Source organism: Solanum dulcamara, chromosome 3 (assembly GCF_947179165.1).
Source record: "Solanum dulcamara chromosome 3, daSolDulc1.2, whole genome shotgun sequence".
Taxonomy (NCBI): Eukaryota; Viridiplantae; Streptophyta; class Magnoliopsida; order Solanales; family Solanaceae; genus Solanum; species Solanum dulcamara.
The window spans coordinates 5,105,076-5,177,164 of NC_077239.1; the positions used below are offsets into that span (position 1 = coordinate 5,105,076).

Sequence of the window (72,089 nt, forward strand, 5' to 3'; positions counted from 1 at the left end):
ATACTATATGCACACTTTCAAACACGTACATTATGGATAACTGCTAAAATTTAAATTTATGTACATATAAAAATTATAAATTCTTATTTCAAATTTATACAATTGGTTAAGAATTCTAATTTCACTTTGCATGATTCACCACGTCAGTTATCTACATAAACTATTTGATAGTTACATTGAAAATGAAAGATTTCAACTCTTTCATATCTTTGCAGGAACTAATTAATAATTAGTGCAATGATGTAGAGTTTTTGGATAATTCAAAGAAAAAAATATGTATAAAAATTATGTGTGATATATTAGAGATTTTTGTTTTCACTCTTTTTCATCATTTTTATTACATGGTAATATTTTTTTTATTCTGTATCTATTCATAAATTATTTTCTCTTTGTTTACGATGTATCATTTCTCCTCTGTAGAATGTGGCATCAGAGCAATTTCAGTTTCGGTATTCGGTAAGTTAAAATGCATATATTACTTAATTATGGTGTAGTAATAAAAATATAAGTTAAGATATGTATTCTTTAGGTTAATGTAAATATTAAATGCGGATAAATTTTTATTGTACATTAACTATTAAAAAAATATGGTATTACCGAATACCGTACCGAACCGAAGTTTAATTTACCGATTACCGAATTACCAAACCAAAGTTTGAAAGTTCGGTATTTGATATATATTTTGAATTACCGATTACCGAATTACCGAACCCAAATTTTAAAAGTATCGAACTGAATACCGAACGCCCAGCCCTATTCATTCTTGTCTTCTTAAATTAAATCTTTATTTTGGTGCAAATTTTGGAAATAATAAATAGTGATATATTATCATATCAAGCAAATAAATTTGGAAGACGGTTTGGTCAATTCAAATAGAAAAAATGCTATATTTAACTTTTTATAATCATAAAATACGAATTAATAAAATAAATTTAACATAATGGTAAATTTATGAATATTCACAACAACAACAACATAATCAATGGAATCTCACACGTGGAGTCTAAGAATGATAGAGTGTACGCGATTTTATCGTTACCTCGTGAAGATAGAAATGTTACTTCCGAGAGATCTTCAGCTTAAGTGCAACAATTTTAGGTGTAAATAAAAGAAAACAGTGACAAAAACATAATAACTAATAAACAAAAAATAATAATTGAACAATAACTAAAAAAATTACAATTTAACAAATTGAAGATTTAAGTACTTAATCAGATATTATAAAAACTAAAATTAGAATTTATCAATAACTAAAAAATCAAATTGCTATCCACCCCTTTATATAGGATGTGGTTAATATGGAAGAAAATGTTTTTCAAATTTTCTATATATGATTGGTTAAGATTTTTGAAAAATAAGTTTATTAAAAGTAAGAAAATAATTTTCCTAATGAAAGCAGTAGAAACTAATTTGATAAGTCGCATTTGTGACCCTTCAATTTTAAGAGTGCACAAGAAGTACTTAAACTTGAACAAGTATAAAGTTGAAAAAGTAGATATATGTGTCTTACGTGACAATTCACGCCCTATCGACTACGTGTATTATATGTCACGTAGAACACATGTATCTACTTGTTCAATTTTATATAAGTTTAAGTGTCTACTTGTTCACATCCAAAATTGAAGACATAAATGTCAGTTGAAACCAAGTTAAATAACATGTTTATATATATATATATATATATATATATATATATATATATATATATATATATATATATATGAGTCAGGTCTGCGTACACTTTAACCTCCCCAGACCCCGCGTGTGAAATTTCACTGGGTTGTTGTTGTTGTATATATATATATATTATTCCATCTAATTAACCAAAAACAAAAAGGGGGTAAGAAAAATATTAGGTGGACACTTATGGTGGAAGTGGTACCCACTCAATCACTCATAGAAAGTAATTCCATTTTAAGGGAAATTTTGGAGACCACAAAAATATTTGTTGATAAGGTTAGCGCAAAAAAAAAGAACACAATAGGGTTCATTGTTTGCTACAACTTGTCTGAATAATTAACCAATGGCTGCACTCTCATCTTCCTTCATCTCAACAGCACTCTCTGCAAATCATTCTCAAAATCAGTATTTCTTTCTGCCCCATAATCCCAACTTGAAAATAACCAAAAGGGGTTCCTTCAAGCTTCAGGCTGCAAAGGTTCCAACTGGGGTATGTGCTCTATGTTTTTTCTTTTTTTTTTGTTGAAGTGGTAAAGAGGACTATAGTTACAATTTGATGTTTCAAGTGTTCGTAAATGTAACTTGTATTGTGTAGGTGGAGTTGCCAAAGGAAGTACCAAAGTTGAGCAGACCCCTTTTGGGTTTTACCAAGACTGCTGAGATATGGAACTCTAGAGCTTGTATGATTGGTCTTATTGGTACATTCATTGTGGAACTGGTAGCTACACATCTTTTATCCCTTTGAATATTTGGTTTTAAAGATTAACTAACTGTTGTATTGTAATCTTTGTGTCTTGCCTTTTTCAGATTTTCAACAAGGGAATTCTTGAAATGATTGGTGTAGAGATTGGAAAAGGCCTTGATATTCCTCTTTAAATTGTTGTATATGTTTAATTTCTTCATGAACAGTGTTATATTTATTCAGTAATGTACAACACTGATACATTCATTATTCAAGAAAATTTTGAAATCTCTTCTGGTATTTATGTGCAAAAGTAGTTGCAACTACAACTCATACAGAACATATTGTATCTACAAAAGTATATAGATAGTTGTGAGTTGGTGAACGTAATGCACCTTAGCTTTTCGACGAAAACATGTAAGAAAAGGAAATAACTACAGGACTCGGCTTATTCGAGTATCTATGATAGCCACTTTGGTTGATGATTCGGATGACTCTAGTGCCTCCGCGAGTGACAATCTGCGATTTGTCCAAGCTGTTTCAGCCCACTGCTTCATTTTTTCACCTTCTGCTTTTCTGTTTTGTTGCACGATCAGCGTCTCTGCATAACCACCTGCACAACCACCAAGCAAGTTGATCCAGGCATTAGGATGGAATGCCATAAAACTACACACTTGAAAAGTTCACTTTAACAGCTAGAGTACATTAACAAGTAATTTCATGATATTTATCAAATTAGGCAGCACTTTTGTACAACAAACATCAGCAAATGGTATGAGAGTGGATCAATGGAAGCTAACAGAACCATTTTGCAGAAGAGGCTATCAAACTGCTAAACCTAGACCAACCCTTCAAGTACAAACAAAATTTCCACTCATTGTTGCAGTTGTATTCTAAATAAATTTCCATATATTTTTTCTCTCGAGTCAATTTAAACAGTTCTGAAAAATATAGAACTGAAAATCAGGAAGCATCTGCTGCTACTTTGGTCAAAGCACAACAATCTGGGAAAACATGCTAACCCCTGCAATCTATAGCTCTGTCTCTTTTAGTGAAGACTCAGATATTATAATGCCTTAAGGAAGTAGGGGCCGGGGAAAAAGAGATCAATTAATCCTAAAAACACAGCTTCCGCTATTACTACAAAGTTTCCAGAAGAAAATCTTGTAATAAAGGTGAAAGAAGAATCTTTTAGAGTTCAGACAGTTCTGCAAAAAGATGTGTATAAGAAGTAAATAAGATCCACTACATTTTAGAAGCAATGAATACCTCTTGCAAGGGCAAGTATATCCCTCCTAGTCTGTATCGCTCCAACACCTGTAAAAAGATTTAGAATGGTTGTTATTCTATCTCTAAATGATTTCTTCATGATGCAAACTTAAAACTTTCTCATTGTTCATCATACCTTCTACTTCCAAGGGTGGAGCTTTGAGCACTTCAATTGCTCTTCTATAGAGTCCCTGCATTATTCAATGAAACCTTTTAAGGAAGAGAGAGACCCCAAGAAAGATAGTATTCTCACATTCAACCATTATAACTGTAATAGTTAGGTCACTCATTAAATCCTTTGGATTTAGGTCCTTGAAGTGAACAGTTTCTTGTCATTTTTTTTTGGACAAGTTCTTTTCAAAATCTTCAAAAGAAATCCTTAGAAACAAACCCACCTATGAGCCCGTTTGGATTGGCTTTAAGTTGGTCAAAACCAACTTAAAGCCCCTTTTCAGCTTTTGGACGTGTTTGCCTAATGCTAACTTTAAGCCAGAAAGTTCTTAAAGTCAGTCAAAAATGAAAAGTTAGGATTCCTAACTTTTTTTTTTCTAAGTGCTTAAAGTCATTTTCTTTGACCATGGAAATTACTTTTATATCCCTTATATTTTAACTAAATTCCCAAACTACCCTTTTTATTCTTTTAACCCTAAAATTCACGTAATTTTTCTCATTTAAGCACTTTTATCCAAACACTCAACTGTTTATTTATAAAAATAACTTTCAGCACTTTAAAGTTCTAAAAGCACTTCATACATAAAAGTTACTTTTTTTAAGCCCATCCAAACGGGCTCTATATCACCTAAGGGATAAACCCAAAATAGTGTCCACCGAACCGTGCATTTATATAAAATTTGGAAATGCATCCCAAAACCTTCTCACAATGTTAAAACGAATTGGCAAAATCATTGTTCATGGGTTGACGTTGCATGGATGTTGCAATGGTAATACAGAAAGTAAATGCATGTGGTGTACAGATATTTGTATGCACCAATGGCTTTGAGAATAGTTTGAGACCTCTTGAATCAAAAGTGAGCTTGACCGCTCCATGGCTGCTTTCTGTCGATACATGAGAGCTATGCAGGTCAAAATGATACCTACCTTTGGATGATAATTACCTGCATGAGTAAAATAAAAATCAATAAGGATACAAATGATTTTGTCATCCATGCAATAATAAATTGATGTAGCAAACCAAAGCACTCTTCTGCTTTCTTCAGTGCTGCAGTTAGTATTTCCTCAGCATCATCAAAATTCCTTCAGCCAGAAAAGTCTGTGCATGAGTGAAGATATTGGAATACAAGTTTATACAAGGGAAAGGAAAACATTTAAAAGAAGGATTACCCCAAATGAGCCTCAAGCTGTCCTAGATCACAAGTAGCTCCTAACAAAATCTCCTCCAAATTCATGTTACAAGCTGATAAGGACTGGGAGTCGGTAAAATCTTTTCTTTCTGATACGTCCTGCATTGTCTTTTGATATAACTCCCTCGCCATTTGGAAATTCCGCATACAATGCAGGAATTCACCAAAAGATAGTGCAACGTTGCCTATACATCATGATATCAATACATTGTAGAACTATGTCATCCATGATGTCTCACAAGGTAATTCCTTACCAAAGAAACCTTTATCACCTTGAACTCCTTCAAAGAATGACTGGGCTGAAATGAACATAAACTATTTCAATACCTTAAAACAAAGGATAACACAGAAAGCAGAGGAAAAGTTTGCCCACTATATTTCTCACCTGATTCAACGTTACCATGGACCAACTCAACCAGCCCTTTCAATGCTATTGCACGAGCTTCCAAAATCTCAGATCTGCCACCACCAATTCCTGGCCTTATGGTTTCCAGCAGTTGCAAGCACATATCTGCAGTTGCTGATGCAGAATCATCCTAACTTGAGAGAAATATTTGCTTAGTGATCCTATGGAATATAAATATATAAACTATACACTAAAATCAGTTCAGGCAGACATCAGCAGTTCAACAAGTCTTACTTGATATGATTCTAAATAAAGCCCAGCAAGTGCTTCAGAGGCGGCAACTGCAATCATGTGGCTAATTGTTATTTGTTACCATGGGAACTTCAAACTGTGGATTCTATCAAAAGTGCCACAAGTTTTACCTCTAACAGCTAAAGATGACAAGCCCAAATCTTGAATTTTCTGCAGCTTCTCAATGGCTTCACTAAAATTCCCTCTAAAAAAAAATAAAAAAAACACCAGGAAAGGAGAATAAAATAATTAACTTCAAATTCCGGATCATTCAAAATTGTAAGTAGATAACCACAGTATAAAGACTGACCTTTCAGAAAATAAGGTAGACATGGCAAACAAAACCAATCCTTTAGCACTCTCATCCAACTGAGTTGAGTGGCACTGCTCAAGTACCAATTGAGCTTGTGCATATGATTCATCTATGAACACCACATGGAAAATCAAATCCAATTCACAATGACAGCAGAGAACCAAACTTAAGACACGAACTTGATAAGTTGGGAAAAGTATTAAAAAAAGAACTGATTTTTGAGAAGAGCATATGTGCCAACGTGGAAAATCAAAGTAGATTCATATTTTACAACAGATAAAAACTCAAGACACGAACATGATGACATGGGAAAATTGAAAGACTTAATTTTTCGAATAGACATCTATGACCGCATGGAAAATTAAAGCAAATTCACATTTACAACTGTCCTAAATGATAGTTCACAAATTTCACGAGGTCTTAGACAGTTGACTGTCGTGTCTTTCTTTTTTAAAAGATATGTCCATTCGTGAAAGGTGTTACTTGAAACATAGTGACTTTTCCATTAGAAAGCAACTCTTCTGAAGGACATGAATGGGTACCTCCATTAGTCTATCTATCTATATATGTATGAGGGAAGCCCGGTGCACTAAAGCTCCCGCTATACGCAGGGTTCGGGGAAGGGCCCAACCACAAGGGTCTATTGTACGCAGTCTTACCTTACAATTCTGCCAGAGGCTGTTACCAAGACTTGAACCCGTGACCTCGGCGGTCATGGGTTCAAGCCTTGGAAACAACCTCTGGCAGAAATGCAAGGTAAGACTGCGTACAATAGACCCTTGTGGTCGGGTCCTTCCCCGGACCCTGCGCATAGCGGGAGCTTTAGTGCATCGGGCTGCCCTCATACATATACATATACATGTATGTATATATGTATGTGTATACATACACATACACATACATACACACACACGCGCGCGCACAGAGACAGACAAGTGCTTCAGAGGCGGCACATCATATACACACAAGCTCGCACGCGAGCACTATTCTATAAGTGGGAAGCCCCAGAGCAAAGTATTAAAATACCAAAATAACCTTAAAATGTTGATGGACAAGAATGCCCTTTCATAAATAAATATTTTTTCATTTATAACAAGTACATGAACCTAGCTTCATTAATCATTCATGTCCTCATAAGTGTAAACCGGCAGAACTTGAAGAGTTGTAATAACTCAATATAGACTAAATACAATTTACTAAGTTAACACAAACTAAATATCTACTAAATGTTATAGTACTGCTAGCTATAAAATGTCTATCAAATGGACTTCTCCTTGAGTTGAGTTGTTGCTTTGCCTTGACCATTGATTTTGCTTAGCAATCGTTTGAGAGTTCTAATTGCGCACATATCATCCGCTGCTTGTAATACAACGACCATTGAAGCATATGAGAAGACTATCTTTCCACAATGGATAAGCGATATTGGTTCATTCCAGCTTTCTTTGAAGAAAATTTAAGACGGACCCCTACTCTTTGCCTAGAGATGACAAATGAAGCCGGCGGGGTGAGGTGGAGGAGGGCAAAGTCTTGTGATCCCACAAAAATTTAACTTGTCTGTCTAGCTTTCTCTATTTCAATCCACTTTGTGTCGCCCTTCTGGGCTTAAGTTCTCTTTTTTTATTTTAATTTCTTTCCTTTTGCACTTGTAATAGCAATATTTTGGTAGTAGACTATGTCTAAGGGGACTTAATTGACACCCCTTTCACCGAAAAAATTAGTGTAAATAGGTAATTTTTTGAAAGTATACATTCTATATGTTGAATCATTTTAACCTCTTTATATGTTTACTTCTTTATATTTAATTATCTTAGTGATATTTGAGCTCCGCTAAAAATATAAGAGATGACTAACTAAAAATAATAATACTTCTTACCTTAATCATTAAAGTCCTAGAGATAACAAACAAACAAAAAAATGTTATATACAGTGCAAATCTGTCCTAGAGATAACAAACAAACAAAAAAATGCTATATAAAGTGCAAATCTTATTTTATTTGGATAATAAATAATTTAATGTCAAATTATGGCCGTTCAGTCTGTTTTCTTGAGAAAGAATTGCAGTCTTACCCTATCTTCACCATAATACGAACTCCAAGTTCTTATGGCAGAGGAGATTTATCATCAATATGATAATTGGAATGGAAACCAAAAGCACGACTGGGGTCCTTGTGGTCCAAGATAATCAAACCATTAATAACAGTAACGTAAGCATGAGGCTTTTTGGTAGTATCAGTGAACCAGATGGCCACGGCAATGGAATATGGGATGGAGGACTTGTAGTATCTCTCTAGATCTGGCAAAAGTGAAAGACCCAAAATGGACAAATTCATAGCAAGTCTTTCGGCATCTTCCTTATGTGTGATGCACGTGTTGTGTTCCAATAGACTATTCTTTTCGTTTAGTAGCATTCGAATGGTTTATCTTGGAAAGAAAATTCCTAAGCATTGGCCTCTTGCTAGCTAATTTACCGAGTAAGTAAGTGATCGAGGGCTACCTCCGCTTAACTCTTACCACAATACAGCTAATTAATAGAAAAGAACCATCTTTTCTGTATACTTTCCCGGTTCCGTTCCTACGGCGGGCTTTACGCAATCGATCAGATTAGATAGATATCCGGCTTCAACAAATATCAGAGTGAATCCGATTCTTCGATTCGATGCATGTGTCCAAACACTAGTAACTATAATAAGACCAACCGATAATTCACAAAATGTACTAATGAGTTATTGCAGTAGAGTGAATTTCCAAAACTTAGAAAAAGAGAACTAGGAATTCTTCATTTATCCTAGCAGATTCCTGTCGCAGCATTAACTTCATTTGGCATAAAGCAATCCTCTTCCCTCAAAACATTTTTTTTCCCATCAAAAACACATAATTAAACTCACGAAATGAGCTTCACGACTTGAGAAAAAGCGAAAACATCTATGACCCAGATGGAAAAATTAAAGCAAATTCACATTTACAACACAAAATCAAACTCAAGACACCAATTCATGAGATGGGTATAGTGAAAAAAGACCTGATTTTTGAGCACGGGCAAGTGAAAGAGCATAATTGATCATCTGAAGAGTAACTGGGTTGGTCTTGAAACCAGTATTAACATTGTTGTTATGGGAGAAGAATCTTGGGGGTGGCAATTGTGATGACCTGAAATCAGACAAGGCGGAGCCACCGATTCTTGCAGCTCTAAAGAGCTTAGCTCCGATTCGAAGCATAGTAGCTGTTTCTGCAAAAACCCTAAATTCAAAGGGTTTATGAGATTATTAATAAGATTGATTCGATTACGCTTTGAATTTTGATGGTATCTATCTTTCTTCTAATGAGAATTTGGTGTTGTGAGCTGTGGCTATTTTAGTCGGTTTTGCCCTAGTACGTACTCAATTTAACTGGTGTTTTGTCGGTTTGTACGTATTAACTAATTTTAGAGAGATAAAATGTTAGTTTATACACATTTTGGCTAAAAATAATTATGTTTGCACATACCTTAATTAATCTTACAGAATGACATAATACATAAATATAATATTTAATTTGATTTTAACTGACAATTATGACACCTAATTTTAATAGTGTACAAGTAGGCACTTTAACTATTTTAAACTTGAATAAATAGATATGTTTTTCCTATATGGCTATTTTACATCTTACATAAAATCCTACGTGTATTGTGTCATGTACGATACGCGTGTCTAATTGTTCAATTTTATACAAGTTTAATATATATCTATTTGTGCACAATCAAAATTGGAGGTCATAAATATAAAATGAGACTAAATTAAAGGATATATCTATGTATTATGCCTTACGGAATACTCCATTTATTCATCCTTACTTGTCCACTATACTAAAACTAAATGTCCAACAATAATTGTCTAATTTATGAAATAAAGAGATAATTTTACGCTTAGTTCCTAATTTACCCTCATCATTAATTAAAGTCATTTTCTTATTACATTTTCAAGACAGGTGATATGATAAAATTAGTCTTTTATTTATAATTTTTTAAGAAGTGTGCAAAATCAATAATAAACAAGTATTATTGGTTGAAGAAAGTACATGACAACTTACACACACATCAATTAAAGTAAATTTGTCCACGTGAACATATGGAAAAAAAACATCTGGTAATTTTATTTGGGAAAAATTACTTGAGTGAGTATTTTTTACTGATTTTAGCAATATTTTTTATTTATTATTATTTATAAAAATACTATGATAAATTTGCACGTATATTAAAAGTGAATTATGCATACAATATAAATGTATTATAAGTGTTTTAAAATATATTATGCTTGTTTGGTAAGAAATTGACATAATGTAACATAAGTGTATTAAAGTGTGTGATAAATGTATTATCTATCAATAAAACTTGTATTATATGTGCTTTATAATTTTTTCTCTATAATATATATATATATATTAAAATTGTATTATAAATATATTATGTGTTAGCGGAAAAAAATATATTTTTATAAAGGATAAATATTTTTGTAATATAATATATTTATGTAAGTTTCATTTTTATCTTTACTGAAAATTAAACTTGAGACCTTATGATATGCAACTCAATTGACTGACCACTAGGTCACATATTTGGATGCGATTTATTCTTTGAACATACTTCCTCTAATATTAGCACCTTAAATTTTGAGATATGGCGTATATATATTACTCCCTCCATTTTAAAATAATTGAATTATTGGAGTATTTTTTTAGTGTTCAAAATAATTGAATTTGTAACGATCTGTCCCCGCCGTTAGGAATAGGCCAAAGGGGAGGGATTTCAGGTCAGAAAATTTCAGGTAGTAACTTCGGAAAAACTTAGTCTAGGCTAGACTTGGATGAATTCTAAGTTAGGTGAATTCTAGGGAGATCATGTGAATGATGGGGGTCAAACCTCTAATTTGATTGGATAGACTGATAGCGAGGAAGATACGGAGCATTTACAGCTTCGCGGAATCCCATTCGGGCGAGTAAAACTCCCAAAATTGAATTTGGCGTGAAGGGTATCTTTTAATACATTTTTGGAAGGGGGTGTGTTGTTAAATGGGAGATTGAAGCACAAACTCCGAGCTAACTGTTTCCGCATATCCCTCTAGAGCAAGATTATTTCCGCCTGAGCGGAATGGGTCCCGCCAGAGCGTGGCAGTCGCGACTTAAGTCGTGAAAAACCCCAGAAATGATTTTTTCTGCAAAATCAGTTTCTAAAACTTCAAAAGGCGACCTAGGGCAAATTCTATCAATTTTCCACGGATTTCCACGTTTAAGGTAAGGATTTTACTCCCTAAATTCATACTTTAATTTCTAGAACCTAGAAGGTATGGTTGGTAATCATTGAGGGAGAGTTTGAACTGAAAACTAATGGTGGAAAATAGCCTGGGGTGAGTAGGATCATGGATTTGGCCTAGAGTGTGAATTATATTTTATTTCATGATAGTTAAGCCATTGTATTGATCTTTTATATGTATTTACTGTTTTCTAGAACGAGAACGAGAAGAACGAACCCAGAAAGGAAAGGCTCTTGCATTATAAGGTTGTTGAAGCTTGAAATTGAGGTAGGTGAAGGTCTAGTTTCATGTATGTGTCTCATATACTTGTTAAATTGCTTCATGAAATGCATATGTGTATATGAATAGGAAAACATGCTAGATTATGTGTGAAATGATCACTTACTGGCCTGTTTTTGTGATGAATCTATTCTTGATGATATAAATACTGTAAATACTCAATGTATTAGTGATTGTGGTATGCTTGGATCGGGTGTCACATTCCGATACATATTTGGATCGGGTGTTACGTTCCGACACATATTTGAATCGGGTGTTACGTTTCGACACATATTTGAATCGGGTATCACGTTCTAACACAAAGTTGATCATTTGTAGATCCCTTGAGAGGAACCTTATATGAAATTATAGCATGTGAAAGATATTGAGTTGTGATATTGCTGAATATAGTTGAATTTGAGATTAGTTGACTTATTTTGTATATGTATATGCCTATTGTGTGGAATTTACTTCTCTATGATTCGCTAACTGGCTAATCACGTGATCCTACTAGCACACCGTTATTTTTGTGTACTGATATTACTCTTGCTCTGCCATTGTGTTGAGTATAGGGCATATTCAGCCAGCTACGGAGAGACCTCGATTGGAAGATTGAAAGCTTGTTCAAAGTTCAAGGGTGAGTTATTATGTCGTGCTGTCGTGGACTTTATCATTAGTCTCAGTCCTTCTTTGGGGACTCAGATGTTCAGAGACTTTTGTAATACTATGACTTTTTTGGGGAGTGTTTCCCTTTTCTTACTCAGATATTTTGTTAGAATTTTGGTATGGATGACTTTTAGTTCCTAGAATATTTTCGCACTTCTTTTGATATTTAATATGCTAGCTGAGTTTATGGGAACTCAGTCTTATTCTGATTTTTATTCATTCTTCCGCAAGTCTTTAACTGTTTATCTCGTAAGTTTGATAAGTTGGGCTGAAGGAAATGGTTCTCCCACTAGAGGGTTATTATGGGTGCTAATCATGGCAGTTCGGAATCGTGACAAAGTTGGTATCAGAGCCTAGATTCATTGATCTTATCGTACCAAAATGAGTCTAGTAGAGTCTTGCGAAACAGTACAGAGACGTCTGTACTTTTTTCTTCGAGAGGCTACAAGATTTTAGGAAAATTTTCATCATCTTCTTTCCTTCGTGCTATAACTTGATTCTAATTGGTATTTGAGATCCAAATTGGTATCTAACCTCTTTCAATCTCTCGTCCACAGATGGTAAACACTCGCTATAACGGTGTCAGGCCCGTAGCTCCAGTGGAGCCAGAAGAAAAGCCAGCCATTCGAGGGCATGGCAGAGGAAGATGCAGGAGAGGGAGGTGAGGCAGGGGCAGAGGGAGAGCAGCACCTGCCAGAGTGGATATCCCTATTGAGGAGGTGTTGGTAGATGAGGCCCCTCTTGCTCCCTAGAATGAGTTCGAGGGAGAGGTGGAAGCTGGAGAAAAGAAAGAGTAGGCTAAATAAAATGAGGACATCCAAACTGGACTACTGGTATTTCCCCTCTGGATCTAATATTAGCTCAGTAGATCATGGCCTTTTTGAGTGGACTGGCTAGCACTAGCGCCATCCCTACCATATCTGCAGCACTTGCTCTTGTTACTCGTCCGTTTGTTATTGCAGCTCAGCCAGCAGATGATGTGGTAGGCATAAATGCATTTTTCATGCCACCAATGGGTCCTGTGATGACTGGTTTTAAGCATGACATGCTCACCAAGTTCTTCAAGCTCAAACCCCCAATCTTTCATGGTACTAAAAATGAAGATGCCTACGAATTTATTCTTGATTGCTATAAGAGGTTGCATAAGCTGGGTATAGTGCATCAGCATGTAGTGGAGTTTGTGACTTTTTCGCTTCAGGGTGAGTCCAAGAAGTGGTGGAGGGCTTATGTGGAGTGTCTTTCGTCTATGTTGCCCCCACTCACTTAGGTTCAATTCCATGCTCTGTTTCTAGAAAAGTATGTGCCCCGTACTTTAAGGGACAGAAAGAAGGATGGGTTTATAGCCCTTGAGCAGGGAGGGTTATCAGTGACTTCCTATGAGGCCAAGTTTCATGCATTTTCTAGGTACGCTACTCAGCTGGTCACTATAGAGGAGGAGAGGATCAGGTTGTTTGTGAAAGGGTTGAACCCCAAGTTGCAAGTACTATATGTCTATATGACTTCGTCTGGCAGGAGTTTCAACAAAGCCATAGACGTCAGACGAAGTCATAGACTTTGTTAAGAAGGTCGAAGGTGTGAGGAAAGATGGGCAGGCCAAAGCTTTGGCTAAAAAGCCCAAGAGTGCAGGTAACTTCTAGGGATCCTATTTCAGAGGGTCAGACAGACCGATGATTGCAGCATGATAAATTCAGTCAGCACTCTTCGCTTCTACTAGCAGTTTTTCAGGTACTCTACAGTAGCATCCGGCCCATGAGGGTCAGGGAGCATCATTCCTAGGTGGCCCGTTCTTTGATCGCGGTTGTTTTAATTTTGGAGAGCCGGACTATATACAGAGGGAGTGCCCTCACCCCCGCGGGACAGTTTCAGCACCCTAGCAGGCCAGAATAGTAGTCCAGCAACTGGAGGAAGCAATGGTAGAGGACGTCCACAGGTTGGGCGAAGAGGCAATTCGAGAGGCCGTGAGGACCGAGGTAATGATAGTGCAAGTCGAGGAGCAGCCCAACCAGACAGGGAGGTATCCCTTCAGGATAATCGGGCTCAATTTTATGCATTTTCAAGTAAGACCGCGGTAGAGGCATTTGACGCAGTTATCACAGGTACTATTCTTATTTGTGACCGGATGGCTACTATTTTGTTTGATCTGATTTCCACTTATTTTTATGTGTCTGTGAAATATGTCTTGGGTTTGGATGCACTGTGTGATATATGGGATGCTCCTGTTCATGTTTCTACTCCTGTTGGAGAGTCAGTCATAGTCACCCATGTGTATCGTGTTTGTTCTATTGTGTTTATGGGATACCAGACTTGGGTTGACTTAGTGATCCTAGACATAAATTTTTTTGATGTGATCATAGGCATGAATTGATTGTCCCCCTACTTTACTGTACTTAATTGTAATGTAAAAACTGTGGCTCTAGATATCCCGAAGAGGGAAAGGTTAGAGTGGGAAGGGGTGTACAAGCCTAAGCCAGCTAAGGTCATATCCTTTCTCCAAGCTAGAAAAATGATAGGGCAGGGTTGTTTGGCTTACTTGGACTATATCTGGAATGTGGAGGTAGAGTCTCCTACTATTGAGTCTATTCTAGTAGTGTGTGAATTTCTGGAAGTTTTCCCTTCAGACTTGCCTGGTATGCCTCCTGACCGACATATAGATTTCTGCATTGACCTAGAGTCGTGTACCCGTCCAATTTTCATTCCTCCCTACCGTATGGCTCTGGCAGAGTTGAGAGAGCTTAAGGTTCAGAGTCAAGAGCTTCTTGACAAGGGGTTCATTCGTTCTAGTGCTTCCCCTTGGGGTGCTCCGGTGTTATTTATCAAGAAAAAGGATGGTAGTATGAGAATTTACATTGACTACCGACAACTGAATAAGGTCACCATCAGAAATAAATACCATTTACCTCATATTGATGACCTATTTGACCAGTTACAAGGTGCTTCAGTCTTTTCAAAGATTGATCTCAAGTCTGGATATTATCAGTTGAAAATTAGGCCTGAGGATATGCCCAAAACAGCTTTTAGGACCAGGTATGGGCACTATGAATTTTTAGTAATGTCCTTTGGGTTGATTAATGCACCTGCAGCCCTCATGAGTTTGATGAATGGGGTGTTGAAACCATTCCTGGATTCGTTCGTGATAGTGTTTATAGATGATATATTAATGTATTCAAAGAGTGAACAGGGACATGCAAATCACCTTCAAATTGTGTTAGGTGTTTTAGGAAGACAAAAGTTGTATGCAAAATTATCTAAGTGTGAATTCTGGCTGTCTTAAGTTGCCCTTTTAGGCCATGTTGTTTCAAAAGAAGGGGTAATGGTGGACCCACAAAAGATTGAAGCACTTAAGAACTGAGCTAGGCCTAGTTTCGTGACCGAGGTTAGAAGTTTTATGGGACTGACCAATTATTATCGCCAGTTCGTAAAAAGCTTTACTTCTATTGCCACTCACTTGACTAGTCTGACTAAAAAGGAGGTGCCATTTCATTGGACTGATAAGTGTGAAGAGAGCTTCCAAAAGCTCAAGAATTTTCTGACCACAACACCAATCCTGACCCTACCAGTCGAAGGTAAAGACTTTATTGTTTATTGTGATGTTTCACATTTTGATTTTGGGTGTTGTGTTGATGCAGGATAAGAAGGTTGTAGCATATGATTCGCGTCAATTGAAGGTAAATGAGAGAAACTACCCAACTCATGACTTGGATTTGGCAACTATAGTATTTGCACTGAAAATTTGAGACATTATCTGTATGGCATCAAGTGTGAGGTATTTACTAATGATCGCAACTTACAGCACATATTCACCTAGAAGGACTTGAATTTGAGACAACGAAGGTGGATGAAGTTGCTTAAAGACTATGATGTCACTATCCAGTACCATTCAGATAAGGCTAATGTGGTAGCAGACGCATTGAGTCAAAAATCGGTGACCATGGGCAATTTAGCTTGTTTGGGGGCTCTTAAGCGGCCCTTGGATAGAGAGATTTAGGCCTTGGAGGCCATGTTCATGAAACTAGGCATCTCATAGAAAGATGGGATAATGACCAAAATTGATTTAAGATCCACTTTTATAGAAGATATTAAGACCAAGCAGTTTGAAGATATGAACTTAAATGAAATTAGAGAAAAGTGTTGATGAGTAATGCTCGAGACTCAACACTTGATGCAGGTAGGGTGCTTCACTTTAGGGGAAGAATTTGTGTTCCCTGGGTAGATGGACTATTCAGAAGATTCTATCTGAATCTCACGGTTCGCGATACTCTATTCACCCGAGAATGACTAAAATGTATCAAGACTTGAAAAGGTTGTATTAGTGACCTGGTATGAAGAAAGACGTAGCTGACTATGTAGACAAATGTCAAAACTGCCAATAAGTGAAATATGAGCAACAAAGACCTTCAGGTTTTCTTCAAAGAATGTCCATTTTTGAATGAACGTGGGAGAGAATAGCCATGAATTTTGTGGTAGGACTTCCTAAGACCTTGGGAAAGTATGACTCCATTTGGGTGGTGGTTGAAAGGTTAACAAAGTCAACACACTTTATTCTGGTTAGAGTGGACTATAATGCACAACAGCTGGCCAGGATTTATGTGAAGGAAATAGTGAGACTGTAGGGTGTGCCCCTTTCTATCATTTCAGGCCGTGATACACAGTTTACTTCCAAATTTTGGGGTAAGTTGCATGAAGAGTTGGGTACTCAACTCACTTTCAGCACAACTTTTCATCCACAAAAAGACTGGCACGTGTGATAGACTTCGAGGGACATTGGGACGAGTTTTTGCCCTTATATGAGTTCCCCTACAACAATAGCTTCCACTCCAGTGTGGATATGGAACCATTTGAAGCACTGTATGGGAGGGGATACAGGTCCCCCATAGGGTGGTTTGAAGCTGGGGAAGTGGAGTTATTGGGGGTTGACTTAGTAAGGGATGCTAAGGATAAGGTAAGAAGCATCCAAGCTAAGCTTCTAGCGGCTCAAAGTCGTCAGAAGGAGTATGCAGACCAAAAAATAAGGGATATGACATTCGAGGGTGGTGAGCAAGTACTTCTAAAAGTGTCACCCATTAAAGGGGCAATGGGAGTTGGCAAATAGGGCAAACTCAGTCCTTGTTATATTGGCCCTTTCGAAATTTTTGACTGTGTAGGGCCAGTGGCATACAGATTGGCCTTACCACCTAGCTTGTCTAGGGTACACCTGGTGTTCCATGTGTCCATACTGAAAATTACCATGGGGATGGGGACGACATCATTAAATGAGACTCGGTGTTATTAGATAAGGAATTTCAGAATGAGGAGGAGCCAATTGCAATTCTTGATCGTGACGTCTGGAAGTTGAGGACTACGGAGATCAATATGGTTAAAGTGTAGTGGAAACATTGTTCGGTAGAGAAAGCTACTTGGGAGACTGAGAAAGACATGCGAGACAAGTATCCTCAACTGTTCAATGAAACAGGTACAACTCTATCTTTATTTTAGCCCTGTTTTCCCTAGTTTACACTCGGAAATGAGTGATGGGTAAATTGGTATCTATTGTAATGACCCATCCCCGCATTAGGAATAGGTCAATGGAAAAGGATTTTAGGCCAGAAAACTTTGGGTTAAAACTTCGGAAATACTTAGCTTAGACCAGACTTGGACGAATTCTAAATTAGGTGAAGTCTTGGGAGATCATGTGAATGATGGGAGGTCAAACCTCTAATTTGATTGGATAGGCTAATAGACAGGATGATACGGAATATTTACGACTTCACGAAATCGCATTCAGACTAGAAAAACCCTCGGAATCGTAATTGGTGTGAAGGATATCTTTTAATACATCTTTGGAAGAGGGTGTGTTGTGAAATGGGGGCTTGGAGCACAAAATCCAAAGTTACTATTTCCGCATATCCCACCAGAGCGAGATTATTCCTGTCAAAGCGGACCCACTGGAGTGGGACAGTCGCGACTTAAGTCAAGAAAAATCCTAGAAATGGTCTTTTTCTGCAAAATCAGTTTCTAAAACTTCAAGAGGCAACCTAGGAGAATTCTATCAATTTCCCATGGATTTTCACACTTAAGGCAAGAATTTTACTCCCTAAATTCATACTTTGATTCCTAGAAAGTATGGTTGGTAATCATTGGGGGAGGGTTTGAACTGAAAACTAATAGTAGAAAATAGCCCTAGGGTAAGGTTAGGATCATGGGTTTGACTTAGGGTGTGAATTGTATTATATTTCATGATAGTTAGGCTATTGTGTTGATCCTGTATATGTATTTACTATTTTTTAGACCAAGAACAAGAAGAACTAACCCTGAAAGGGAAGGTTCTTGCATTGTAAGGTTGTTGAAGCTTGAAATTGAGGTAGGTGATGGTTCAGTTTCTCATATGTGTCTCATATACTTGTTAAATTGCTACATGATATGCATGTGTATATATAAATAGGGAAACATGCTAGATTATGTGTGAAATGATCACTTACTTGCCTATTTTTGTGATAAACCTGTTCTTGATGATATAAATACTTTAAATACTGAATGTATTTGTGATTGTGGTATGTTTGGATCGAGTGTCATATTTCGACACATATTTGGATCGAGTGTCACGTTCCGACACAAAGTTGATCATTTGTAGGTTTCTTGAGAGGACCTTTGTGTGAAATTATAGCATGTGGAAGATATTGAGTTATGATATTGCTGAATATAGTTGAATTTGAGATTAGTTGACTTATTCTGTATATGTATATGCCTATTGTGTGGAATTTAATTATCTATGATCCGCTTGTTGGCTAACCGCGTGATCCTACTAGTACACTGTTATTTTTGTGTACTGAAACTACTCTTGCTCTGCCATTGTATTGAGTACAGGGCATATTCAGCCGGCTACGGAGAGACCTCGGTTGAAAGATTGAAAGATTGTTCAAAGTCCAAGGGTGAGCTATTCTGTCGTGCTGCCGTATACTTTCTCATTAGTCAGTCCTTCTTTGGGGACCCAGATGTTCAGACACTGTTGTAATATTATGACTTCTTTTGGGAGTGTTTCCTTTTTCTTATTCAGATATTTTGTTAGAGTTTTGGTACGGACGACTTTCAGTTCCTACGATGTTTCCGCACTTCTTTTGATATTTAATTTGCTAGCTGAGTTTATGGGAACTCCGTCTTATTCTGGATTTTATTCATGCTTCCGCTAGTCTTTAACTGTTTATCTCGTAAGTTTGATAAGTTGGGCTGAAGGAAATGGTTCTTCCACTGGATAGTTATTGTGGTGCCAGTCGCAGCAGTTCGAGATCGTGACAGAATTGTTCATTATTCAAGATAGATGTTGGAATTTTTTTTAAATTTTACCCTTCATTAATTAAATTTTCAAGGTTGAATTCCAAGAATGAATTAAATAAGTATTGAGAGTTAGCATGGAGTTTGAAAAGGAAAAAAATAGAAAAACATGATCAATTTATGTCTTTATTTTTTTCTTAATATGTATGTCATATTTCAATAATTCAATTATTTTGAAATGAAGGAAGCACTTTATTAGGACAAAAGTTGTTCTGAAGTACGAGTTAGAACATTTTTTTGTGTATTCTAATATTGGTACCTTAAATTTTATAATTACACAATACTTTTAATATCACAAATTTCAAAATAAATAAAATTAACTTTTGTACTAATCAAACTTGCATATAATGAAATAAAGGAGCTACAACGTCTTCAAATAATAGTTCTTTTTTGTTAATTTTTTATTTCAGAAAAAGGCCAAAAATATCCTTGAATTATAGAAAAAGGTTTAAAAATATCTTTCATTCATCTTTTGGTCTAAAAATACCCTCTACTCATCTTTTTGGTTTAATAATACCCTTTCATCCACTTTTTTGACTAATTATAACCCTTCAAACTACAACCCTCTTTTTATTTTTTATTTTTTAAAAATATTTATCATGTGTCATTTTCTTATTGGATGAAATAAAAATCTCACTTCCACTAAAAAATATTCATAATTTATCTAAGTCAAAAACAATATACCTCTTCAACCCCCCCCCCCCCCCCCCCCGTCCCTTCAATTTTGTTTTGTAAAAGCTACATTGATAAATAAGACTAGAATTGTTTTTATCCGATTAACCAGAAAAAAACTATAGATTTTTTAGTTCTTGGCTTGATTTTTCTTTACTGTTTAATATACTTATTTTTTACAATACGTATAAATAAAATAACTAAAAGAATTTAGTTATACGTATAACTAAATTACTTTTAGTTATTACAAGATAGTAAAAAAATATTTTAAACTAAATTAGTTATTACAAGATAGTTAAAACTAAATAAATAATTTTTTTCTATTACAAGATAGTTTTTAGATAGTTATTGTAAAACTATCTTGTAATAATACATATAACTAAAAGATTTATTATATAACTTTTTCAAAAAAAATTTCCTAATTTATCCAAATCAAAACAATATACATGCTTGATAACCATAAAAAACACTAAATTAAAAAAAATACAGCAAATAAAAAAACTATTTTAAAAATATTTTTTCTCATAATTTATCCAAATCAAAACAATATCCCGATTCATGATCCCAAAACAAACTTTATAAAAAAATAAGAACAAAAAGCTACAGCAATAAAAAAACTATTAGAGTTTTTTAAAAAAAAATTGAGGTCTTGAAGAGGCATAAAAAAATTAGTAGAGGTGGATTTTTATTTCATCCAATCAGAAAATGAAACATGATAAATATTTTTTAAAAAATAAAAAGAGAGTTGTTAGTTTGAAGGGTTATAGTTAGCCAAAAAAATGGATGGAAGGGTATTTTTAAATCAAAAAGATGATTAGAAGGATATTTTTAGACCAAAATGTGGATGAAGGGTATTTTTAAACCTTTTTCTATAGTTCAGAGGTATTTGTGGCCCTTTTCCGTTTTCGTTTCCTCTCCTTTTTCATTATGTTATAAATACATACATTGTTTTGCAAACAAAGCTTATGCAAAAACGGAGGGTAAAATTGAGAAATTAAAGAATTAATTTAATCAAATAGTGTATCGACAAATTTGATTAATTTTTCTTTCTACAATTGTTAGCGGAAACGTGAAAATATAAAGAACAAGGAAGAACAACAATATTTAACGTGGTTCAAATAAGAATGATCCTACGTCCACCAGAGAACAGCTGCCTTTATATTAACAAAGAAAAGGGAGAGATCCCAAATACAACTAAGAGAATTGATCTAATCTATTTTGCAAATGCCTTAGAATATAAGAAGACAAGAGAGAAATATTTTTGAGGTGTGTTGCAAATGAATCAAGAGTTACCTATTTATAGGAATAAATTATTGCTTTTGATGTCATCCATGACATCACATTTTGTCAAGATGTCAAAGTTTACCAAATTTTCACCTACCAAGTTTACCAAACCTTCACCTAACTTTCACCTACCAAGTTGCTACATTAAAACTATCTAGAATCTTGTCAATTTAAACAAATCTCCACCTTGGCAAGATTCTTCATTTTCAACTTTCTTTCAGCAACTTTTGATTGTGTCTTCAACCTCAACTCTTTCAATCTCCCCCATGTTTTGCATTCCGAGCATGCATATGAACAACTCCGGCCAAAACTTCTAAGATTACTGGGCAATTCTGTTGTAAGAAACAAGAAGAATCAAACTTTTGTTGAACACACTAGCTCTACCTAGCAGTTGTTCTCCCAGAGTTTGCATCAGTTGATGCATACTCTCGCCAAGTCCTCGCAATGTGCAAACTTGGCAAGCGGGACTATCTTGGTCAGCATGTCTGTAGAGTTATCGTCTGTGATAACCTTTTCGACCATAATAGGTCCCTCTTCAACGACATCTTGAATGAAATGGAATCTGACATTAATATATTTGGTGCGCTCATGAAATCTTTGATTTTTAATCAAATGAATAACACTTTGACTATCACATCTTAGAATTGATTCCAGTTGAACCAAACTCAATTCTGCCACCAAACCTTTCAACCAGATAGCTTCTTTCACTGCCTCTGTTGCTGTTATATATTCTGCCTCTGTTATTGACAAAGCAACAATAGATTGTAAAATTGATTTTCAACTAACGACACTGCCACCGAGAGTAAATATGTATCCAATTTTTGACCTTCTTCTATCAAGATCCCCTACATAGTCAAAATTCATATAACCGAGAACTGAAATACCTTTACTTTTTTGAAAGGTTAGGCCAACATCAGAAGCTCCTTTGAGATATCTCAATATCCACTTAACAGTTTCCCAATGCCGTTTTCCTGGATTGGTCATGCACCTACTTACTATACTTACAAATTGAGCAATATATGGATGTGTGCACACCATAGCATATATAATGCTACCAACTGCGTTAGCGTAAGAAACTTTTGACATATGATCCACCTCATCCCCAGACTGAGGTGTTTGTAATTCTGAAAGCTTAAAATGAGAAGCTAATGGTATACTTACTGGATTACTCATCTGCATATTAAATCTCTCAATAACCTTTTTGATATACCTCTTCTGAGAAAGATGTACAACACCATCTTCTCTTGAAATCTCCATTCCAAGAATATTATTTGCGGCTCCCAAAGCCTTCATGTCAAATTCTTGCTCAATAGTTTCTTCAAAATATTTATCTCTGTGATATTGTTAGCAGTAATAAGCATATCATCAATATACAATAGTAAATAAATCATAGTTACTAGACATTTTCTTATGATACACACATCTATCAAATGCACTCCTCGAGAATCCATGCGTAGTCATGAATGCGTCGAATATTTTGTACCACTGTCTAGGGGATTGCTTCAAACTATACAAAGACTTCTTTAGTTAGCATACATGATCTTCTTTTCCCTCAGCTAGGAAACCTTCAAGCTATTGAAGCTCCAAATCAAATTGTGCAACTAATACTAGTAGCACGCGAATTGAGCTATGTTTCACGACTGAAGAGAAGATCTCATTATAGTCAATTCCCTCTTTCTAACTGAAACCCTTTGCAACCAATATTACCTTGAACCTAACATCTTCCACTTCTGGAATACTTTCTTTATTTCTGTAGATTTATTTGCATCCAACTGTCTGCTTGCCCTTTGGACTTTCAACTAAGACCCGTGTCTCATTTTTGTAAAGAGACTCTATCTCTTCCATCATGGCTAACCGTCATTGGGCAGCATCTTTGCAAGAAGTTGCTTCAACATAAAAAAAGAGCTCGAGGTCTTTAATCTCTTATTCTGCAGTTATAAATGCATATGCAATCAGATTTGCTTGCTCTATAAGACGTTCCGATTTCCGTATCTGCCTTTTGTCGCTTCCCTTCGCAATTGTGTATGGTTTATTCACAACATGTTCTTCAAGATCTGCATCTTTTGACTCATCAACTTGAGTCTCTTGATCTTTTTTCTTGGTATGCTCCACCGATAGCTTCACCTGCTTGTTGTTCTTGTTTTTTGATAACTCTACAGAAACTTTACGAAGATCAAATATAGAGGATTCCTCAAAGGTAACATCTTTACTAACTACAAATTTTAGTAAAGATAAACACCAAAGTTTGTAACATTTTACTCCATCTATATACCCTATAAATATAGCCTTTTTAGCCCTTGGTTTAAGCTTTTCTTTATTAACATGATAATAAGACAGAGACCCAAATATTTGCAGGTATGAATAGTTAGAAGGTTTACCTAACCATACCTCATTTGGAGTCTTAAAGTCAATCGCTGATGCTGGAGATTGATTGACAATATGAGAAGCATTGTGAACTGTTTCAGCCCACAACACTTTGGACATTTTGGGTTGTAAGAGCATACAACGAGCCTTCTCAAGAAGAGTTCTGTTTAGTCTCTCAGCAATTCCATTCTGTTATGGTGTGTACTTGACCGTCTTATGTCTTGTGATCCCATGAACCTTGCAGAAATTATTGAACTCTTCACTGCAAAACTCCAAGCCATTATCTGTGCGAAGATACTTGATTTTTCTCTCCATTTGATTCTCAACCAAAATCTTTCATTCTTTAAATGCTTCAAAAGCATCACTTTTTGCCTTCAAGAAATGCACTCAAACCTTTCATGAAAAATCATCAATGAATATGAGAAGATACCTCTTACCTCCCTTAGATGGAAACTGAGAGGGACCCCATAAAGCTGAATAGATGTAGCCTAGCACTTCTCCCATCTTATGCTTACCAGTACTGAAACTGACTTTCTTTTGCTTCCCTAGGACGCAATGCTCACAAAATTCAAGTGTGCTGATCTTCTTACTGTTCAAAAGGTTGCATTTGCTCAATATCTCCAGTCCCTCGTGCGCTCATATGGCCCAGTATCATGTGCCATAATCTTACTTTATCATCATCAAATAACTTCTGCACTGTAGATGCATTAATAGAGCCAACAATGGTGTTTCCTGCTAGTGTGTAAAGACCATCCTCCAGCTTGGCCTTCAGCATCCTTCATTGTACCTCCCTCGCTCATGTACCTGTAGCCTTGATTATCTAGAGTACTCAGGGATATCAAATTCTTCTTCAGATCAGGAACATGAAGGACTTCTATAATAGTCCTCACGATTCCATCATGGCAGCGAACCTGAATTGAACTAATGCTAACTATTTTACAAGTTGCATTATTGCCCATTACTACAGTTCCTTCACTTTTCTCATAGCTTCTGAACCAATCTCTTCGGAATGTCATATGCAGAGTACAACCAGAGTCTAACACCCATTTGTTGTCATAGACTCCACTATTGCATGATGTTGTTAGTACATGTGCATCATTAGAATTATCTACCTGCTCACCAATGGATGCACTCGCCTTTTCTTTGGATTTTGACATAGGATAATCTCGTTCAAAGTGTTCCTTCTTGTGACATTGATAGCCCTAACACTCTGCATTCTTCTTGTTCACATGAGTTTTTGATATGTGCTTTATCCTTCCCTATTGGCTAGTACGACCTCTTAAAAAGAGCCCACTAGCTTCATCATCTTTGTCTCCTTCAAAATGCCTTCGTACATCACAAGAATTAAGTGTTTGCCGCACTTGCTTAAGAGTGATAGACGTCTTACTATATATCATTGAATTTTCAAAATCATGATATTTTGAAATCAATGAAAATAACAAAGCACATACAAGCGTCTCCTCATCCTTCTTAATTCTAGCAATCTGTAAGTCCATCACAAGTTTATTGAATGTATCTAGATGGTCTTGCAACAAAGTACCTGACTCCATCTTAAATGTGTGAAGACGTCGTTGTAACAATATCTTTATTGTAACCGACCAATTCTGGTAAAGCCCTTCCAACCTATCCCATAATTGTTTCAGCGTCTCCTCAGTACTTGTACTCACTTCACAAAGCACGTTAGGTGCAAGGAATAATTGGATTACACTCAATGCATCTCCTTTAATCTTTTCCTTGTCGAAAATTAATATGTTATCGGGTACTTTCCGTCAATAGCGTGGATTGAACTTTCCCTCTGCAATAACACCATCATCTGAATATTCCAAATATTGAAATTGTTGCGCCCACTAAATCTATCAATTTCAAACTTCATAAAACTCATTTTTACATGTTTTTCCTCTTCTACTACAAAGTATTTGGAAATACATAAAATCAAAATAATTCTTTTCTGATGTGGAAGTTTAGACTGTGCTGCAACCACAGAGAACCTTGGCTCTGATACCAATTGTTAGCGGAAACATGAAAATATAAAGAACAATGAAGAATAATAATATTTAACGTGGTTCGGATCAGAATGATCCTACGTCCACCAGAGAACAACTGTCTTTATATTAACAAAGAAAGGGGAGAGATCTCAAATACAAATAAGAGAATTGCTCTATCAATTCTCTAGTCTTCTAATGTATTTTGCAAATGCTTTAAAATATAATAAGACAAGAGAGAAATATTTTTGAGGTGTGTTGCAAATGAATCAAGAGCTACCTATTTATAGGAATAAATTCTTGCTCTTGATGTCATTCATGACATCACATTTTGTCAAGATGTCAAAGTTTACCAAATTTTCACCTACCAAATTTACCAAACTTTTACCTAACTTTCACCTACCAAGTTGTTACATTAAGACTATCTAGAATCTTGTCATAACAATTTTATTAGTTCAAAAATTATGTGTATGTACATTTGAAAAGTTTTTGAAGATATATATTTATTAGAAATTGTATTCGTTATCTCAAAAGAGTAATAAAAATGATTCGAGATACGAATGCTCATACGAGAAAGTTGACTTTTGGGTCTGAAACTTGGGAGGTTGCTCTATTTAAAATTTTGAATCCGTCAAATATTATACTCAAGTGGAAGTTCCACTACTAAAAATCTGTCAAAAAATGATGCAAAAAAGCGACAGACTGCGTCATTTTTTTGGTCAAACTCGACGGAAAAGCGACGCAGTTATTTCCGTCGCTTTTTTGTTCGACGCTTTTAATAAAGCGACGGATTGCATCGCAAAAAGCGACGGACTGCATCGCCCCTAAAAAATTTTTTTAAAAAAATATATAAAAAAACAACGGACTGCGTCGTTTTATTTTTTAATTTTTAATTTTTTTTCCATAAAAGCGAGGGACAAAGGGTCCCTGTCCGTCGCTTTTGTTCTTGGTGTTCTTGAAAATTTCCAAAAAAGCGACGGACATAGGGTCCCTGTTCGTCGCTTTTCTATAAAAAAAAATACAGAAAAGTGACGGACTAAAGGACCATGTCCGTTGCTTTTCCTGTAGTATTTTTGACAGCAGAAACTTTAGTTTCTGCTGCCACCTGCAATTAAAATGTAATTCAATAATAATCAATACAATCCAATCCAACACAACTAACCAACCAACAAAATACACAATATGCATCATAAGGAACATAATTAAACACTCAAAACGAATGAAGTCATAATATTTTAAAGTCTTTCAAATTTAACAACTAAAAGCTCATATATTATCTTACAATAATTCAACATTTCTAAAGTGCAAGTTGGATTTTATTAGACAATTAAAGTACAAACTAATTCCAACAAGTAAATCAAATCAAATCTAAGTGTCAACACTAGATGGACACAAATTGATCTTGCAAGAAAATCAATTTTGTCATCAATAGGATCAACTAATGTTGTCACTTATGCTAAACTAACACTTTATCACTAAAGCACACTCTAAAAATTCAAACATATCCTAAGAAATCAAACAAAACCCTAAGAAAAATGCAGGTGTTGTACATTGAATAAAAAAATCTAATATATACAATAGTTAAAATTTAAGTGGAAAAAGTACCTCGAATTTTTTCAATTTGGGATGAGATGGAGGGGTTGGTGGCAGTGGGTTTGGCGGCGTCGAATATTGGAATATTTAATTAGATTGTACCTCTGCACTAAAAAAATTGTACAAAAATATTCAACCTTAATTAATTATTTCAAGTATCCTAAGTTCAAGTATCTAAAGTTGAGAATTTATACAAACCAAAATAATTTCTAACTACTTAATTAAAAAATCCTAAAGTTCAAGTAAAAAAATTCTAAAGTTCAAGTTTTAAATTCAAGTTTAAAGTTCACAACTTAAAGTTTACATGCATATCCTTCAAAAATTCAAGAATTCTCAAGTTCAACATTTCTAAAGTTCAAGAGCCCGTTTGGATGGACTTAAAAAAAAGTAACTTTTATGTATGAAGTGTTTTTAGAACTTTGAAGTGCTGAAAGTTATATTTATAAATAAGAAGTTGAGTGTTTGAATAAAAGTATTTATGTTGAAAATAAGTGTTTGAATTTTAGGGTTAAAAGAATAAAAATGATAGTTTGAGAATTTAATTAAAATATAAGGGATATAAAAGTAATTTCCATGGTCAAACAAAATGACTTTAAGCACTTAGAAAAAAAAGTTAGAAATCCTAACTTTTCATTTTTGACTGACTTTAAGAACTTTATGGCTTAAAATTAGCATTAGGCAAACACGTCCAAAAGCTAAAAAGGGGCTTTAAGTTGGTTTTGACCAACTTAAAGCCCATCCAAACGGGCTCCAAGTTGTTTTTTTTCTAACTTAAAGTACAAACTTTCAAATTTCAAGTATAATTAAAGTTCAAGTATCTAAAGTTGAGAATTTATACAAACCAAAAAAATTCCTAAGTACTTCAAAAATCCTAAAATTCAAGTTCTAAAATCTAAGTTCAAGTTAAAAAATCCTAATATTCAACTTTAAAAATCTTAAATTCTAAGTTCAAAATTTTAAGTTGAAAGTTCACAACTTAAAGTTTATATATCCTACAATAATTCAACATTTCTAAAGTTTAAGCTTAATTAAGTCTTAAAAACCACAATTCAAGAAACCAAAGTTAATAACTTCATGAAAAAAAAAATAATTCACAATTTCTAAAGTTCACAACCTAAATTCAAATAAGTAAATGCTACACCAAAAAAAATTCTAAGTTCAACTTAAAAAATCCGACCTAAAGTTCAAGTTCTAAATTCAAGTTCAAAGTTCTAAATTCAATACAAGTTATGATTAAGTTCAAAGTTGTAATCAGAAGCTCTAAATAAGTTCTAAGTTTCTAACTTCTAATTAACTTCTATAATTACTTCTTAAATCTAACTTGTAACTTCAACAACACTTCAAGTCAAACTAAAAAATACCCAAATTTACAATCTAATTAAAAAAAACCAATTCAACTAAAACCCAAAAATTTTCATTCACTAATTCACAATTAAATATACAAACTAACAATGTTAATAACTTTATAACTTCAAAAACACTTCAATTCCAACTCAATAAAACCCAAATCACAAACTAATTCAAAATACCCCAATTCAAAATAAAACCCTAAAATCAAAACTATAACTTTTTATTCACTAATTCACAATCAATGTTACAAATTGACTATGTTAACAACATATACTACAACAACATAAATGAAATAAACAAACTAATAATTCAAACTTTTCTCAATTTACAAAAAAAATAAAACCCTAAGTTTAACAAGGAGAGAAAAAGAGAAGAGAGAGAGGGGCAGACGGAGTACCTGAGAGAGAGGGAGGGACGACGACGGCGGAGACGCCGGCGAGCTGCGGCGGGGGTGGGGGTGAGCATCGGAGTCGGGTTTTAGGGGAGGGGATCGAAGAGAGAGAGAGAGATAAGAGAGTATAGAAAATAAAAAATGGGAGAAGCTGTGACTGATATTTAGTAGGGGGCGACGGACAGCGTTGCAAAGTCCGTCGCTCCATTTAAAAAAAATTGACCAAAAAAGTGACGGACTAAGCGACGCCGTCCTTCGCTTTTTTTAAAAAAAAATATTTATAAATAATAAAATAAAACTTTATAAAAAATATATTATAAATTAAAATTAAAAATAAGCGAAGGACTCCGTCGCTTATTTTAAATTAAAAATAATTATTTTTATTGAAAGCGACGGACGGCGTCGCCGTTTATAGTAAAAAATTAATTAAAAATATTTTTGGCACAAAAGTCCACCAAAAAAAAGCGACGGACATAGAGTCACTGTCTGTCGCTTTTTAAAATAAAAAATAAAAATAAAAAAATAAAAAATATAAGCGACGGACGGTGTCCCTTTGTTCGTCACTTTTTACCATCGACGCAGTCCGTCGCTTTTCTTTTCATCATTTTTTCACCATTTTTTAGTAGTGTTCTTTAATCATATAATATGTTTGCTACTATATCCACAATTAGATGTTTAATTAGATATTAAGGAATCTTTTTTATCCTTACTACGAAGTTAAGCAATAGCTTAAAGCTTAATGCAAGTTTAAATTCCCCCTTATAAAGTGTAAAACAGTTTCTTTTTCACAAAAAAAATAACTTGTTCAGATCTTGTCATGTGAAAATAGTAGGGGTCGTGTGATAGCTGATTTAGACATGTGCATAAGCAATGCCATATTTAGTAGCTGGTTAGGAGGTAAATTATTCATGAATAAAAATAATATGATATTTGATTTGTAATTTAAAAATCCACATAACTAATACACGTATAAGTTATGAGAGAATTTATGTACAATATTTTATGCACGATAGAAGAAAGAAACTTTATTATAGTTTTCTGGTTATCCCACTAGGCATTGGGCCCTATTCATCGATCATCCGAATAAGAAGAGAGCACACATCACAAAATGTGGCATTTTATTCGGACGATAAGCTAATTGTAATGTTACAAGTAATTGAGGCGCATAGGGAATGTGGATCACGGACAAGTTATCTGATCAATAACAATGGTCTAAGTTGCATGGACTCTCCACTTTAGCTGTCTCACCCGCGTCAAATTCTCCAAAAATACTTATGGAGAATTGGACACACGCACCCATTGACATTTTTAAAAAGTCCGAGCAACATAGGCGATGACAATTCTAGCTTATGATGAGTGAGTCAAGTTGAAGCATGTACACAAGCTAAGTATCTCCAAGTCTCATTAAGCTATAGTGAGATACAAGTCCTCCACTTGAAGCAATGCATATGTGCCCTTTGTTCCCAAAAGAAAGGTAAAAAGATACATTGTGAATTATAATAACTAAAAGCACACTGTTAAACAGAATCTTTAGTTTGTACTTAAGAATTTGAGTTGTCCAGAGTTAGCAGCTAGCTCTTCCACTCCCCCACTAACTCAGTATAGCAATATCTCAAAAGTGTCAAAATGCTGATTTTATCTCATCTACTCTGTATTTCACTCTGTGTATTCCTCTTTCTTGTTAGCACAAGTAATTCCTGACTCTTAATCCATGTCCTAACTTGTTTGCATGCACAACATTTTCTTGACTTGTTTTACTATTTGTCATGTGACTGCAGATGGGACACAACTTATTCTAGTTAACAACTGCAGAAGAAGCATATGGCCTGGAATTCTTGGCAATAGAGGGAAGATGACTCCTAAAGATGGCGGCTTTCACATGAGGAGTGGTGATGAAGTAGTCTTTGATGTGCCTAAGAAGTGGTCGGGTAGGATATGGGCCAGGCAGAATTGTCACTTTAATAAGACTGGCAAAGGCTCATGTGATACTGGAGATTGTAATGGCCAGTTAAAATGCCAGGGGTTAGAAGGTAAACCACCGGCTACTGTTGTGGAAATGACACTAGGCTCATCGACTTCACCCTTGCATTTCTATGATGTGAGCTTAGTCGATGGCTTCAACGTGCCAGTTTCAATGAGACCTATTGGTGGAGGAATAGGTTGTGGCGTGGCAGAGTGTGATGTTGATCTGAATATATGTTGTCCAGCTGCACTCGAAGTGAAGATTGGTGGAGAAGTGGTAGGGTGCAAGAGTGCTTGTTTGGCTATACAATCAGCCAAGTACTGCTGCACAGGAAAATTTGCAGATCCCAAAACATGCAAACCTACTATTTTTGCTCATCTATTTAAGGCCATCTGTCCCAAGGCTTACAGTTATGCATTTGATGAGTCTTCTAGCCTAAACAGGTGTAGGGCTACAAGGTATGTCATTATCTTTTGCCCTCCAAAATAAGAGTTCTGGGAATCTGTATACAAGTTTCATGTACCTTAGGATTGGATGGAAGCACATGTCCATCTAGTGGCACTTGTTGTCCAACTTATGTAATTCAGTCTTAACAGAAAATTAATTGAAGGTCAATGAACAGCAATATTAGTACAAACTGAGATTCCCATATGGTGATAGAACTCACCAAATTAAAAATACATTCAACAGTAGATGCTCTAAATATACTATATAACCAAAAAATACAGCATCACATGAAGATTTCAGTTAAACAAGAAAAAGAAGAAAAATTGGAATGGTGACATGACGGCGAGGAAAGGTTATAAATTATCCAGAAAATACTAGGCATTTAACGCAGAATGTTATTTGTAATATCACAAAGATATATTAAGCCAAAGAACATGGTATTGCCTTAACATGTACATCATGTAGAGGTGTCTCTATTTTGTTCCTCAGACGTGGCTTCACTAGAGCTACTCTGCGCAGGAGGATCCTGTGTAGGTGGACCAAGGCCTAGCAATAAGGGAGCCTGTTTCTTTTCATTACTTGGTTTAGTATCCTCATTCCTATTCGCCGCCCAAGCTCTCAGAGGTGGTTCGAAATGCTTACTAGCAACATCGGGTGGTAATGCATCCTCTCCAGGGAGAACAACTAGGCCTTTCTCTCTAAGAGCAGAAGGCTCATTGTAGCAGGTATTCCAGAGTGAATCTACCAGCTGCCTCTCTTCTTTAGCAGCACCAAGATCCTCAGTTGACATAGAGGAAATCCCATTGATTCGCTCCTGGAGTATTTGCTTGAGTTTCTCGTCTTCTTCAATTGATGAGGAGCCATCTACCTGTCCTGTCCTGTCTTGGGCAAGATCAAGAAGTCCTCGTAGGGCACCCTCTCGCACTTCTCCATCGTCACTAGAGGCTAGATGCATCAAAACTCGAGGAAATCCTAGCTCAGTCACTACATTGCAGTCTGAACGATTCTCATGCAGTAAATAATGGATCAAGTTAAGGGCTTTCCTGCAAAAGAACAGAAACTATACCTATTAGAAAGAGAATACAAAAGAGGACACTTTACTGTAAAGTAAACAGCAGCTTCAGCCATGGGTGATTCAGAAACATCTGGAACATGACATAGCAAAAATAGTACCTTTGAAACCTCACACTCTCAGAACTCAAAGCATCTCTTAAAGCTGCATAACCATTTGCAAGACGAAATGCAGCAATGGCAGGCTTGTTGTGCCTGATTAAAGCTGGAACAAAAAGTTAAAATAAAATGCTAATTGATCAGTGCTACTTGAACACAGATGACATGACAACTAAAATTAAAACTCAATTAACTAATGAATCATTCATCAACAGGAAATGTACCCACATGAAATTGCACCAAGAGCTTTAGTGCGGGCAGTAACATCAGGATCTGAGGTGAAATTTGACAAAAGAGGTTCTAGGCCATTAGCTTCCATTACCAGTTGTTGGCTCCTCGGGTTGTTCTGAACAATTGTACTTACGACTTCTGCCGCTTTGGCTCTAATGTTAGCATGGGAGTTCTTTAAGTAACCAAGAAGAGGCACCAATCCACCAATTGAGTTCAGATCTGCCGAATAAATAATAAAAGGAGAGAGCATGAGATTAAAACTTCTTATAATGGGAATATCACATAATTAACTATTGAAAGCTCCAATAGAAAATGACAACAAAAGTGAGTAAAGAGAACAAATTCCCCAAGGAGCGAGGAGGAAGAGGACGCAAAGAGCAGAGAGTTAATAGTAAGGAATAGCTATGAGCCAGTATCACTAACAAAGTAAAGACCACCTCCCAGGTCTCTCTGGTCCTCTTCCCTTTTTCTAGTTTCCACAGCCGTAACCCAAGGAATACTGCCTCCCAGGTTCAAGGGGCTCTTGAGAACCAATATAGCTTAGTCATAGGGATTCCAGTTTAACATTAATGCTGTAAAGGATGAGAGATTAAATGGTTTCCTTTATTTCATACTCTTTGGTACTCTTAAAGGCCGCCTTCTATAAGTGCTTCATTCTATCGAAGGAAGCAACCAGTCACCGATAGCAACCAGTTACCGAGCTCTTAAAGAGGCACCAGAGTCAAAACATCTCAAACTGTAGGACATACCAATTCTCTTTATGCCCATGAAAGCCCCTTAACTGCAGTCATACCAAAGTCTCCAAGAAACCTCTTTTTTTTTCTTTTCTACTTGGTATACCTTTCTTTCTTTACTTCTAGGTTGAATAGAAGTCTCAAGTACCTCATATTGTAGAACTCAATAACAACAAGAGTACATTCATATGAAATACATATAAAAAGAAAATTGTGACTGCTTATATAAATTATCAGAATTAAGCTTTTTTTAATGACAAATTATCAGAACTAAGCCTACGACCGAAAAAAGCAGGACGAAGGAACAGAGTGATGTATAATATGGACTACTTAATAGTGTCAGCTTGGTCCAATAAGCTTCATTTGTTTGTTTTTCATTAAGTAATTATTATCTGAACACAACCAATTATAACCACTAGAACCAGAGATGAACATAAGGAAATCAGGAGCGACATCCAAGAGGATTACATGGACTGAGGTTTTTATTTGTTTGGATATGTGATTGAAGCACAAAGGTCTACAAAAGAGATTAACATGAAGTTGCATAACTTTACTGGGCACTTATTGTCACATGGTTTTCCTTAAGATGAATGGATGCACATCCTTGAATTAATCGGAAGTAAAAGATGAGAGAAATATCATTACTGCTATATTGAGAGAGAGAACGGACTTCATCAGTCTAAGAAAAAACCAATGTACAACTATGTTGCTCGGACTCTCCAGAAATATTGGAGCACCCGTGTTGGATCCTCCAAAAATGCAGTATTTTGGAGTATCTGACATGCATGCTGGTAAGTAGCAACTCTACATAAATGCTTGATGCTTGTCAGGCCATAATTCACAAAACAGGAAATAATTACAGTCTTGGCTCCTAGATGAACACAATGATTTGAACCACCTTTGTGTATCAGCAATGAACAGGTCAGCAAAAGAATGAACTCATATAACCAATGAACCTACTCCTTGATCAGGAATTTTTGTCAATTGCTGAGAAATTCCGCGGGCCAGTGGTGCACGGGCACTGGTTCAGAACTAGGCAATAATTGGTACGCACCTCTACTCTTCTCCACTTAAATACCAAAATTTTGAATGTGGCTGAGCTCAAACACACAACGTGCAACATTGGAAACTTCAATTAAACCTACATGATATTATTAAGAAAATGGACCTTTGGCCAACTGGACCCCAAAAGCTAGCTTAAAAGGTGACGATTGAGCAAAAGACCATATAAAGAGACAAGAACTCATTCTTTCAACCAATGTGGGACATGCTAACACTCCTCTGAACACCCAGAGTAGACATCTAGAGCGTGAACAATTTACATAGGGGTTAGTCAGTAAACTAAGAATATATTGGTGTGGCTCTAACTCAATATTAAGAAGTCCAATACTATACAAGGAGACAAAAATCTATTCATTCAACTAACGTGGGACATTCTAGCAGATAAATCATCAAATAAAACTTTCCATAAATCAACCAACCAACTAATCAATCAACTAGGCCTCAATTCCAAATTAGTAGGTTTTTTAAGAATTATGTAATACTTGTAAATATCAAATCATGATATATAAACGTTTCTGAAGACCTAAATTACACCAAAAACTCACCATTAGCCATGTCAATCGATTCGACGTGTTCTTGTAGCTCATCCAGCATATCTGTTAAATCATAAGGCCAGAAAATAAGACAAAATGAACAAAATTCATAAGACACGATTACACATTCCAAAAAAAACTATTAAACCCAAATGCCTCACACCATGTACCTTCAATATCTTGGGAAGTCACCCCCTGTGATTCCAAGACCTGATCTGGTGTTTGCATGACAAGTGTAATCTCCTTCATTCTCTTTATTACATCAACAGTTTGAGCTTGCATAGCCTCCATGAACCACCTCCTGTCCTCCTCACTATCCCACAGTAACACAATTAACCAACAACTTCAATATAAAACCAACTTCCACACAAAATAACATATAAAATTAGAAACTTTATTCAAATTACTACACCAATCAACCTACAACAACAAGAAGATACCAATGACAATTCCGCAAGTGGGACGCAAACCTTACCCCTTGGCTCAAGTAAAAACATTACAAAGCAGTTTGAAAAATGAAAACAACAAGAGTGAAGGCAAGACAAAATGCTAAAAAATTCCATGGCAAAGCATACTAAAAGAAACAATCACTACACCAATCAATGAACAAATAAAAACAAAAACTTTATTAAAATTACTACACCAATCAATCCAAACCAATTTGTCTGTTATATGAATCCTCTTTATCTGTTCCACTTCATATTTCAACTATTTTTAGCTGGTCTCAACCTACAATACCCCTCTTTTATACTACAGCCTTTGAAAACGAGGATTATGAGCCCGCCCCGCTACCCTTCTCCACTTAGATACGAATTATACTACTCAAATAAACGACGACCCAAGAAAAGGAATTCAATTGGGGAAAAAACCTCAAACCAAAGTTGCATTCTTTTTTGCTATAAAACAACTTCTGTATCATTATTAACAAGATTTGAATTTGGTTACCTCAAATTGCGAGAAGGAGGATTGGTGCCATCAGCATGAGAAAGACTCCACTTCAATAAACCATCCCAATTAGGTCCCTCTTTAGCCATTTTCGATTTACTAATTGGATTTTGGAGTTTGGTTTTGCAGCAGAAGAATTTATTGGAGAGATTTTGGAGAAACTAGAAGGTACTGGAACTTTGGAGAAGAAGGGCTTTATCTTGGAGAAGGGTTTATTATTCCTATGGGTATACAAATTACAATAGGGATATAATTACCTCAAATTTAATTAAGTTAAAAATCATTTACTTATCTAAACTTTACCATAAATTCGACTCAAAAGGCATTTCAAAAGACATCGAGGGATATTGATGATGGCTCATATGTGTAAATAACCAACCTCAAAATTAATTGAGCCACCTGAAGGACCGTTATATTTATTTTGCTCTTTAATGCCTTATTTATATAATATTTTTTTATATCATATAACATATTTATTTTTTAACCTGAGTATTTTTATGAATATGTTACAAAATGTAACACTATTCTTTCTATCATTTTCATTTTAATATTGCGTGTATTATGTATGTATATACAAATATGCATGTGTGTATATTTAAATATTATTTTTCACCTATTTTTTATTATCTATATAAATAAATAAATTTTAATTGTTATTAATAAAGTAATTTTAAAAACTTTAACTAAAATTTGTTTACAATATAATAAACGTAAACGATAGCCGTAACAATAAATGTGAAAGGGACAAGAGGAACACTACCCTTCTCAATAGACTCCACTAGTCAACCTAAATATCAAGTAACTTACGGAAATTCACTGAGCTAATTATTTACACTATTAGTTTATAATATTATAAATTTTATTAGATTTTGAACTTTCAATATATGTATCTGGTGTATTCAGATATGTTTAAATGTATGTATCTCGAATATATGGGATAAAAAATATAATTTATTTTAGATACATTGTATCCAAGTGAATTCGCATGTATCTGAGATACATAGATAAATTTCGCTCGCCTCCTATCTTTCTCACCACTCTTTTATTTCGCTCGCGTATTTGGTATCCCAAATACGTGTATTTAGTATGATTTGCATGTCTTTGAGATACATAAATAGATCTCTCTTACCTCCCTCTCATTCTCTCTCGCCTCTCTCCTTATTTCAGTGTATCTGATAGCAAAAAACATATATTTAGGTGTATCTGAATTGAAATCTGATACGAAATTATTAATTTATTGAGATAAACTGCAATTATTTCAAACTATATGAAGAATTAATATATGATAGAAATATTTGTGTAATTAGATAGTTTTTGTAATATCAAATTAAACTTTTCGAAGGCCTTCTGGTCCTATTGCTTGTTTCGGCCCAATAGATCTTGCTGATATCCACATTAAATTGGGCCTTATTCATAATATTCTCTAATTAGACTGGGCCTTATTCATAATTGATTCTTAAGTTTTGCAGCGTCTTGCCTTCGTTTTAATTTGAGGGGAAAAAAAATACAACGCATGGTACTTTTTATGTTTTTTGAATTTCTTAGGATCCGTTTGATCATGTGATATGAAATTATGATAAGAAATTATAAGATGAAATTATAAAATGAAATTGAAGTTTTATTTGGACATGCACTTTGGACTTTTTGTGTTATATGTTTTTTCATAAACATAAAACCCCCATAAGTTGTAAAACTATTAAAATTGTGTTAATTCTTCAAACAATCTTACCAAATAAGCAAAAATTTATAAAATCGTATAATAAACTATTACAAAGTTATTCTAAAAAATAGAACATTTATTAATCAAACTTTAATTTAATAAAAAATTGAACATAAATTAAAATGTACAAGTCTTTAATATAATCCTCATGCATAGTAAATAGTCAATTGTGAAATAAAGGTTGAAATTATTAACAACTAAGAGAATTATTTTTCTATTAATGCCAGAGCGTAGGGCTGCTTATCGGACGGATAATTTTACTTAACGATTTGGTCTATCGGATATCGATTTTTAAATTTACTAAGCCGCTAGCCAATCTATAAAATATCAATTGATTTGGTAACGGATTACCAATTATCAGATGATTATTGGGCGGTATATCGGATAACCTAAAGAAGTTCATAGACTATTTGACAACGAAAAAGAACTTAAGTTGACATTGAAAATGTGGAGTTGATTGAAAAAAAGCTGTACCATACGAGCAAAAGTCAAGGATACATTAACTTCAAATTGGTGACTCACATTTTTACAGAATTGCGTACAACCAGAGCAAAAAAACTCATGTCAATTGCCTACAGACTGAAAAAGAAGTGTAAATAGCTGATCCCCGATCTGAGCCAGCATGCACAGCAGAGCATGGTAATTCTTAACAGGTTAACGGTTTATCTAATAAGATAATTTAATAATTCACCCCATACCAATAAGTCATTAATTATAAAATTTTAATCCATCCCTAACTGTTTATTCGATAATCCAATACCAATAAGCAATTAAGTCAATTTTGCGGTTGACCTATCGATTACGGTTTGATTTTGAACATCCCTGCCAGAGTAGTCAATCTTTTTCATTCAATCTAACGATGAAAATTATTTTTTAATTAAACATTGATTTGAATGAAGTAGCAATAAATTTGGTTGGTAAACAAATTTGATCAAAAATAATGAATTGGTGAATATAAATGGTAAAGTAGGAATTGATTTGAAGTAATAATAATTTTATGTTGGTGAGAATATCGTTATATGAGATATAGATAGTTTAAAAAATAAAAGGTAATAATATGAATTATAGATTTTATTTACATATAAAATAAATGGTTAGTAGATATAAATACGAATTTTTTATAAAATATAAATTTGTGAGTCAATTTTTATATTTAAAAATTTCAAATCATGATTTTAAATTTCCAAATCATGCATTTTGAAAATTTTAGAGTTTCATTTTAGGATGGTGTCTCCAAGAAGTCACTTCACTAAAAAATTCATCCGCCAAACAGTCGTCAGAGAAAAGAGAGGCAAATAGAAGACCTCCGTTCAAACGCCGATGGTGGTTTCTACCTTGAAATTGGTGGCAGGATGACCAAGAGAAGTAGGTTTTCCGCCGTAGCCAGAGAAATGACACCTTACGCCTCCTCTTTCGCCGCAACCAGTGAAATACGGTCTTCCACTGCCAGCAGATCCCCCAAAAAAGTAGGATTATTATTTTCCCAAATCTTTTGTGCAGACTTCTGCATAGTGGATAATAAGTGGTCCTAGATAGCCTGATTGCAAGAATTTTGACTAAGAACAACAATGTGGAGGCTAAACAAGAAAATGAAGAAAAGGCCGAACAAGAAAACCCCCAGAAAAATGAAGAAAAGGCCGAACAAGAACCCCCCCCCCCCCCCCAAAAAAAAAATGTAGAAAAGGCTGAACAAGAAAAATCAAAAGAATAAAGAAAAGACCGAACAAAAACACCTCCCAAAGAATGAGAAGGGAGATGATGAAGCAAACCTTCCCAAGAATGAGGAGGGAGCAGAAGAAGGCTGAGAATAACAACTTGTTTGGATGATGATGGTTTTCTGTGGTATAGTATGGTATGGTTAGTAAGAAAAATACGTTTATTTTGATTGTTTTTTTAATTACATGGTATGGTATGGTTCCTCACTTTTTAAAACCACCAATTTGGTGGTATCCATTGTTTTCTTATTTTTTTCCAATTATATCCTTAATTAATTTTAAATAATTCTAGCTTATCATTTATTCTTTATTAAAACATTATCCTAATATATCTACTGGTTTCACCATTGTATTGCTCATTCTCCTCCGCAATAATTTTTGAAGCTTCTAGAAAATTTAAATTGAAAATTTCTCTTCAATTATTATTAATATTTATAATAATGAAGGGCATTTTCTTAAATATATCAGCTACAATACAGTGCCATACAATCAAACCAAATAATAAAATTATCATTAAACAATAGCAAATTATATAATCTATCCAAACATAATATTGTACTATACCGTACTATATCATACCATACCGTACTATATCATACCATACCATATCGTACATTATGAAATCATGAAAAATTACCATCTAAATAGAGGGTAAGAAGAAGTCTACTTTTAATTTCAAATACCGTTGCGGAAGAGTACATTTTTTGTTGGGAGGAGGAAGTACTACAACTAAAGTTTGATATGATAATAAATAATAAAAATAAATTAGACACGAGAATTTTACCGTGGAAACCCCTCAAACAGATAGAGGGGGAAAACCACAGAGTAGAAGTATCTTACTATGATAATATGAGAGTACATTGCTCTCAAATACAAGAAAAAAAATAACAATTAACACTTCTCTCTTGTAAAATGAACAACTCACTAAAGAGGACACTCAATACTATAATATTTATCTTGGTATATAATCCTCTTTGTGTTCTTACTCTTTTGAATTGTATTTTTGTGGGATAATCTAAATGAGGGCAAGAGACCCTCTGTTTATAGAAAATTAGAAACGCGTAAAATTCGCGTATTGCACCTTCCTTTTTGACTACGCGTTTTATTCTCTTTTTTACTACGCATTCAAAACGCATTTTATAGTATTTGACTATCTTGCATTCTCCCACTTGAAGATTTAATTGAGAATCAACTAAGTCTTCAAACCATCCTTTTTACCCAATTACTGCAATGCTACGTTTCTGCTAGGCCAACAGAAGATCGATACCATATAAATTTGTTACTATTGATCGGCTTCGTAAACATATCTTCTAAGTTGTCATTAGTGTGAATTTTTTTGAATATCCACACTTTCTTCTTCCACCTTCTCATGAACAAAGTGATACTGAAATCATATGTGTTTTGTCCTTGAATGAAATGCCGGATTCTTTGCAAGATGTAAAGCGCTTTGACTGTCACAAAACAGAGAAACCATTTCTTGTTTGTGCCCGAGCTCTTCCAGTAACATCTGCGTCCATATTGCCTCTTTGCTAGCTTGTGTAGCTACTATATATTCTGCTTCTGTCGTAGATATAGCCACGATAGATTGCAGTTTTGAAACCCAGCTTACAGCTCCTCCAGCAAGAGTAAACACATAATCTGTGGTGAACTTGCTTTTATCAAGATCACTTGCATAATCTGAATCAACATAACCTTTAACAGTAAAGTCTGATCCTCCATAACACATTGCAACATCTGAGGTACCCTTGACACATCTCAGGATCCTCTTAACAGTATTCCAACGCTCTCTATTAGGATTAGCCATGTATCGACTAACCACTCTCATTGCTTGTGCAATGTCAGAATTTGGTCATACCATGGCGAACATTAAACTTCCTACTGCTGATGCATACGGTACTCGAGATATCTCCATCCTCTCTGCTTCATTGTTAGGATTTATTCTTGAGGATAACTTGAAATTAATAGGAAGTGGGGTAGAAATTGACTTACAGTCTTGCATCTTGAAGCTTCGTAAAATATTCTTCAAGTAGTTCTTTTGAGAAAGCCAAATCTTCCTATTATTTCTGTCTCGGTGAATTTGCATCCCTAGAATCTTATTTGCTGGTACCAAGTCCTTCATTTCAAACTCCCTAGCCAACTATGCCTTTAAATTTATGAGACAATTTTTGTTGGGTCCTGCTACCAACATGTCATCAACATACAACAACAAAATAACAAAATCGTCATCACCAAATCTCTTGTAATAAACACAAGAATCTGAACTATGTCTGTTGTATCTAAGGCTTATAATGAAGGAATCAAATCTCTTATACCAACATCTCGGCGCCTGTTTGAGATCATATAGAGATTTGTTCAACCTGCAAACTAAGTTCTCTTTTCCATGTTCTTCAAAACCATCTGGTTGGAGTATGCAAATTTCTTCTTCAAGCTCTCCCTAAAGAAATGCAGTTTTGACATCTAACTACTCCAAGTACAAGTCTATACCTTCTTTCTGAGAGAATTCTTTCACCACAAATCTTGCACGATACTTCTCCACTTGATCATTACCATTGCATTTGATCTTGTTGACCCATTTGTTTCTAATGGCCTTCCTTCCTTGTGGTAATTGAACAAGATCCCATATTTTATTTTTATGAAGAGCTTCAATTTCTTCTTGCATTGCTGTCATCCACAAAGATGATTCTTTGCCTTTCATAGCCTCGTGAAATGTTGAAGGCTCTCCATCCTCTATTAATAGACAGTATGCAACATTGCCCTCCATAGAATAATCTGAGTGCCAAGCTGGTTCTCTTCTCTCTCTAGTTGACCATCGAACTTGTGGAGTTTTGATCTCAGCTTGCTCTTGTTCTTCGTGCTCTGGTGCTTCCTTAGAAGAAACTGGAGCTTCTTCTATTTCTTCAACTTCAACTGTAGTAGTCTCTGATTTTTCTTTTGAAGTGCTACCTTATTTTGCTTGTATCATGTTTTCAATAAACACAACATCCTTGCTGATTACCACCTTGCGGGCAATGAGATCCACAAGCAATACCCCTTGACTCCATCAACATACCCTAAGAAAATGCATTCTCTGGATTTCGAATCTAACTTTGATTTTTCTTGGGTGTTGTACATAACATAACTAGGACTTTCGAATATATGTAAGTGAGAATAATCAGTTGGTTTTTCTGTCCACATCTCCATTGGCGTTTTCAGATCAATTTCAGTTGATGGTGATCGATTGATCACATAATAGATGATTTTGACTACTTCTGCCCAGAATGATTTTTTCAACTCTGCAGTTGCCAACATAGCTCTTGTCCGTTCCAACAAGGTTATGTTCATCCTCTCCACTACTCCATTTTGTTGTGGAGTCTATGCCACCGTGAACTACCTTTTAATACCTTCTTGTTTACAGAAGTTATCAAATTCATTACCAGTGTATTCTCCTCCATTATCTGTCTTCAAACACTTGATCTTTTTCTCAGATTCAAGTTCCACTTGCGCTTTGCACTCTTTGAAAATTGGAAAAACATTTGTCTTTCTTCTAATTGGATACACCCAACTTCTTCTAGAGTAATTGTCGATAAATGACACAAAATATTTCGCTCCTCCTAGGGATTTCACTGGTACTTGCCAAATATCAGAGTGGACCAGATCTAATATTTTCTTGCTTTTAATAAAGGAACTGCTAAACTTCAGTATATGTTGCTTACTGGTAACACAATGCTCACAAAAGGGTAGTGAAACCTTTTTGAGCCCTAGAATAAGCTTTTGCTTAGCAAGAATCTTCAAACCTCATTCTGATATATGGCTAAGTTTACGATGCCACATCATTGTTGATTCTTTAAATGAACTTGGTGACGCAATTGATGCTTCTCCTTCTTGGTGTGTTTCACCTTTAAGCACATATAGTTTTGCAACAAGTTTTTCTGCTTTCATTAATACAAGTGCTCCTTTTGATATTTTCATGACTCTACCATGAGTCCCAAAGACAATAGATTTTTCCTTAAGTCTTTTACATGACATACCTCCTGGATGGTGCGTACCATGCCATCATACATCTTTATTTTGATGGACCCAATACCAATAACATCCAAAGCATGATTGTCTCCCATAAACACAGACCCTCCTGAGATAGGATTATATTGATGGAACCATTCTCTCTAGGAAGTCATGTGTCATGTTGCTCCTGTGTCTATGATCCAGACATCAGTGAAATATTTTCTACCTTCATTATTTGATATCTCTTCACTACATAAAATATCGTCATCATCCAAGGTACTTTCAACATTCCCTTGAGCATTTGATGACTCAGGATGTTCACTTTTCTTCTTGAACTGACAATCTTTCTTGAAGTGTCCTTTCTTGCCACAGTTGTAACACTTGATATTCTTCTTACTTCTTGATTGAGATCTACCATGATTGTGACTCCCACTGGGGCCACGTTCTGTTGGTCTTCCTCTCACCATCATCAAAGCTTCAGCTTGCTGTGAACTTGCTTGTCCGTCTTCCTTATTTTTATGCTGAATTTCTTCTTCTAAGACAGCACTGCAATTTCATCAAAAACTAGACTATCCGTATTGTTTGTCAGGTTGATGATGAGTTGATCATACTAGTCAGGTAAACTTTGAAGTAGAAGCTTCGCACGTTCAGTCCCCTCTATTTTGCAACCCATTATTGTAAGTTGCGTAAATAGAGTATTTAAAATATTGATGTGTTCAGTAACCGACATGGACTCTGCCATTCGAAGAGTATACAATCTTCTTTTTAAGAAGATTTTATCATGCAAAGACTTGGCCTCATACAATCTTGTAAGAATATTCCATATTTCCTTCGTCGTCCGTTTATCAGCCACACTAGACAACACTTGATCAGCTAGTGCTAAGTGTAGATCAGCAACTGCATTGCTGTTATGTCGTTCCACTTGCTGTCATTAGTAAATTTTGTGGGCATGACTTCAATTGCAACTAAGCAATTGTCTTTTTTCAATATCGCTCTTATTTTCATTTTCCACAATGAGAAATTAGTTCTATTGAATTTCTCAACATCAAACTTTGTTGTTCTCGATATTGTTATTTGTTTCACACTCTTTTAGATTGTTTCTGAATATTTTTGCGAATAATGTGACATACTGTACCATCACCGAAATTTACTATTCACGTGAATAGTACTTTTTACCAAATTTTATAATTCATGAAAATTTACTATTTACAGATAGCACCTTCGCATAAAACAGACAGAATAAACGAGGGCTCTGATACCACTATTGGGGGAGGAAGCACTACAACTAAAGTTTGATATGATAATAAATAATAAAAATAAATTGGACATGAGAATTTTACGTTGAAACCTCTCTAACAGATAGAGGGAAAAACCACAGGGTAGAAGGATCTTACTATGATAATATGGGAGTACACTGCTCTAAAATACAAGGAAAAAATAACAATTAACACTTCTCTCTTGTAAAAGGAACAACTCACTAAAGAGGACACTCAAGACTACAATATTTATTTTGGTGTATAACTCTCTTTGTGTTCTTACTCTTTTGTATTGTATTTTTGTGGGATAATCTAAATGAGGGCAAGAGACCCTCTATTTATAGGAAACTAGAAACGCGTAAAATTCGCGTATTGCACCTCCATTTTTGACTACGCGTTCAAAACACGTTTTGTTCCTTTTTGATTACGCGTTCAAAACACGCTTTATTCCCTTTTTAACTACACGTTCAGAACGTGTTTTGTAGTATTTGACTATCTTGCAGTTTTGCCTATATTGAATAGATCCTATAATAGCTTAGTAATACTCTTAAATAATCTTAATATAGTTTCTCTTTAGCTACCCATCAGATACACTTTGTAATCATTGTTTGCTGAGATTGTTTGCAAGAATTGTGGAGTTCTAAAAAAAAAAAGAATATACAGTTCTCTTCCTACCTGAATTTCCAGAATAATGGGTCAAGTTGCTATATTCTGGAGAAGCCTATGGCAAAATAATTCTCGTTTTATTTTAGTTGACACTTATATTAAAAGTAGTTTTTTTTGTAATTCATCTATTTAGAAAATTATGAGAAAATTATAATCGTCGTACATTATTTTCTTTATTCTAAAATAAGTGTTACTTTAGCAAACAAAAATAAAAATTATCCCAAAATAAAGTGTCACCTGCAAATTTCAAGACAAAATTAATATGTTTTTCCAACTATACTTTTGTATTAAAGAACTTTTTCTTCTTATTAATACTTAATTTTCAAGAAACGTCTAAACAATAGGAATAACTAAGTAATTTATATCTTCTATTTATTATTTTTCTTAATGGTGTGAAACGAATTAAATTAACACTTATTTTGAGATGAAAGAAATAATTATTAAATTTAAAATTTTAAAATATAATTGGTAATTTCTTAATAAATATTTTTTTAAGAAATGTGTCCATATGAACCAAGTAAAATAAAAATGAAAGAAAGTATAATTAAAATGCTAAGAGGACTTTATGCAGGCATTTTCCCCCCTAGATTCTCCTAGTGACGTTTAAAAAGTCTTGAGGTAATACACAAGTTCTGATAATTATAGAAATAGAAAACGTGCATGGTTTGGTCTTTTTGTTACCAAAATTATCGAAACTTTTTGTTTGTTTCATGGAACTACATCGTGTTACATGAGTTTGTTGTTACCCATCAATACGGTGGTGTAGTGATGGAGCTTAATCAGATTTTTAAATTCGAATTTTTGATCTAGAGAAAATTCTGTTGGGTGCAACGTTTCGAATACTACAATGGACAATCTAAATTTAATCAAAATTTTAATATGGATATTAAATACTGAACACCAAACATTGAATAGAAGAACAAAGAAAAAAGTGTTTGTTTTCCCCTCTATTACCTTTCTCTCTCTCTCTCCTCTCCAAATCAGATTCTAATCTAAAATTAGAATAAGTGAATCTCTTATTTACTTAGTACTCTCTCTAGTCTCTAGATTATATTAAGTAAATTATTGAGATCCTTTTTTGGGAAAATGACATGAATTAGTAAATATATACTAATTAATTAACAGATATAGTTATAGTTTAAGTAAATTTTCACTCGCGGCAAATCTTTTCCAGTAATTAATATACATAGCTATAGTTATCCATAATTTGAATAATTAAGCTCGCAATTATATAAATTCAGAATTTGTTTGTATAAATTCAAAATTTTCTAATTGAATAAATTCAGATTTTGTATACACTTACTCTACCATGTATATAATTATAATATTGATACATTTGATTTGTATAAGTTCTGAAAAATTTCCAAAATGTATAAATACATAATTTGTATATAGTTATCCGTTTGTATATTGCCGGCGAATTATACAAACGGATTTGTATATTCACAGTGAAATATACAAACGGGTATGTGAATTACACAAACAGTTGTTATAGCTATAGTTACAGAATGTAATTACCTAAACTGTGCCTATTAAGATTTTTATAGTAGGTATTTGTAAAATTTTCCCTTTTTTATACTCTTAAAATAAGTAATTCAAAGTTTAAGATAATTGTTGAGATTTATTTTTCATATTTACTCTCCTCTTAATGACATTCTTAACTACTTTATATTTTTTAGTTGAATAATTTGGAAATAATCAAAAGGATAATAGTAAAAATTATCCTAAATATCTATCCTTAAATGTTGTTCTAAAAGGATATATCATACCCCAATTATTCACTTAATATGCCGGCGAATTATACAAGCGGATTTGTATATTCACAGTGAAATATTCAAACGGGTATGTGAATTACACAAACAGTTGTTATAGCTATAGTTACAGAATGTAATTATCTAAACTGTGTCTATTAAGATTTTTATAGTAGGTATTTGTAAAATTTTCCCTTTTTTATAGTCTTAAAATAAGTAATTCAAAGTTTAAAATAATTGTTGAGATTTATTTTTCATATTTACTCTCCTCTTAATGAGATTCTTAACTACTTTATATTTTTTAGTTGAATAATTTGGAAATAATCAAAAGGATAATAGTAAAAATTATCCTAAATATCTATCCTTAAATGTTGTTCTAAAAGGATATATCATACCCCAATTATTCACTTAATATGCCGGCGAATTATACAAACGGATTTGTATATTCACAGTAAAATATACAAACGGGTATGTGAATTATACAAATAGTTGTTATAGCTATAGTTACAGAATGTAATTATCTAAACTGTGCCTATTAAGATTTTTATAGTAGGTATTTGTAAAATTTTCCCTTTTTTATACTCTTAAAATAAGTAATTCAAAGTTTAAGATAATTGTTGAGATTTATTTTTCATATTTACTCTCCTCTTAATGAGATTCTTAACTACTTTATATTTTTTCGTTGAATAATTTGGAAATAATCAAAAGGATAATAGTAAAAATTATTGTCACGCCCCGAGAGGGTACCCTAGGCGTGACCGGCACTCAGAAACCATCTCTGGCCTCTAAGAGAACCACTTGGTCTCATCACTTATTCGTTCATCAACGGAAGACTTAATAAGAATACTTATATGGGCTCTCCATTAACAACATCTCATGAAAGAAGAAGTTTTTAGAAGAAGTAGTTTCAAAGGAGAACTACTCCAATTACATCATTAAACTCTGTCTATGAAGCCTCTAATACTCTTAGATGGTGCCAATGACATGTCCATGGCTACCTTAAAAGAAATATAATACTCAACAATAATTAAAGGATAAAGAGTTCCTCCGAATACAAGAAGGACTCACCAAATAGCTGAAAAATAATAATTTTCAATGAAACGCCTGTTGAGGATCTCTAAAACCTGTATCTGCATCATAAAATGATGCAGGTCGAATGACGTCAGTACGTGGAATGTACGAGTATGTAAAATGGAAGGAAGGTAAGGACAGATATCAATAAACTCCTCTCAAGAAAACTCAGCTCAGAACTCAACATCATCTCAACATGAATATGTAATGCAAGTTTAAAATATAATAATAAAAATAATAGTAATAAGCAATGCTTACTCAGTTGGAAGTTTCTCTAACCGACAACCATCACTTATGAGCTAGCGATGATACAATGAAGCGATGTCATTGCCATATCCATCCAATACCTTGCCAGGGTAAAGGACATCACCATCTTGGATTCACTCATCAAAGTGCTCTTTTGGGGACTTAAGAGGCATAGCCTCCATCCTACGCTGGCTACATAGTTCTGGGGTTTGAGTCAATTAAACTCTTACCCAACTCGGTGCTCAATACTACTTCCAAAATATGTGCTCATATTAAACTCATCATCTAGTCTCATTGGACTTTAATTTAAATCATCAAACTCATCTCATTTCATGTTTATCAATCATTATACTTCCAAAAACATCATTTACATCTCATCAAAACATCTTGCTCAAAATATTATTTGCTCAAATTCATTCAAACTCAACTATTTTGCTCTTTCAAAACTCAATAAAATACATATATAGTATTAATTCATATAATTTTCTTTTTATCAATGAAAATAATAAAAAGCCAACATATTTACTCAAAACATGTGTAAAAATATTCATGAACATCAAATCAATTAGAATTCATGGAAAAGTAGCCATGAACAATAATTCCAATAAATGAGAGATAACAATAATAATAATATTAATACATAAATATATCAAACTCAATAGAAGAAGAATTAATTTATTTAGAATTCAAGATTTGGATAAAACTCAACTACAACTCAATTATAATAAATTTAAATATTGGGTGCATGAACGAACTCAATCAAATGCTATGAAAGCCTTACATACCTTAAATCCGAAGGTTTACTCTGAATTGAAACACTCTTGGACCCCTAACCTTTTCTTCTCGCCGGAGCGTTTTGTGTACTACCCGGAGTATAAGAATCACCGGAGTAGTATTTTTGTACTACTAAAACTAAAACTATATTTGAGAAGAAGTATATAGAGAGAAGAAATGCTTAAGAAAGCTTAATGAATAAAATGAGGAAATAAGGTGGGTATTTATAGGTGGGAAAGAGGGACCTACCAATAAATAAAATAATTATAAAGAAAAATCTAAAAATTTAATGGAATATATTGATGTCATGGATGATGTTAAATGGAGGATAATTTATGTCATGTGTTGACACCCAATTTTGGCCATCCACAATGCAAATTAGCTATCGAGTTTCTTTGAATTTGAACATTTTGAAACAATTAGCTTTTATAAAAAATATATATATTTTCATGTTTATCTTTTTATAAATTTTAGTATAATATACATATTTCTATATAACTATATATTTGATTAATATTTATGTGGTTATTCAAAAAATTACCTTAAAAGATTTTATTTTTTACTAAATACAATGTTAGTTAGGTTAGTTTAATTATAGTTTGCATTTTTGAAAATTTTAGTTTTTTTCTAAAAAAAAATAAAAAATAAAAAAATAAAAAAAATCCCAAACTCCCACATCGAAAATATATGGAAAACTTGAGGTTTTTAGAGTCTATATAAAGGCTCATATTTTCATTAAGAAGGAGAGGAAGGAGGAGGTTTTTTAACCACCCCAAAGTTATTAATTTTCTTAACTTGGCTAGGATTTTGGACTTTTGTCCCCAGCCTAAAAGTTGTGAAAATTTCTAGCTTTCAATCTATATTTTCTTCACGGAAAATAGGAGATTGAAGTTGAAATTTAGGCTAAGAACCCACGAAGGTTCGAGTCTAAACTTTTTTTAAAAAAATCTTTTTCTTTATTTTTTGTAGATTGGAGTTCCATCAAGCTATTATTGGATGGTGGTGAAGTTGTCTTCCGCTCATCGTTTTCAATCTTGGCCCGGAAAGAGGTAAAATATTTTTTCAGTTTTATTTTACTTAATTGTTTCACGTTTTATATTTAGTTGATTCATAGTCTTATTTTTTTAGTTAGTATGTATATAAGAATAATTAAAATTAATGATATAAATTTGTTATAGTTAGCATGTGTTAGGATTAATTAGCTAGCATGTGTTAGAGTTAATTAGCTAGAATATGTTAGGATTATTTCATTAAAGCACTTAGTTTTGTTCATTATTTTTCCAAGTAGTTTGATATTATTATTATTACTATTATTATTATTATTACTATTATTATTATTATTGTTTGTTCTTATTATTATTGTTGTTGTTATTATTATTGTTGTTGTTTTTATTATTGTTGTTGTTGATTACTATTATTATTATTGATTGTTGTTGTTATTATTATTGTTGTTTTTATTATTGTTGTTGTTGATTACTATTATTATTATTATTATTGTTCTTATTATTGTTGTTGTTGTTGTTGTTATTATTGTGTTCTTATTATTGTTGTTGTTGTTATTATTATTATTATTATTATTATTATTATTATTATTATTATTATTATTATTATTATTATTATTATTATTTTTGTTGTTGTTGTTGTTGTTATTTTTATTGTTGTTGTTGTTGTTGTTGTTATTTTTATTGTTGTTGTTCTTGTTATTATTATTGTTGTTCTTGTTATTATTATTGTTGTTGTTCTTGTTATTATTATTGTTATTCTTATTCTTATTATTGTTGTTCTTATTATTAGTATTATTATTATTATTATTATTATTATTATTATTATTATTATTATTATTATTATTATTATTATTATTATTATTATTATTATTGTCGTTGTTGTTGTTATTATTGTATTCTTATTATTGTTATTATTGTGTTCTTATTATTGTTGTTGTTGTTGTTCTTATTATTATTGTTGTTGTTCTTATTATTATTATTGTTGTTCTTATTATTATTATTGTTGTTGTTGTTGTTGTTGTTCTTATTATTATTATTGTTGTTCTTATTATTATTGTTGTTGTTATTATTATTGTTGTTCATGTATTATTTATTGTATTTATATTGATTCGGGTTGTAATAATTTAGTTACTTATGTTAGTTATACTTTCCTAGATATTAATTTTAATTTATTTTAACCTAATTAGATTCCCCTAAAGATAAACCAATTCATGTTAAGTTTACTCTTTAAATGAGTTTCTACCTTTACTTATTTATTTGATAAACTTTTACTTTTTTATATATACATCTATATTATTTTCAATGTTTAAGTTTAATCTCTTTTTTTTTCTAAAAAAAAAATAATTCTAAAGTCTTCATTTCATTTTAAATTAATATTTTCAAAAGTTAATCAAATAATTTTCAAATCGTCGGATAACCGCGCGTTAGCGGCCACTTTGAATGCTTAACACCTTCTCAAAGTGGAAATAAGAACCTCGTACCTTTTTCTCTAAATTTTTAAGACTTAAATCTGTTAGGGTCTTTTAAATTAAGTTTTCTTAATTTCTTTAAAAAATTAAGTGGCGACTCCTTTTTTCTAAAATTGATTTTTTCTCTAAAAAGTTGAAATTAATTTTAAACCGTCTTTTTTTCGATATAACATCATGAATGATGTCAAATGTATCTAGATCTTTTCATGGTAGGTAAGATGAGTTCTTTTTAACAGAATACTCTTTTTCGGAGCTGCGTTTGAATAAGATAAATTCCTTATTAGGATTTGGTGTCTTCATAAGAATTGTAGATATGGAAGTGTAGTTTCATATAGTTTAAGAATCAACCAATTTGGAGCAACCTACAGTGAGATATGAATTTTCTTCTATAAATACTCAATTCCGTCACAGCACTATATCTTGCAAAGATTAATTTATTTGATCTACTTATACTCCGAATCTTAAGATATGTTCTTCATGAAAGTTGTAGGTAATGATGTTATGGTTACTTCGAAATTTGAATCATCTAATTTGGAACAACCTATGAAAAGTTATACCCAAAATACAGAGGCTGTATTATTTTCGTCGAGAATTGAAATACTGACATACAACATTTTAGGGGTTGTTACAATTATTCTAAATATCTATCCTTAAATGTTGTTCTAAAAGGATATATCATACCCCAATTATTCACTTAATATGCCGGCGAATTATACAAATGGATTTGTATATTCACAGTGAAATATACAAATGGGTATATGAATTATACAAACAGTTGTTATAGCTATAGTTACAGAATGTAATTACCTAAACTGTGCCTATTAAGATTTTTATAGTAGGTATTTGTAAATTTTTCCCTTTTTTATAGTCTTAAAATAAGTAACTCAAAGTTTAAGATAATTGTTGAGCTTTATTTTTCATATTTACTCTCCTCTTAATGAGATTGTTAACTACTTCATATTTTTTAGTTGAATAATTTGGAAATAATCAAAAGGATAATAGTAAAAATTATCCTAAATATCTATCCTTAAATGTTGTTCTAAAAGGATATATCATACCTCAATTATTCACTTAATATGGACTAAACGAAAGTACTTCCTTCGTTTTAGTATTCATGTTGAGGATAAAAAAAATTAATAATCTTTTTTAGATATGTTAAAAATGACAAGTAAAAATGAAAATTTATTTTTAAAATAATAGACAAATAAAACTGAATAGGGAGAGTAGTATTAGCAATAACAAGCTAGCTACACTGTACTTTATTGGATTTTTAAGCTTTGCTTAGTTTCAATACAACAGTATTATATTTGATAAACTGCATTTGTTCTCCTCTCATGCTCTGGCATTTTATTTGATTTAAAAGCATTTAAAATAAGTTAATTCAAATATGATTCAAGTCTCTAATTTATTTATTGTATAAGAGAGTTATTTTATGATGAAGCAAGACATTTTTTGGTGATGCTTTAGACTCTAACTTATCTGAAGTTATCTGAGTTACACGACGTTGTTAAGTTATTGCATCCTGAAGGACATAAGTCAAGAATTATACCGTTGGAATGGAATGTATATTATACTACAGTAAACTTAAATCTCCTTAAAGAACGTGAGATATTCACACCTTAATTTAAATATTTATTTATTTATTTATTTGATATTTCAATAGTAATTTATGATATAATCACCATGAAAGAATATGTTTGGTGGGAAGAGATGTGTAAAGAGGGTCCCCATTTTTCCTTGGATTTTGTCGCCCATATTATAGTAACATGGCATGTGCTAGCTTCAACTCCTTTGAAGGGTATTTTGATGTGTTGATTTTACAACACAACCCATGTGCCAAAGTAACTTACAAGTTTTAGATCTAGATGCTTTCTTCAACCCTACTCACTTCACTTCACTAGTGTGTTTTATTTTTACTTTAGTTGGGTTCTTCACACTTATTTGAGACAAGTGTCTACTTTTGCATAAATGTTTTGAGAATCCCAAGGAATGCTTTAAAGAAGCAATGAGTGAAAGTAATAAAGCCTCTCATTAATGCCCGACTTGTGATTAAACCATTGGGAGGTAATGTACATACTCTTATAAAAAAACAGCCTCATGCACGAGTACGATATGTTCCGCTTGGTTAAGTGATTGGTTTTCATCATGGTTAAGTGATTGATTTTCATCATCGATTGATAGATTAAGAGTTCGAATTGCAAAATGTAAGTGATAACGTTACTAATCTTCATAGTGGTGTGAGAAAAAAAAGAAGATATATTTCTAACTTAGACTATAATATATCTGTTCATTTTTACTTATTTATTGTATGAAAAATAATTTTTCGGTGTTGTAGAAAAATAAAGATCTATTCTTTCCCTAACAACAAAAACACTTCTTAAAATAAGTTGACTTTAGAAGTTTGATTGACGAACCATGAGGTCTCAAGTACAATTTCTAGCAGAGATAAAAAGACTAGGTGATTTCTTCCCATCTCTTCTAGCTTTAGTAGACAATATTACCTAATACTTGTTGTCGGTGAGAAGTGACAGATATTTCATAAAATTAATCAAGGTGAGGCAAAACTGATCCAAACACTAAAGTTATAAAAAGTAAAAAAAATTGTAATAACTTTTAATATCAAGGCCAATATAGTGACTTAGAAAATACATTTCCGACCAAAATATAAAGGAGTTGGAAAATAAATTAGTATTGATTTGTCGTTAATATAAAATATTTTCAAAGTTATAATTTAAAATTCATTTACAATATATTAACAACTTAAAATATTTTTAAAATATAAAAAACAAATATGGTCAATGAAAAATGTGATTGACTTTCTAAATTCTATTTGTCCTATATAAATTGGGACATAGGGAATAAATACATTTTCAATAATTTATATATTCATAAATTACATTAGAAGTAATATAAATAATAACTTTAAAAAAATTGTGGTCAAAGAAAAATTTGATTAACTCATCAAATTATGTGTCACATAAATTAGAATAAAGAGAGTAACATATATTAGGCTCGTGTTGATACGGACTTTGTATCTAGTTATATACTTATATTATAATTTTGCATTATTAATGTCTACCTAACTAATTTCTCTGTTATTAATTTTTATGTAAATAATCATCGTATTACTATTTCCTTCCATAATTGTCTACAAACCAAACGTCCCAAAGGTGTTACGTTAACTTTAATAAAAAGTTTTAAACAGACAAAATGATGTGATTTAGTTGGTAATTGGTTAGTCAAATTTCTAGGTTTAGCCTAATTTGGCTGCAGCAGTTGTTGAAAGCCATTAAGCCAATCCTTCTATCCTTCACTTGGACCAATTACCAATTGTAATGCATGAAAAAGTTGACAAAATTTAGGATGTGTTCGGTACGAATGAAAATATTTTCGGAAAAAATATGTGAGTTTCTTATGTTCGGTAAGTAATTTTTTTTAAAAAAAAATTATATATAATTTAGACAAATAATGTAAGAGTCAAGAGTAGTAGAGGGATTAGGGATGTGGGGTGGGGGTGGGGGGGTTAAGAGCTATGAGGTGAAGATAAATTGTGTTGGAGGATGGGGATCAGGGTAGGGGTGTGTATCAGTCGATTCGGTTCGATTTTAAGTATTATCGGTTCGGTTTATCAGTTTTCGATTTTTAAATATGTTAAACCGATAACCAAACTAGTAAGATATTTGTTAACGGTTTTCGGTTTATCATTTTTTATCTTTAACGGTTCAATTTTTAGTTTAACCAATAAGAAAATGCTTTCAAAACAAATATACAAATTCTCCAATAATTTTCAAAAATCTTGAATTATTGAAAAAGGAAAAAGAATCTTAATTAAGAAAAATATTTAAATGCTCATCATATTTAACTCTAATTAGGATGAAATAATCTCCTAATTATTTACCAGCGAATCCAGGTTCTAATCCGTGTGTCAGCGCATTTTTTTTAGTTGTAGCATGCTTAAAATATGTACTTAAAATTGGTAAGATATTAAAAATGCAAAACTTTGAAGTGAAGTGAGTAGTAGTTAGATGGCAATTGGGTGTACAAATAGAGGCGGATTCTGAATTTGCGTGGAATAAGATAATATCTAATATTTATTGGCAAATTTACATATAAAGTTTTGACTTATTTTGTTGGTTAATTAAAATTTTACTTATAAGAGGTCTAGGGTTCTAATTTCCTTATTCACAATTCTTTTTATAATAAATTTGTTACCGATATCTTGTATGATAAAAAAAAAAGTTTTAAGAAAATACATCCCACAGACACCACAAGGTTCATTATTTCTAAGAATGTCACGTTTAATATTTATACTTTCTTTATAAATATATATACAAATATATATATATATATATAAATTTACAACCGAGATCAGAGGTGGCGTGACACCCCCTTCGAGGTATATAAATCCGCCCGTGTACAAATATGCAAGACATATAAAATTAATTTCTTATATATTTTTTTTTAGTTTACTATCTAAAATTTGAATACCCTTCGTGCAATTTTTAATTAGCATGATTGCACTTGAAAGCTTTTACAACACAACTTTAAGGTGCCGGCCAGTTTGCTACCAACCTTTCATTATTATTAAATAAAATCAATAAAAGAGAGAAAAAATTAAATACTACTCTATGAAAATTCAAGGAAGACAAAAATGTTCTTTCCTTTTCTATTTAATGAATTTTGATTGTACAAAATCATGAAGACACCACTATCGTTATCTTTAGGATCACTCTTAGGTTGATCGTGTGGTATAACTAATTTTAACATAAAATCTATACAAAATAATAAAATATTTATTTAATTAACGCTATAATGAATTGGCCCTATTTAATAATATGTGTATTAGGTTATGTTGGTATTTTTGTGTTGTGTTATACGTAATAGAATCAGATGCGGATATAGTAGAAGGTACGAGTTCGGTGAAATCGATAATTTTTGTGTAAATTTTATATTTATCTTAAACAATTCATTTTATATGTTTAAAATAAATTGGTAATTTAGAATTTAATGACTCAATATTCAAAATTCATAAACGATAAATTTTGGATCATCTTTTAGACAGCATGTTAGGATAATAATACGTAGATTAGGAGATTGGACTATTTAAGGACAAAAATACCACTAGGGTAATAAATTCTTATATAACAATAACTCATTATTACTAATTACCATATAATTAATATTTTCATTTTTCACCATCGTATAATAATTCATTCATTATTAATTTCCTTATAAATAATTCTTTCATTATTATTTGGCATAACTAATATGTAAACTTGTAAATCAAACGATCCTTAAGAATGAAACAACAATATTCTAATAATCTAACTATCCTTCAATCCTAAATTAATTGTTAAAATAAATTAAAATTTGTATCTATCCATTCTGTTCAATAATTAAAAATTTTACTCTATTTTATTGTCAGTCAAAGTACCATAGTCCTTCTATTTTACTAAGTTTTATAGTAACGCCAAAATCTGGGATTTCTACCGATTAACATCGTTTTCAAATCTTTAATAGCACCTCTAATGTGTCGTTTTGTCGAAGATATTAGAAATGCAATAATAATATAAATTTGAATTATATAAAAATTAGTTATATAAAGATTTAATTATATGAAATTTAGTTATTTAATTTATATATTAATTTATTTTATCTTCCACTCTATAATAAAATAATACATAATTATACATATTTGAGTTATGTTCAAAAAATCCTTAATGTCACAAATTCAAATCTGATTCTTGCACATAATTAATTCGTATGTGAAATTATAAGATAATAACCAAATAGAAAACTCGATACACTAAATTTTAAACAAAGCAGTTACAAAGCTTTAAAACACTATATTAATTATGCTAATTTTTATAAATGGGTAATTATCTTCCAAACCGGCCATCAAAACAACCCCTTTAAATTCCTAACAAGTTGTTTGGGTGGTTGTTGCTATTGCATTGTGTTGTTAGTTTACATAAATTTTATTATATCACACTGTTAAATTCATCATTAGATAACATACAATTTTTTTATTTTGTATAACAATTGATTTAGTGTGATCGCGTCGTTATCTTTCCTCACCCTCTTCATTTATCTTATTTATTATTTAATAATAATATTTTATGCTTCATCCTACGTTTTTATAGTTATTCTACTTTGTACCTTACTTCTTCTTTTTTTTAAAAAAAATGTTGATTTGTGCCATTATTATATGGAAAAATAATACAATCTATTCAAAGCATTTTATTCATCAAAACAACACTACAACAACGAAACAACAACAACAAAAACATACGCAATGTAATCTCACGAAATAGAGTCTGATGAAGGTAGATCGTTATATCACTTATCCTTTCATAGTAGTAGTTGTAATATCACTTTTGTAGTTTATGTTTATTATTTCTTATTCTCCGTTTATTGTATCACTCCTTCCGTTTCAATTTGTTAGCACTACTTTTTTTAAGTCTGTTTAAAGAAGAACGTCTCTTTTTCTTGCAACGCTTGATTTTCTAACTTTTCGCATGACATATTTAACACTATAAAATTAAAGAACATTATGATACATTTAACATACCGTTAATTTAAGAAATTAAAATTTAAAAATCTCTATATTTTCTTGCAGTTCGTGTCAAATCAAAATAAGACAAACAAATTGTAACAGAAAGAGTAGTTTATTATAATTACTATACATAATGCTTTGTGATGCTTTCTATCGTATTTTGCCTTAGAGCCTGTTTTGATGAACTTATTTTAAGCAGATTATAAGTTGAAAACTTCTTATAAGTTAACAAAAAAAGAAGAAGGTAAATGCAGCTCAACTTATTTTTTTGACTTATAAGCTGTTTTCAACTTATAAGTTGTTTAAAGTAAGTTCATCTAAATAGACCTAATTATTTATTGAGGCTTATTTTAAGTATAAAATGATTTTAAGTTGATCAGCTAAATATTCAAAAAAACTAAAAACAGCTTATAAGTCAATTCAAATGTGCTTTTATAGATTAAACATTACAAAACAACAGGTGACAACCGTCCAAACATGAGTGGTAAAAGAACGACATCGTATCAAACTCCAAACATTGCTTGCTTTAATGGCTATGACCAATTTTCACTTCAAGACATTAAACCTCAACTCCATATGCCATAGAAATTTCAGCTACCTTCACAGATAGCCTCTGTCCCCAAAACTCACAACACATATTACTCCATTCAATTCACCATGAAATTAGTTTCCTTCTTCTTCTTCACATTGTTTCTCTCCTTGCTCCATCAACCCCTCAAATGTTCTTCCGCTACCAATTTCACTACCCAAATTACTTCACCAATGTTGATTTTACCCCTAAAAACTCAACAAATCCCATCTGGGTCTTCTTTCCCTAGAGCTTCAAATAAACTCCCATTTACTCACAATGTCACTCTTACTGTTTCCCTTTCAGTCGGTACACCTCCACAGAATGTTACCATGGTGCTCGACACAGGTAGTGAACTCTCATGGCTACATTCCAATGCTACCCGAATCAAACAACCCGTTTTCAAACCGAACATGTCAGTTTCTTACCGACCCGTTGCTTGCTCCGAACCCACTTGCACGACCCGAACTCAAGATTTATCTATCCCAGTTTCTTGTGATTCCAAGAATTTCTGTCATGCTGTGCTTTCTTATGCTGATTCTTCCTCTTCTGAAGGGAATTTAGCAATGGATACGTTTAGAATTGCCGGGTCGAATTTTTCGGGTACGATATTCGGGTCAATGGATTCGGGTATTACTACTAATTCAGATGAGGATGAAAAGACAACCGGGTTAATGGGTATGAACCGTGGATCTCTTTCTTTTGTTTCACAAATAGGCTTTAAGAAATTTTCTTATTGCATTTCGAGTCTTGATTTTTCTGGTGTTTTACTTCTCGGTGAATCGAATTTTACTTGGGTTTTACCGTTAAATTACACGCCGTTAGTGGAAATTTCACTTCCGTTACCTTATTTTGATCGAGTAGCGTATACTATTCAACTTGAAGGGATTAAAGTGTCGAATAAATTACTTCCGATACCCGAATCCGTATTTGTACCCGATCATACCGGGGCGGGTCAAACCATGGTTGATTCGGGTACTCAATTCACTTTCCTACTTGGTCAAGCTTACACTGCATTAAGAAACGAGTTTTTGAATCAAACAATGACAACTCTTAAGGTTCTTGAAGATCAAGATTTTGTTTTTCAAGGTGCAATGGACTTATGTTATCGGGTACCTGTTAACCAAACGTGGTTACCTAAGTTACCATTGGTTAGTTTAGTGTTTCGAGGAGCGGAAATAACGATTTCGGGGGAACAGTTGTTGTATCGTGTACCTGGTGAAATTCGGGGAAAAGATTCGATACATTGCTTCACTTTTGGAAATTCCGAGTTACTAGCGGTCGAGGCGTACATTATTGGACATCATCATCAACAAAATGTATGGGTGGAGTATGATCTTGAAAAATCTCGCATTGGTTTTGCTCAAGTACGATGCGATATAGTGAGTCAAAGATTTGGTCTTTCTCGTTAAAATGGAAGATTCAAGTGTTACTACTACTATTTTTTTTTCCAAACTTATATATAGTTCGAGTTAAAAACAACAAGAATGCTTCGTGTGGACGGTGGAAAACATGTCATGTGATTAATGGATTTTTGCAAGTAGAGGTTTGAGTGGTCCCATAGAAATATATAACACCGATCAAATTTATGAATTGCCATACTTGAAGTTGCAAGACATCAAATGAAGGTGGGGATTGTTGGTTCATGGCTAGAAATGGTTGGTGATTTTAAGAGAGGCCTTCACCATTTTGTACATTACATTTTTGTGGCTAATTTTTCAAAGGCAATTAATAATCTTCTTGTCGTGTTTAGTGATTAGTCAAGTATACTCATTGATGAGTTATTTTATCTCTATGTAGGGAAATATACTCATTATTATTGTAATCAATCCTTTTAGTTGTTTGAATTAAATTTTTTGATATACATATTTCTCATTGGCATGATTGTCACTCTTCAAAGTTATTGTCATCCCTTGTATGTTAATTAATATTAAATTTCATGGGAGATTTTGCACAAATAAAACCATTTAGAGTTTCTCGAGTTTTGTAAAGTTTTCATATAAACATATAATTAATTTGTGCGTCAAATAGTTATTTAATTCTGCCAAATACAACTAAGATATTTCTTAAAAAATAACACAAAATATGAGATAAGTGATGACACTAAAATATTCTATAATAAATAATAATGAATTCGCATAAAACAATTAGTGTTGCAAATTAATAAGTAATAATGAAAATGATCATAATTTAAAGGTATTAAATCAAACTAAAATAAGTTTAATAATTATTAATTGACTAAACATTTAAGAAAAACTAAAACTAGGTTATGTATTTCAATTGCTTAAACCACTGTAAAATTAAAGAACAAATATTTAACATTATTGTCATTTTTAGTGTTGAATTGATTTTTTTTGTCAGCGTTAATATTAATTTGATTTTGAATTGAGCTTTATTAAAGTTACTAATATCTATGGACTATAACCTTTATGGATCATTCAAAATTTTAAGTATCAAACTTGAAATAATATGTTGGGATAATACATAAGTACCCCCTAAACTATAATCGAAATCTCAGTGACACACATTAACTTAATTAGGGTCCTATTATCCCCCCTGAACTCATTTTTTTCACATTTTTGTGCACCTTTTGTGTTGATGTGGCACCTGTATGTTTACACATTCGCCTGTCATGTCAGTATATATATATTTATTTTTATTTTTATTATTATTTTTTTTTTGAATTTTTGAATTTTTTAATTCTTTTTAAATCTTCTTATTTTTTTATCTTGTACTTAAATTAATTTAATACACATAATTTTTTTAAAAGAAAAATCCCCTGTATTTAAAGTTTTTAATTTTTTCTACCTTCATTTGTTGTTTTTTCTCTTTTATTTTTCTATTGATTTTATTTACTCTATTTATTTTCTTTGTAAGATTTTTGATTTGATTTCAAATTTAATTCCAAATACCATATATTTAAAATAAGTTAATTTCGAATGAATATCCAAATAAGTGAAGAAATGAAATAAACATTAAAAAAATATTAAAATGTTAAAATTAAAGGAAGTTTTTTAATTATTTTAAAATAATAATAATTAATAATTAAAAAAAAGGTGGGTAGGGTTGTGGAGGCGGGGTATGTGGTGGTGTAGGAAAATAAAAAAAATGAAAATTATAAAAAGGGGTAAAAAAAATACCCCTGAACTAAAGAGAAAAAGGGAGAGAGACTGACGTGGCCGTCTATGAGGATATTTTTTTTCATGTAGCACTGTCACGTCAGCTTTAACAACCAACCATTAAGCAGAAGGGTATTTGTGGTCTCTTTTGATAACGGTGAAGATATATTTGATCCCAAAAATAGTTGAAGGGTATATTTAAGCTATTTCGAAGGTAATTTTGACCATTTTCCGTAATATAAATATATTCTTAAAGCTGACGTGACATAGAGAGTATACACACTCTCTTGAAGGCAAGTGATGAGTAAAATAATTGGACATATGTCCTTTCTTAATTGGTAACTTTAAAATTAGTTAATACACATAATTATTAATATTAAAACTTATATATATTTAATTGTTTTAATTTCTTTCTATGTAAACTATTTATTTTCATCTCTTCCTCCCTTTAAATTTTTTATTTTTTTCTTTTATTAATTTCTAATCTTTTCACTTTTAGTTATTTTTAAAAAAATCTTGTAATTTTTTAAAAATAATTAAACAGTGTCCTTTAATTTTAATGTCTTAGTATTTTTTTAATGTTTTATTTGATTTCTTCACTTATTTTGATAAAATAATTTAGGAGGGCAATAGGACCCTAGTTAAGTTAAGGTGTGTCGCTGAAATTTCGGTAATAATTCAGGGGGTACCTATGCATTATCCCCAATATGTTAAAAGATAAAAACTATAAAAAAGTATAAGAATATTTATAAATTATATCAAAGTAAATACTTTTATGTATAAAATAATTTTTTTAAATTATACATTTAGTGTTGGATTGATTTAGTCTCGAGTTGACTTTGTTTAGTTAAAACCAAATCAATTCAAGTATAATTTTTTTTCCACTATTAAATTAAGTCAAACTGAACCATTGATCGATTTTTTTTTTCCGATTTAATTCGATTTTCTATTCAATTTTAGGCTGTCTTTCTAAGACATGGATATAATCAAATCAGAAGTCAACACGTGATAGTCTAATAGTAATCTCTTAAATTATAATTAGACATTGCCTAGTCTAATAATAATCTCTTTAATTATAATTAGTACTTAAAATGGATAGACAGTTAGACACCGAACAAGTGAAAGCCCTTTTCTCATTAACTTAAGCTTCTTCACTATATGCGAATATGTCCGTTTGTTTGATTTTTTTAATAGAGAAAATTAAAGACTTATTCATGCATATGATTAGTTAAAATTTGGCCACAAGCGTAATGTAGTAGTCGAAAATAAGCTTGTTTAATCTTCAAGCTTACTTTTCCTAATTACTTAATATTAAAGCATCTTTGACATATATAGGTAGGGCTGGGCATAAAATACCGAAAACCGAATTACCGAACCGAACCGGCTATTTCGGTATTCGGTATTCGGTAATTCGGTTCGGTAATCGGTACCAAAAGTCCACAATTTCGGTATTCGGTTTCGGTTTCGGTATTTAATTTTTTCCCATTCGGTATTTCGGTAAATACTGAATACCGTAATTAATATGACTAGTCCACTATTAATAGTCTATTATATGTGTTGGGCCTAAGCCCTTTATGAAATATTTTAATTCAGCCCAAATCGCTAACCCAATAACAACAGCCCAGTCCAACAACATTACAAGATTACAACAAAAATCCATTTAGCTAGGGTTAAATGTTATTCTTTATTTCTGTTTCTCACTTTCTCTTCTTCTCAGTTCTCTGTTCTTCACTTCTTCTTCTTCTTCAGTTCTTCAGTTCTTCAGTTCTTCTTCAGTTCTTCTCAGTTTCTCACTTCTCAGTTCTCGTCGTCAACTCGTCATCAGTCATCACTCATCAGTCGACAGTCATCGTCTCATGGGAAAGTAAAAAAAAAAAAGTAGCTTCACAGGAAAGCAAAAGCTTTTTTGGTTATGGCTGAATCTTCTTCAACAAAATTGGTATAAGAAATTAGTGGCTTTGGAGTTTATCGGGAAGAGGTTCTGAAGGCGAAACAAAATTGGTATAAGAAATTAGTGGCTTTGGAGTTAGTGGCTGATTTAGACGAGCTGAATTTTTTTGAAGCTCAGGCAAGTTTTCTTCCACCAGCGTTATTTTTATATCTGTTGAACATTGCTCTTTATATGAAGAAAATGAAAAAAATCTAAAGTTTTGATCTTTTCGGAAAAATCATAAGCAGCATGTTCTCTCTGTCTTTCTCTTATTTTTGAGATCATTTAGAACTGCTTCAATAATGTCTGGACTGAACCTTGAAGGCAAACATGACCCAACCAACCAGTCTACTGGCGGGTAAAACTGGAAAAAAAAATTCAAATACACACAATTCTTATTCTTTTGATAAGTCCACAAAAAATTCATTATTAGAATGGCAAACTGGTGTACAAAAAGGGAACTCTCCCCTGTTTATTACTTTCTTAGAATAACAACTATAATCCTTCAGCTTAGGACTAGAGTAGATCTTTTCTTGCTTTTACTTCCTTTTCTTGGAAGTGTAGGTTCCTATAGACATGCAACATACCACCCAACAACTGGAGGGACATTCAGGTGTAAGTCTTGGTACAGCCACACTATAGCAAATAATAACACATGGTGCAGCAACATTACAGCAACAACAGGTGAAGGATCACTCAGCACTAGGAATACCCTCCTTGTTGGTTTCAAGTTTGCAGGTACACTGGAAGTTTGCCACAGCTGTTCCAATGTTGAACTTATAGTTGGGACAAACAAGCAGTCCAACAACAGTAGCAGAGGCCAGCAGCAAGCAACAACCATCAAAATTCCAGCACAGGCCACAGCTGCAGCCCCCAACAAAAGCATCATGCAACATCAAATTGACTCCAAACTGGGCAGGAATACAGAAAATACAGTATTTGCAAAGCCCAAGAAGTTTCATCCCAAACGGATAATTGGAGACGTTAGTCGAGCGACCTTGAAAAAGTTAGCCGACTTAAGTCTTCAAATGGAGCAATTCACTACTTGGAGCTTCCAGCTTGTCCAAAAGGCCTCCAAATGTTGCAAGAACACAGAAAATACAGTAACTACAAGGCCCAAGAAGTTCCACCTCAAATGGATAATTGGAAACGTTAGTCGAGCGACCTTGAAAAAGTTAGCTGACGTAAGCATAATGAGGAGGTTGGTGTCTATTTGTTTTTGGTCTTGTTGGCTTGTCTCTATGCATTTGCAGGTATCTTGAGATACATTAAAGCATGTTACAGTTGGGGACATGTTTACAAGCCACAACATACAAAAACTCCAACAACATGCAGCATACAAGGACAAACTACAAGTCCACAATGGACCTACAGAACCACAGCACAGTGTTTGCTGTGCAGAAGTATTGGAGGTACTTTTTTTCTTGTTCTTTTACTTGTGCAGGTACAATACACAACTACAATCCCCAAGAACAAGTACTTCAGCATACAACCACTCACTAGAACATAAAGCAACATCAAGACAGATGGTGGTGGTGTTGTGTGTAGTGTGCTGCTGCTGCAGGTAGTGTTGACTGTTGTTGTGTTGCTCCTGCCAATTATTGGCTTATTGCTGCTGCAGGTGTACTTCAAGTGTTGTTGTTGCTGGTTGTTGCTTATTTTGGTGGCTGTTGTAGGGACCTGCTGCAGGAGGTGTTGTGTGTAGTGTGTAGTGTGATGCTGCTGGCAGTGCTGGGTGTAGTGTTGCAGGCTTGTAGCTTATTGCAGCTTATGTTGTTAGTTGTTGTTGCATGTTGTAGCTGTTGCTGCATGTTGTATGCTGTTGCAGGTGCTGTAGGGAGCTGCTGCTGCTTGGTGTATTATTGTAGGCTTGCAGCTTATGTTGTATTGTTGTTAGTTGTTGTGTGTTGAAGATGAAGGCTGAAGCACTTTGTTGTTGTTGCCTGTTGTTGCCTTTTAGTTTTAGGTTTTATTTTAAGATGGTTTGTGGCTACTTATCTTGTAAAAAAAAGTGCTTGCATTTGTGTTGATCTTATAAGATGCAGAAATTTGGGTATTACCGAATATCGTACCGAACCGAATTTTTATTTACCGATTACCGAATTACCGAATCAAAGTTTGAAAGTTCGGTATTTGGTATATACTTTGAATTACCGATTACCGAATTATCGAATTTAAATTTTGAAAATACTGAACCGAATACCGAACGCCCACCCCTATATATAGGGTGTTATGCTTGACTCGTCAATTTTCAATAAACTTCCCGCATACAGTTTATTTCATTTTAAAATTGTTTTCTTTATTTTATTTGAAAATTATTGAAAATAATTATTTGGTTGGTTCCACTCAGGAGTGTTCATGGTTTGGGTAAAATTGATTCAAACCGAAAAAACAAATAAAACCGATCAAATAAATTAATTTTTATTTGGTTTGGTTTTACATTTTTAAAAATTGATAATATTTGATTTGATTTTGATTTTGTTAAAAAAAATCGAAGAAATAACCGAACCAAACCGACAAATTATATACATATTTTTTTATAATTATATATATATATAATATTATTTTTTATGAACACTTTTTTTTATGCAAAAAATACATCAAACTAATTTAAAATAGTAAGTATGATATGTCTTTTATTTATACAACCATATCATTAGCTTATGCATTATTCAGTAGGTTTATGTTGTTTAATATATTGAATTAATTAACAATATAAGAAGAAAGTTAAACATAATTAAAGTTCTGGTATAAGAATTATAAGATCCAAAATGACACGAAGATAATTTTTTTTAATGAATTATTTTTTTAATTTTTGTATATGGTTAATAATCGAACCAAACCAAACCAAAACCGATAACAACCAAATCGATGAATGTATATTTTAATTGGTTTGGTTTGGTTTTAATAATTTTAAAAGTGATTAAATTAGTTTGATTTTGATTTTAATTTTTACCAATAACCAACCCAAACCGACCCATAAACACCCCTAATTCCACTCATAAAATCCGGCTAATTAACTCGCATTAGCTATAAGCTATCCTCTTCATAAACCCTACCTATAACGTACATTGTGAAATATCTATAACTCGTAAATTGACAATTGTTCTCGATGATGTCGTTGATTAAAACGAATAATACTGAAAAATCATTTTTCACCCTATATGTTGAAAAATAAAAGGAAAAATATCTTTGAATCCCCATTGCCCTCAAAACTTTCCAATATATTAAATCAAATTTTCTTTATGTATTGTAGTACATAAAACATAGCTAATCTATCTGTTATAATTTATTTGTCTTATTTTTTTTAGTCTATTTTCTCAAAAGAAGAGAAGACGACTCGAAGAGTGATAGGCTGGAGGGGGAATGGTATGGGGTCCAGTCTCCGCCTTTTTCAAAAGAGGTTGCTAGCCCTTTTTGTTCTTTGTCAAACAATACTGTAATTTGCAATGCAATTGCAAATTGCATCTTCTCCGTGTTTTGTCAAAAAGAGTGGACATGGTTGGTGAGGAAGAGTTCCTATAAAAGGAGCTCTTTAGCTCCTCATTTGGTACGCCCAAGATAAGAGAGAAAAAATATTAGAGAGAAAAGTGAGGTATTCCATAGATTATAAGAAAATAGTCTGTGAAGAAAAATAGAGTGTGAACAACATTTTTAGTAAGGTGGGAGATCAAAAGAGTGTTATTCCTTTTGAGTGTGTGGTAGTCATTTTTTGAGTGTTGTACTTGGTACTACCCAGTGTATTTTTGGTACTATCCAGTGTATTTTTGGGAGATCAAAAGAGAGTTATTCCTTTTAAGTGTGTGGTAGTCATTTTTTGAGTATTGTACTTGATACTACCCAGTGATATCAATTGCTCCTCTCGGCCCATGGTTTTTTCCTTATTTAAAAGGGTTTCCACATAAAATTCTTGATGTCATTATTTTTTTATGTTATTTCTACTATATAGTTTTGTGTTTGTCCGCATTTTCCAACAAACTGGTATCAGAACAAGGTTTTATCTGAGTATGCTTTGTGGTTGCAGCATGTTCTGAACTTCCACATTAGAAAAGATTTACTTTGATTGAATATATTTTTTGGGAAAAAAAAAAGAAAATGGAAGCCAACACTAGTAGAATGATTATTTTGAATGGTGTTAATTATGTCATTTGGAAGGAGAAAATGGAAGACTTGCTTTATGTCAAGAGTTTTTATCAACCAGTCTTTACCACTGTAAAGCCTGAAAATAAAACAGATGAAGAGTGGAATCTGTTGTACAGACATGTATGTGGATTTATTAGGTAATACGTTGACGATAATGTGTTGAACCATATTTCTGGGGAGACACATGCTTCTACCTCATGAGAGTATTTTGAAAGCTTGTATGCTCGAAAGATTGAGAACAATAAAATATTCTTAATAAAATAGATGTTAAGTTTAAAATATCATGGTGACTCTCCGATGACAGATCACCTGAATAATTTTCAGGAAATCATGAATCAGTTGTCTGCTATGGGCATTAAATTTGATGAAGAAATTCAAGGCTTGCTTCTACTTGGTTCCCTACCAGACTCTTGAAAAATATTTAAAACTTCATTGTCAAATTTTTTCTCGAATAGTGTGATCTCTATGGATTCCGTCAAAAGTAGTGTCTTGAATGAAGAGATGAGAAGAAAATCTCAAGATTTTTCTTCTTCATCGAATGTCCTGGTAACTGAATTCAGGGGGAGAAATAAAAATTGCGGTTCTCAGAATAGAGAGCATAGCGGGAGCAAATCCAGAGGCATACTTAAAGCTATTGAGTGCTATCATTGTGGCATAAAAGGGCACATAAAGAGGTTCTGCCGGAAATTGAAGAGGAGGAACAAAGAAAAAGAGGAAAATAAAGAAGATGGCAATGAAAATTGCCTAGCCACCGTCTCCACCGAAGATCTTGTTACAGTCCTTGATGCAGATCTGATAAATATTGCTTGTGATGAGTCAAGCTTGGTTGTGGACACTGGTGCCGCATCTTATGTGACATCAAGAATAAATTTTTCTCTTCCTATACTCTTGGTGACTTTGGAACCTTGAATATGGATAATGAGACTGTATCTAGGGTGGTTGGTATTTGTATAATATGTTTTATTAACTAGTATTGGAACTAAACTAGTTTTGAATAATGTAAAGCATGCACCTGATGTTTGTATGCACCTAATTTCTGTTAGTGTTCTAGATGATAAAGGATATGTTAATACCATTAGCGGTGGAAAGTGGAAACACATTAAAGGTTCCTTAGTTGTGACTCGTGGTAACAAACGTCATAATTTATACTGGACTACAACTTCTACTTGTGCCAATATGGTGAATACAGTTAAGAGCGATAACTCCTCAACTTTGTGGCCTAAGAGGATTAGACACATCAGTGAGAAAAGACTTAATGTTTTTGGCCAAGAAGAAATTATTGTATGATTTTCTAAGTGCTAAATTAGAAAAGTGTGAGCACTGCTTGGCGGAAAAACAAAACAGGGTTTCCTTTAAGACTAACCCTCCTTTAGGAAAGACAGTGTTGCTTGAGTTGGTGCACTTTGATTTATGCGGTCCAATAAAGACAAGGACTCTGGGTGATGCACTCTATTTTGTTACTTTCATTGATGACTTCTCAAGAAAGCTTTGGGTCTATGTCTTGAAGATTAAAGACCAAGTGTTGGGTATCTTTAAGCAGATTTAGGCTTCAGTTGCAAAAGAAATTGAAAGGAAACTGAAATGTATTCGTACTGATAATGGTGGTGAATATTGTGGACCATTTGACGAATACTGCAAGCATCAAGGTATTAGACACTAGAAGACTCCTTAGCTTAATGGGTTGGCTGAGAGGATGAACAGGACAGGACCTTGATGGAAAGAGTTAGATATTTTCTTTCTGAAGCAAAGTTGTCGAACTCTTTTTAGGGTGAGGCCTTATTAACCGCTGCACATGTTATTAACTTATCTCCTGCTGTTGCTTTTCAAAGTGATGTTCCAAATAGAGTTTGGTATGGAAAGGATGTTTCCTATGACCATTTGAAAGTATTTGGCTACAAAGCCTTTGTAAATATACTGAAAGATAAGAGGTTAAAGTTAGATGCCAAGACAAGGCGGTGCATTTTTGTTGAATATGACCTTGATAAATTTGGTTATAAGCAATATGATCCAATTGGGAAGAAGCTTGTGAGAAGCCGCGATATTGTCTTCATGGAAAATCAAACCATTGAAGATATTGACAAAGAAGAAAAACTAGAATCTTCAAGTTCTGATGGCGTAATCCATCTTGATCAAGTTCCTCATACAAGTGTGCATGATGTTGATGGGCCTGATGATCATGGTGATGCTCAAAATCAAGTCCCAGATCAACATATTGATGTTGATGATAACAATGATGTTGTTAATGATGATGCTCTTATTCATGAAGTTGTGGACGAATCAAATATTCCTTTTAAGAGATCCACAAGATAACGTATTACCTTCTCTTGTTATTCACCTAATGAGTATGTCCTACTCACTGACGTGGTGAACCTGGGTGTTATGAGAAGGCCATGAAAGATGAGCATAAGGATAAATGGATTGAAGTCATGCAAGATGAGATAAAATCTTTGTATGAGAACCACACTTATGAGTTGGTGAAATTGCCTAAGGGCATGAGAGTTTTGAAGAACAAGTGGGTATTCAAAGTCAAAGTTGAAGAACACATCTTGAAGTCCAGATACAAAGCTAGATTGGTTGTTGTTATGCCAAAAAATAGACGATTGTTTAAAATTAATTTCAACTTTATAGAGAAAAAATCAATTTTAGTAAAAGAGGAGTCGCCACTTAATTTTTTAAAGAAATTAAGAAAAACTTAATTTAAAAGACTCTAACAGATTTAGGTCTTAAAAATTTAGAAAAAACGGGTACGAGGTTCATATTACTATTTTAAGAAGGTTTTAGCACTTAAAATATCCGCTAACATGCGGTCATCCAACGATTTGAAAATTATTTGACTAACTTTGGGAAATATTAATTTAAAAGGAAACGAAGACTTTGAAATTATTTTTTAGAAAAAAAAATTATAAAACTTAAACATTTGATTATAATATACATGTATATATATATATAAAAAAAGTAAAAGTTTATCAATGACTAAGTAAATGTAGAAAATCATTTTAAGAATAAATTAACATGAATTGGTTTATCCTTAGGGGAATTCAATTAAGTTAAATCAAACTAATCAACTTCTACGTTAGTATAAACAAACGTAAATAAATAAATAAATTATTACAACCCGAATTAAATATAAATGAATAAAATATGAAAATTTGATCCAACACTTAATTTTTGTACGCCTGGACTAAGTTATTGGACCATCTGTATTTTGGGCCTTAAGCCCAATTCCATTATATATCGCAGCTATATATACAATGTATTGAATTGTATATACACCATATACCACGTGTTTGTTTCCTATAGATGTTGTATATCATTGTATATCATTGTATATCACTGTGTATCAGACTGTATATACATTGTATACAGTTTTTATTCCTTGTAGCTGTTGCATATTACTGTATATACACTATATATAGTGTTTTCCCCCTGTATCGACTGTATATCACTGCATATATACTATATATAGTATATATACAGTGTATATAACACTGTATATAGTGTTTGTTCCCATGCACATACTATATATCATTGTGTATAGACTGTATACAGTGTATATACAGTGTATATAACATTATTTCTTTACATCAAACTATACACACACTGTATATCAGTGTATACGGCACTGTTTTTCGCTTGTATTCCGTGTATACAACCCAATATCAATATGCAAATCATGGATATTACCTTTTTTCCATGTATCAATTTTCAGTCATTTGATCAAGATGATAAGAGACTCAAAACTCAACGATATGCAAGGATGAAGTCCAAAAGATTGACTCGAATTGATATCACATGCACAAAAAATAAAATTATATAAGCATTTACTTATTTAAAACTAAATCAAGGAATATATCATGGTATTTTGAGTTATTAAATTGATGGGCACCCTAGAATTGACTAACAACATGCTAACTAGCTCAATTTTAAAGAAAGAATCAAA

General features: G+C 33.0%; 5 protein-coding genes and 1 pseudogene across 5 annotated transcripts; 4 read left to right on the forward strand and 2 right to left on the reverse strand.

Moving 5' to 3' along the window:
• The first annotated feature begins 1,940 nt into the window (after positions 1–1,940).
• LOC129882269 (light-harvesting complex-like protein OHP1, chloroplastic) lies at positions 1,941–2,650 on the forward strand. Its single transcript, XM_055956487.1, has 3 exons — positions 1,941–2,170; positions 2,276–2,398; positions 2,488–2,650. Exons 1-3 carry the CDS (start codon positions 2,024–2,026, stop codon positions 2,554–2,556), a joined length of 339 nt encoding a protein of 112 aa, XP_055812462.1. The 5' UTR covers positions 1,941–2,023; the 3' UTR covers positions 2,557–2,650.
• On the reverse strand, positions 2,643–9,314 carry LOC129882268 (uncharacterized). Its single transcript, XM_055956486.1, has 12 exons — positions 8,962–9,314; positions 5,940–6,051; positions 5,761–5,834; positions 5,633–5,679; positions 5,378–5,528; positions 5,247–5,291; positions 4,973–5,177; positions 4,824–4,885; positions 4,646–4,746; positions 3,768–3,822; positions 3,632–3,679; positions 2,643–2,975 (listed from the first exon to the last, which is right to left on the reverse strand). Exons 1-12 carry the CDS (start codon positions 9,155–9,157, stop codon positions 2,797–2,799), a joined length of 1,275 nt encoding a protein of 424 aa, XP_055812461.1. The 5' UTR covers positions 9,158–9,314; the 3' UTR covers positions 2,643–2,796.
• A 3,711-nt stretch (positions 9,315–13,025) lies between these two features.
• LOC129881992 (uncharacterized) lies at positions 13,026–19,142 on the forward strand (annotated as a pseudogene).
• Positions 19,143–30,686: 11,544 nt separating this feature from the next.
• Positions 30,687–31,744, forward strand: LOC129882271 (thaumatin-like protein). Its single transcript, XM_055956489.1, has 2 exons — positions 30,687–30,785; positions 30,874–31,744. Exons 1-2 carry the CDS (start codon positions 30,722–30,724, stop codon positions 31,545–31,547), a joined length of 738 nt encoding a protein of 245 aa, XP_055812464.1. The 5' UTR covers positions 30,687–30,721; the 3' UTR covers positions 31,548–31,744.
• Positions 31,745–31,763: 19 nt separating this feature from the next.
• On the reverse strand, positions 31,764–36,449 carry LOC129882270 (uncharacterized). Its single transcript, XM_055956488.1, has 6 exons — positions 36,181–36,449; positions 35,406–35,548; positions 35,248–35,298; positions 32,904–33,125; positions 32,679–32,781; positions 31,764–32,548 (listed from the first exon to the last, which is right to left on the reverse strand). Exons 1-6 carry the CDS (start codon positions 36,267–36,269, stop codon positions 31,963–31,965), a joined length of 1,194 nt encoding a protein of 397 aa, XP_055812463.1. The 5' UTR covers positions 36,270–36,449; the 3' UTR covers positions 31,764–31,962.
• A 22,381-nt stretch (positions 36,450–58,830) lies between these two features.
• Positions 58,831–60,817, forward strand: LOC129881482 (aspartic proteinase PCS1). The gene has a single exon (XM_055955677.1). The coding sequence runs from the start codon at positions 59,047–59,049 to the stop codon at positions 60,367–60,369; it is 1,323 nt and encodes a 440-aa protein (XP_055811652.1). The 5' UTR covers positions 58,831–59,046; the 3' UTR covers positions 60,370–60,817.
• The last annotated feature ends 11,272 nt before the right edge of the window (positions 60,818–72,089 follow it).

Excerpts from the sequence above, each read along its gene's own strand:
- LOC129882269 (XM_055956487.1), top strand. The coding sequence starts at position 2,024 with ATGGCTGCACTCTCATCTTCCTTCATCTCAACAGCACTCTCTGCAAAT. Across the intron at positions 2,171-2,275 it reads CTGCAAAGGTTCCAACTGGG|GTGGAGTTGCCAAAGGAAGT; the intron begins GTATGTGCTCTA and ends TGTATTGTGTAG. Across the intron at positions 2,399-2,487 it reads GTACATTCATTGTGGAACTG|ATTTTCAACAAGGGAATTCT; the intron begins GTAGCTACACAT and ends TGCCTTTTTCAG.
- LOC129882268 (XM_055956486.1), bottom strand. The coding sequence starts at position 9,157 with ATGCTTCGAATCGGAGCTAAGCTCTTTAGAGCTGCAAGAATCGGTGGC. Across the intron at positions 5,835-5,939 it reads TCTACCTTATTTTCTGAAAG|AGGGAATTTTAGTGAAGCCA; the intron begins GTCAGTCTTTAT and ends ATTTTTTTTTAG. Across the intron at positions 5,680-5,760 it reads GTCATCTTTAGCTGTTAGAG|TTGCCGCCTCTGAAGCACTT; the intron begins GTAAAACTTGTG and ends ACATGATTGCAG.
- LOC129882271 (XM_055956489.1), top strand. The coding sequence starts at position 30,722 with ATGCTGATTTTATCTCATCTACTCTGTATTTCACTCTGTGTATTCCTC. Across the intron at positions 30,786-30,873 it reads CCTCTTTCTTGTTAGCACAA|ATGGGACACAACTTATTCTA; the intron begins GTAATTCCTGAC and ends ATGTGACTGCAG.
- LOC129882270 (XM_055956488.1), bottom strand. The coding sequence starts at position 36,269 with ATGGCTAAAGAGGGACCTAATTGGGATGGTTTATTGAAGTGGAGTCTT. Across the intron at positions 35,299-35,405 it reads GACTTCCCAAGATATTGAAG|ATATGCTGGATGAGCTACAA; the intron begins GTACATGGTGTG and ends ATGATTTAACAG. Across the intron at positions 32,549-32,678 it reads GAGAGTGTGAGGTTTCAAAG|GAAAGCCCTTAACTTGATCC; the intron begins GTACTATTTTTG and ends GTTCTTTTGCAG.
- LOC129881482 (XM_055955677.1), top strand. The coding sequence starts at position 59,047 with ATGAAATTAGTTTCCTTCTTCTTCTTCACATTGTTTCTCTCCTTGCTC.